This window comes from Durio zibethinus, chromosome 16, assembly GCF_047325235.1.
Source record: "Durio zibethinus cultivar Kanyao isolate XHJ-2024 chromosome 16, ASM4732523v1, whole genome shotgun sequence".
In the NCBI taxonomy this organism is placed as follows: domain Eukaryota; kingdom Viridiplantae; phylum Streptophyta; class Magnoliopsida; order Malvales; family Malvaceae; genus Durio; species Durio zibethinus.
Window position 1 is genome coordinate 19,186,216 of NC_143177.1, and position 72,089 is coordinate 19,258,304.

A 72,089-nucleotide genomic window follows, 5' to 3' on the forward strand; every position below is an offset into this window, starting at 1 on the left:
GTATAAAAAAGATTATTTCAATAACCATTTTTACCAAAATTAAATAGTTGCAGTTGATTGTGCACCAAATAAAATATATTTGATGTGAGAAATAGACAAATAGCACACATAAATAGTGAGCAAATAAGCATAACACACATGTAAGGAAAAGATGGAACAAAAGAAATGAATGGATAAATATCAAAATAAAGATGAAGAATAAACAAATTAAGAAGACAGAAGTGAAATATGCAAGAGGTGCAAACAAATTTTAGAACAAAATTTAAAATAAAAATCTAATAGAATCTTATAACTTGAAAAAAAATGGAGTCCACTTGCTATAATATAAAAAGATAAAGATTTCTTCCCATAATGAGATAGCCCATTTAAAGCCCTGGCAAGCTTAAATGGTGCTATTTTAGGGAAACAACCTGAAGGGGTCAAAACCCTTTCTTTCATTCACAACTTTCATTCTTTCTCTTTTAACTTACTACACTTCCTATCCCTCAAACAACCACTCTTATGCCATCGGTAACCACCAATTCTTGGGTCACTATCAGTAACAAAAATCAAAAGATCCCTCTTTTTTTCTACTTTTTCACTAGTTAGTCCTTTAAAAAACCTAAAAAATGAGCAACTAACCAAATCTTTAAAACCCAAAAAACAAAAATGGAAAACTACAGATTTAAGACTAAAAAAGAACTAGTTTCTTTAGTCTTTGATCTATCATTAAACCTTTTCAAAACCTAAGAAAAAGGAAAAGCTTTGTTTTAAAAAAAAAATTTCTTGGTTTGAATCTTCTAATATTTTGTTTGATGCTTTTTTTTATACCTCCTCTTTTTTTTTTTTCACTTTTTATGGTTTTTAAAGAAAAAAATGAACCAAAGTTTTGGTTTTTGAAATTTAGGTGGTCAAGTCATGAAGATTCAAAGTGGATATTTTATTTAGAGGCTTATGTGTGGTGATTTGAGGTTATTGTGGTAGGAATGTTGGTTGTTGACAATTTGGCTTGTTGTAATCTTGCAACATTGATAGCAGTGAAGAGGAGCAGTGGTTGCTGGTAGAGTGCAGGGTTGTGGAGTAGTTTTGTTGTCTTGTTTTTTTTTTTCATTTCATTCATTTTTTTATTTTTTAATTAATTTAATTAATTTCAAATTAATAAAAATAAAATTGAGATTTAAAAATTAATCTAGGCCTAAAATTGGAGCTTGAGCCTCGAAAAATTGATTTGGGCTCTTATTAGGCCTATAAGCCCAAGTGATTGAATTTTGACCCAAGATTGAATCGGATTGGACTTTAGGATTCAAACTTTAAATTGAACTAGATTTTAATTCATATAAAATGATTTAAGAACAATTAATCCAATGTAAGTCTGAAGCACGTTAATTCAATTACTGTGCTCAAATTAGTCCCAATTAAATTATTTTGAATCGAACATAAAAATAAAACAAAATTTTAATCGATATGAACAAAATTAAGTGTTTACAAGATCATTTAACTTTATCTGTGGTCCATCATCTATGTCTTCTTAGGCTCGTCAGCCTCAAATAGAAGAACGAATTGATGAGTTAAGGATAAAGCTGAGAGCTAAGCTTAGATCATTCATGGAGCAAATGATGCAGTTGATGGAGTCTACACAAACTCTACCATCACAATATTCTAGACCTTATGAAGGCATCAAAGATTTTGGATTAGGAGGTGCAGTAGTGGCACAATGACATTTTTTGTTGGATTTGTATGAGGTATTGGATGAATGGATGCTATGAATGTTTTATGAATTGATATTTTATGATGTTTTATCGATGTTATGGAGATCTCATGGATGTTTGATGATGTATTTGACGAATGGCACCTGGATTTGATATTTTAATTAGTAATAATAACATATTTAAATAATTACACATGTTTAAATTGTAATTTATAGGGTTTGAAAATAATTACAGGTTTTTTGAATAATTATATATCTTTTTATATAATTATTCATGAATTTGTAATTTTACCAATGGAATTTTACTATTACTAATAGAATTTTTATTGTTACTGATGAAAAAAATTCTTTTGTGATCATTTTCATGGTTATTACCAATGGATTTACCAACAAAATTTTACTATTATTGATGAAATTTTCATTATTACCAATGGATTTATCGACGGATTTTTTTTATTACCAACAAAATTTTATTATTATCGACAGATTTACCAACAAAAAAAAACATTACCAATGGATTTACCAATAATTATAGCAGTGAAAAATTCCATGGCTAATTACCAAAGGAAAATTCTATAAGTAAAAGTGTCACTAATAAATCTGTCAATAACTACCAATGAAAAATCTAATGAATTCGTTGGTAATTACCAATGGAGTTTAAACATTATCGACATAACTAGCAACAACAAAATTTTTTCGTAGATAAAACCGTCACTAAAAGTATTACCGATGGATTTTAAGCTTTTACCAACAAAATTTTACATCAATAAAGCCTATTTTTCTGGTAATGACATTTATGTGCATAACCCTACCATTACACCAGCTACGAGACCAATTTCAAAGCCTACCAACCAGGCATGTGGTTTAAGGAGATTTAGGAACAACCAAGAAAGAGGCTACATTGTTACTATCTTCATAACCTACACTAAGTTATTCTCGGAGCTTCTTAAGAACCACTTGGTATCACAAGTTCATTTAGAACCTCTAAAGCTGCCTTATCCCAAATGATATGTGCCAATGCCACAAGTGATTATTATAATGAGAACATGGGTCATTACTTTCTCGCATAAAATGCAAAGTTTGATCAAAGCATGTTTGGTGAGCTTTTATAAGCCAAGAGTGCCAAATATCACTAAAAATCCTTTGTCCAACCACGCAAGGAAATAATTTAAGAAAGATAAGGAAAGTTGAAATTGTTTGGACTTACTTGTCATTTTATGATTTCTTTCAGAGTAATACTAAAATTTCTGTTATATATTAGGATTTTAATTTATTTTTATCATTTTAATAAAAATGTCAAGTGGGATGCATTTTCATTACATTTATTCTCTCTTACGAATAACCATTCTATGCTTTTGTCTTCCCATATCTTTTTGTATTCTCATTCTCAAAGTTTAAATGATGAATGTTTAAATAATGACAAAAATAACTTGGGGTTCAATTTTGGAGATTTATTCATATTGATAACCTATAGAGATTATTTGAGCTAAAAAAATAAGTTGTGTAAAAGGAGTTAAAATTGGCATATAGTTTTTATCCATTGAAAAGCAAGATAGAGATGTCTCATAAGCATATGGTCCTTTATGATGATTTATCGATAGGTCTATCTTTGTTCAATAAATGGTTTTTAAGGAAAGTTTTCACATTTTAGATGAGAAATGACCATTTTTCTTTTACCTTTCACAAAAATGAAATCATCCATTACTACCCATTTTGAATTTTATTATATTTTTTATTTTTTCTAATTAACTTAACCAAAGATCACATTTTACATTGGAGGACAAATTTTGGGGAAGAGACCTATTTGGGGAAAAAAAAGAAAAGGTCACAAAAAATTTCAAAGATAAATATTAAAAAAAGACCCCTTCATAAAAAGGCAAAAGCCACAAATAATTTGAGGGGAAAAGAGAAATAAACCTTTTGAGTCTAAATTCTTCTTGGAAAAAAATGATGAAAAAGAAAAGATGTGAAAAAAAGTGAAAGAAAAATGAAAAGACAAAAAGATAAAAAGATGAAAAAACATGCTTAAGAAATAAAAAAAAAACAAATGTCTTTATCAAAAAAAATGATCCTTGGTCTAATCATCTTTGAACACATTTTTAAGGCCTGTTTTCTTTTCTTTTGAACTTTAAACCTTTGCCAACATTACATTCTTTTAAAAATTCATTTTGATTAGGTGTAGATACCTAAGTTAAAGAACTTTTTCTTTGGGAAATCATCATCATTGCTATTTGTTTTTGGATGAATTTGAGTTCTTAAATGCATGGTGGAATAATCAATTACAAAAAAAAAAAGATTAAAAGGAAAGAAAAAAAAAATGAAGCTCTAGGCTGAAAACCTGAAAGGCAATCTAACGCAAGATTAAAAATAACTCATGCATAGTACCAAAGCGAATTAAGAAGTCTTAGAAGAAGAGAAGCTTGAATGAATAAATGAGCATTGGAAACCTTTAAGAAATCTAAGGTGAAAGTTATAATTTTGAAGACATGTTATAGGTTTATTTTTTTTCTTTTCTATTCCAAAAATTTTGCGCCTATCATAGTTAGTTTTAACATTTGCTAAATTGTCACATGAACCTATAAGACTGCCAAAATGGAATGTGATTTAAAAGAGATTTTTCATTTGTGATCCTTGATGAATAAGCATTGATTTCCTACTCTTATCCTATGGCAATCAAGACCTTGATGTGCTATCCCATTCTTTTAAAAAGACCAAGTTGTGTTTCACCATTTTTTTCTCGGTACTAATCACTAGTTCTTAATAGATTTGATCACATTTTTTTACATAAAAAGTTGATTCATTTTCATCTAGATCGATGAAAATAAGTTATGTGGGCAATTTTTGGCTGTCATTCAATAAGTTTAGGATGAGAAAATGAACATTTTGAAAAAATAAAGTTCTAATGACCTTTCTGGGGCAATTGCTATTGTCATTCTTTTGCAAATTTAAAAAAAAAAATTCAAATTTGAATTGTTGCATTTTGATAAATTGAAGGTAATTTTTAGACCAATAAAACAAGAGTGGTTTTCTAGAGTAAAAAAAATACTTTGTTTTAATAATTGCATTTGTGTCATGATTTGTATATGCACCTACATCACTTATTGAACATTTGAATCATTATTTTGAATATTAAATTTGCATTATTACTTGGACCATGCATTTGTATCATTGTTAAGCACATAAATCTTTACTTAAAATATTGCATTTGCATAATTATTTAGAAAATGCATTTGCATCATGTTGTGGGAATTTGAATTATAAATTAGATTATTGCATTTGCACCATTTAAAATGTATTTGCATCATTATCATGGCATTCATTGCATACAAAAATTTTGACTTTGGCAAAAGGTTAGGAATTTTGATGAGAAAAAATTTTGAACTTTTGAATCAATGAATGAGGAAAACTTTTAAAATGAGATTTTTACCCTTTGAAGAAGAGAATATTTTTTTCAAATTTTAAAGCTATTGAACCTTTCATTAAAAGAGCTTTTTCTATGTAAGAATGATTTGTAAAACCTTCAAGCATAATCTAAAAAATCTTTAAGCATAATTCATAAGACGTTAGGCAATGATCTTCAAAACCTCTGAATACATTTTAAAAAATTTAAAGTTGTAGAGTTTTTGTTTTAAATGAGCATAATCACAAAGGCCTTCAAACACAATCTATAAGATCTCAAGACGTGATCTCTAAAACCTTTTAGTAATTTTTAGATTTGATTTATAAAGTTTTAAAACATCTATTAAGAAGGATTTTTTTTGTCAACATTGAAAATTATTTGTAAGACCTCAGGGTATAATCTTTAAAATTTTCAATGAAAATCTTTGAAATTTTCAAATGGAAATATTTGAACGTTTCTAATATGAATCTTTGGATTTTATATATGAATCTCTAAAATTTTTTTGAACTTGAACCTTTGAATTTAAATATGAATCTATGAATTTCTTAACTGTGTATCTTTAAATTTTGGACATGAATCTCTAAAATTTTTTAAATACGAATCTTTAAATTTTTTGTATGAATTTTGAAAGTTTATTAAATGTAAAATTTGAATTTTTTGGTGTAAATCTCTAAAGTTTCTCAAATGTGAATTTTTCAATTTTGGATGTGAACTTCTAAAATCTTTACAATTGTGAAATTTTGATTGAACTTTTGCAAATCTTTGAATTTTGTGAATCTTTGAATTCTTGAGAATTTTTTATTGTTTTGCAAATATGTGAATTTATTTGCAAACTTTTGATTCTAATGTCGAATCTTTGAATTTCAAATTAAGAATTTTTTAATTTCAAATTTTAAACCTTTGAACTTCAAGTTGGAAATTCTTGAGTTTCAAATTACAAATGTTTGAATTTTCAATTTCAAATTTTTTATTTTTAGCATTGTGAAACTTTGAAAATTTTGCAAATAGTCAAATTACGAATCTTTATTTCATATAAGAATCTCTAAACTTTTATTTTGAATAAAACCCACACATAATGGATGTTTATCTCTTTATATAATTTTTGTTTCATAAAAAATACATAAAAAGGGATAATTGTAAACACCTTATTTTATTTGAGGTTCTTTAATTTCATAAGTTCATTTTTTATAGTTAATAGTGGTTTAAATTCAGTTTATTATTTTTGGACCTTGATTGATTGTTTGGGTTTGGGCATTGGTTTGAAACCTAAATCAAAGATCCATTTTAATATTTTATTTATGTTATTTGTTTTTTACGAAAAAAAAAAAAAGAAAAAAAAAAATTGGCTAAAGTTGGAATTGTAGAGCTTGTCTCGGATTAATTTCTTGAATTTTTTTTACTGAAAGTCCTACAAATTCTCATACTAATTCTCTACAAAATTGGAACCAAGATTTGTTTATGAGGAATTCTTTCACAATTGGGATTTTTTCATTAAATTCAACACACAATCAACAAAAGGAAAAAAGAATCCCAAGAATTAAAATGGAAAATTCAACCAACAAGTCGTTCGGCACCATACCTAGTTTCTTAAACCCACAAATTACCTAAAAACAAAAGCAATCAAACAACCACAATCACACAATAGTTGAAACCTAGTCAAAATCTACACCCCTACTAGAATCTCAAACCAATCAATAAAAAGCTACAAACACATAATCAACAAGAGCAAATGCACAATAGAAAGCAGACGATTTATGGTAATGTGTTTTAGGGCTTTAGGTAGAAAAAAAAAAACACATAAGCCTTTTTTTGGGTAATGGGTGTTTGTTTAGAGATTTCAATTTTAGTTAAGTTTAGGGTTTGATTTAGCTAAAGAGGGATAAACTTGTTGTCGATCTAGATTTCTTATAGAGTTGAAATTGAGTTCTTATAAATTAATAGTACACAAGCAAAAAAATAAGGGAAAAAGAAAAACCTTAGCTACATTCTTTTTTAAAAAAGCCATCAACACCTAACACCTAACTACCATCATCAACAATTCACCAGTACCACTATCAATTCAACCGACCCTTACCTAAACACAAAATAATATAGAGAAAACAATCTCAAAAAATCAACAAATATGCAACATCACACACATAATAATCAAAGGCAAACACCAAAATTAATTCAAAAAAGGTAATTAATAAAATATTTTGGCAATGAATTTTATAGATCTCAGATTTGGTTGATTTTAAGGTTTAATTATGAGTTTGGCTTAAAACCCTTTATGGCTTCGAGGTTATTAAGGAAAAAGATGAGTTCTTAAGAACGTGATTGTTGATTGCTTTTGGAGGAGATTATAGAATTTCTTTTAGGTTTGAAATTGAAAGTATAGTTTAAATTTACCAAAAATTAGGAGGATTTAGGAAAATCTAAGGCCAAAAATAGATAGAAGAGGCCAAAATGACATATTCTAGAGTTTTTGTGCTATTTCTAGCATGATAATAGGCAACAACAGGTGATGGCCCGTAGCAATAGATGTAAACAGTGGTTAGATTCTAGAGAGCTTGTGTTATTAACTACTTGAATTTTCTAGGAATTTAAGAGAATGATGAAAGGGGAGTTTTAGTTAAAAAGTGAAAGAGATAGAAAAAATGATAAAAAGAAAGAATTTTGCTTTTATATGGAACTTTAAAAGCTATTATAGGCATAACTGCCCATAATAGGCTGCATCTCATGTAACAAATGCTTTTAGGTAGTTTTACAAGTAGTTTTCTCGTGTAAATGTGAAGTTGTATAGGCAATTAATAATGGTTTTTTAAACCATACAAAAAGTCACCCATCTCCTAATATCAAAGAGAAAGGCATTCGACCATTTTAAACACACAAAGAAAAATCCTTTTAAGAAAAGGAGAGAGAGCAATCGAGCAGGTATTATATAATTCTTAAGAGGAATTCTTGCTTCAATGTGTTGAAGGACTTATGCTGTGAATACAAATAATTTTCATATTTTGATTTTCTTCAACGACCGATAATTCAAGTTAGGTTTTTGCTTCCGCTAAAGAAGTAAGTATATATGATTATGTTTATATATATATATATATATATCTTGTATGCACTTTATCTTACATTAGTATCAGAGTCAGATTGACTTGTGTTTTGGTTTATTTGTATGTTTTTCATAACCGAAAATATGATGTATTCTTACATGATTACAGACATCCATAGGAGTTGACATAGTTATTATGTTTTTAATATAATTAATGTGTAGTTTTTAGAATTAGAAAAAAAAAAAAAAAGAGAAAATGCCATTGATGTTTTGCCATTTTGGATCAATTTTTTTTTATTTTCAGATAAGGCATTCGTATAACTTAGGCAAAATTTAAAAAAAAAAAAGAATTATTTTTTAATAAAAAGAAAGCATTCAAATGCTCTATCCAAAGCATTCGAATTCCTTTTTTTTTTCAAAAATTAAAAAAAATAATTTTATGCTTAATTGACTTTGGAATGTCGAATCACATAAGAATGATTGAAAATAAGTTTTAATCATTTTTTTTACTCATGTTAACTCATGAATTCATGATTTTTTCTCATATGTTATTACAAAAAATCAAGACTATTTTCATAAGGACTCTCATCATTATAAGGACACAAGCATAAATTTTGAGGGTCATTAGGTTGATGGTTGAATTGATGCAATGCCGAATGGATCCAAGTGATGATATTAAGAGGCATATCATTAAAGTCAACGGCATGATCTAGAATTAATCTAACATGGCTGCATACATATTAAAAATGACTAGATTAAATATGAAATTCTAATGGATACACTTTAGACTTCTAGACAAAATAATCTTCTTTAAGATATATGGATGTTTTTGGAGAGTGATCCTAAGTATAAAACATTAATTAAAGATTTTGTGAAGGAATACGTGAAAATGGAAGCAAAGAAGAGTGCGACCCTCTCAGTTTGCCCAAGTTTCTGTAATGGGAAACACAAAATTCCTAGACCTCCATGGATGGGCAACATGATTGCAAAACTATCAAAGGAATTTTTAAAATCTATCATTGTTTGTAGACAAGTCATTCAAAATTATCATGAACATGTTTAATTAACATTTACTATGTATATTTTTTTTATTATGGATTCGAATTATGTTTTTATAAAACTTGCTTGATTGAAATCAATATATATGTTATTGATTATATGTTGGTAACCTTATGGTTAGAGGGAGTTCTAAGATAATTGATTTGTTCTATCCTAGAATAATTGATTTTGCACAATGAAATAAATTAGTGATAATTAAACACATTTGAAAATGGAATTTGTTTACAAATATAGTGACCTTTTGGTTTCATTTTTATGTTAATGATTGTTACTATTTTATTTGTGACATTGTAAAAAATTAGAAGTGTGCAATGCTAGGCATTAATTAATGCGTATGACTCTTAAATATAAAATTATACTTTAAAATGGATTCTGCTTTTAGAAACATTGTTGCTAAGTTAAACAAATGAACGAAGCTCAATGGGGATAATTATAGGATCTGGAGTATGAAAATCCAATATGTACTTAAAGAACAAGAGGCTCTTGATGTTTTGAACAATATCCTTAATGAGCCAAAGAAAGAGAATACATTTTAGCATAGAAGGGACCAATAGGCTTATGAGGCCTACAAAAGATAAACTCCACTACTCGCATTACATTACTTAGCAATTTGGATAATGATATTATGTATGAGTTTCGATCTCATGGAATAGCCAAAGAGATGTGAAGTGCCCTGAAAGCAAAGTTTGATGTAACTTCAATTACCAAATTAAGGCAACTTACTATCAAATTTGACATAAATAAGAAGTGAACTAATCATAATATAAGGTAGCATGTACGAGAGATGTCAAACATGATAAGTGAGCTAAAGAAGGCTGGCCACACTCTAACAAATGAACAATAGGTTCAAGTTATTATTCATTTTTTACCACACTACTAGGAGCTCATGAAGGTGCACATTACCTATATTGAGAGTGTAACAACTCTCGATGATATTTCCCATCATCTTAAATTAGAAGAAGATTGTATGGAAGCATCTAAGCCTAGTGCTAATACTTATATGGCATCATCTAATTCAAAAGAAGTTTCAGGCTTTAAACGCAGGCCACATGGCGGGAATAAGGAAAAAAAACTCTTAAATTGCCAAAAATGGCCAAATCGACAAAGGACAAGGTCCCAAGGTTCATCCTAAGAATAACTAACTAAGTCAAGTGCTTAAACTATGACAAAAAAATGTCACTTTGCTCATGAATGTAACAAGCCTAAGAAGGTACAAACCCTTAAAGCATTTTTATATAATGCTAAAAGTACTATGTTTGTTTCTAGCACTATGATGATAACTGAATCACATTCTTTATGGATTATAAACTCAAGGGCCATAAACCATGTAGCATGAGGTAGGAATGCCTTCATGGATTTTTGTCAAATTTCGCACGAAATAAAATGGATCTATCTAGGAAATAATTCACGGATTTAAGTAACATAAATTAGCACTTGCAAGCTATCTATGCATGGTGGAAAAAACCTTTATCTTACATTATGTACTTTTTGCTCTTGACATTCGACAAAACTTGGTTTTCGTTACTAGTTTTCTTAGTTTAGGATTTGTTTTGAATTTTAATAGTACTAGTTTGAGTTTGTATTTGGATACAACTTATTATGGATCTGGATATTTGTCCAATGATTTGATCATGTTAGATATTATTCTATATAATAATCTAAGATTTTTCATTATGATTTATTCTAATGCGAATATTTATGTGAATATTTGGCATGCTAGACTTAGCTATATAAGTTAACAAAGAATAAATAGATTAGCAAAAAAAAGGTTACTAGGCCTTATTGAGAAAGTTAATTTACCATTATGTGAAAGTTGTCAAGTAGGAAAAATGATAAGAAAAAAATTTGGTAAAGGGACTTAAAGCTGAAGTTCTATTGTAGTTGATACATTCTAACATTTTATGGCCTGATGAATGTTAAATCATGGAAAAGAGGTTAATATTCATCACATTCATTGATGATTTTAAACATTTCAGGTTCGTCTATTTTATTTCTAACAAGTCTGAAGCATTAAAGTGCTTTAAATAGTATGTAACCTTGGTAGAAAATCAATTTGATAGAAACGTTAAGGCATTAAGAATGAACTAAAAATGCCAGTATTTGTTTGATTAGTTTAGACAATTATGTGATGAAAAGGGTATTGATAGGCAGTTAATCATTCTAAGGACTCCATAAAAAAATGGTCCTATGGAGAGAAGAAATAGGATTCTTCTAAAAATGGTGAGGTCTATGATGACCTAAACAAATTTGCCAATCACTTTTAAAGGTGATGCATTATTAACTGTTGCTTATATACTCAATAAAGTACCTTCTAAGTCAATTACATCCACCCCTTATGAATTATGGATTTGGAAAAAACTTAATCTCAGTAATTTAAGAACTTAAAGTTGAGTTACCTATATACATAAGATTGCACATCCACATGGCAAGCTAAGTCCTCGAGGCAAAAAAAGTATATTTGTAAAATACTTTGAGCATTCAAAAGGATACATGTTCATAGGTGAATAGTTAAGTAAGAGTGTAACTGAATTTGAATATTAGGATGTCACTTTTTTAAAAAGTGAATTTTCAAAAAAAGGTGAAATAGATCAAGAAATGTCTTTTTACAACATTGAAGAAGCAAATAATTTGTTAGTTCCAAATCAATTAATGTATATTCCTGATCAAGAACTAACAATAACTAATCCAAGTAAGAGCATGACTAAAGATAACGAATTTGGTGAATTAGTTTCCCAAGAATCACAAGTCAGGCAAAGTAATCGTAGAAATATTCTCCGACATTATTTTGAAATAGAAGAAAAAGCATTTTTTTATACCCCATAAAATGAAAAAGAGCCAAGAAATGTTAAAGATGCTCTCTCATCTTTTGTATAAAAAAAAGAGTGGATTAAACTAATGGAAGAAAAGATAAAGTCTATGAAATTAAACGATGTTTGAGAATTGGTTGATCTTCCTAAAAGATATAAAGTGATTAGGAACAAATGGGTTCTCAAGATTAAGTGTAATTCAAATGGGACAATTGAAAGATATACAACTCATCTAGTAGGATAAAGGTATATTCAACAAGAAAGAATTGATTATGAAGAGACATTCTCTCATGTTGTGAGATTTACCTCGATATGCTTAATACTAGCCATTGTAGTCAGTTTAAATTTGGAATTACATCAAATGGATGTAAAAACTACCTTTTTAAATGAAAGACTAAAAGGAAAAATCTATATGGAACAACTTATAGGTTTTGTTGATAAAGGTTAAGAGCATAAAGTGTACAGGCTATTAAAATCGATTTATAGTCTTAATTAATTTTTCAGGCAATAGTATATTAGATCTCATCAAGTGATAATTTCATATGATTTTATCATGATTAAAGAACCACTGTGTGAATGTTAAAAGAGACAAAGATATATTTATGATCTTGTCACTTTATGTGGGTGACATGCTATTGGCTGGTAATGAAAAGGAGTATATCACTGAGGTGAAAACTTGGTTATCCTTAAATTTTACACTAAAAGACATGGGTGAAACAACTTACATATTAGGTATAAAAATCATGAAAGATCATTCCAAGAAGTTGTTCGCTCTTACATAAGAGTAATACATTAAGAAAGTTCTGGAACGATTCAATATGTAAGGTTGCAAGTCGATAAATATTCTTATTGCGAAAGGTGAATGCTTTAGCCAAAGAATATATCCTAAACTCCATAAGAAAATTAACAAATGGCAATAGTTCTCTACTTTAGTGTTGTTATAAGCCTTATGTATGTTATAATGTGCACAAGGCCAGACATCTGCTATATCATGGGCATGGTAAGTAGATATCAATCCAATCTAGGTCAACCTTATTGGAAAGCCATTAAAAGGATATTGAGATATCTAAAAAGCACTATAGATTATTCATTTTGCCATCAAAGAAGTGATTTACATTTGATTGGCTACACACATGAATGAGAAGGAGATTTAGATTGAAAAAAAACTACCTTTGGCTATATTTTCTCACTGAATAGTAAGGCTATGTCGTAGAGTAGTAAGAAACAAACTTGTATAGCACTATCCATAATAGAAGTTAAATTGTAGCATTTTCAACAATCGTGTAAGTGGTTGTTTGGCTTAAGAGATTTTTGAATCATTTGAGATTTGAGAAGGATGAGTCTAACTCAATTTTGGTGAATTGCGATAGTCAAGCTGCAATCGCCCTCACAAAAAATCTTAAATATCATTTTAAGACTAAATATATAGATACCAAGTATAACTATGTGAGAGACATGGTTGCACAAAAGAAAGTCAATATGTAACTTTTCTACATATAAAATCATTATAGATCCATTTACTAAGCTCATACCTAAATATATGTTTAATAGCCACATGAGATCTTTAGGATTGTGTAGATGTTAATGTACATATACTAATTTAATAATTCTATATGAATAATGTATGATATTTTTTCATTTAAGTTGACCTATATTAAAACAATCAATACCATTAAAATTTAGTATTTTATTTTAAGATGCATGCACAAATGTATATGTATATTTATATGTATATGTACATATGATATGCTTCAAAAGGTATGTTGGACAAATAGTTGGCCTTTTCAAACTGACAATCACCTCAATGGTTTGGTACCATAGAAATGAGATTAGTTTTAAGCTATGGATAGAGAGCCCAAGTTTAAAATGAAATTACCTTGATAATTGATTAAAATGAGGTCATTCGATATTAAGATTTGTGATCGAAAGTAAATAAACCCACAATTCACTTTATCTATTTTAATATACTAGGTGAAAGTCTTGTTGATTATATGAAATCAAATAGAGTTGTAGACTCAAGTTAGATACTTAGAGTATCTAAATTATCACCTATACAATATTGATATATAAATTATGAAAGACATATGCTCTCTGAGAAAAGAAAAATAATACCGTAGCATGTGTTTCATACCACATGTGCATTGTTTGACCATCAAGGATTACAAAAGAATAGATTTATGCTTTTTATTATGTGAGACCTTTGAGATCAGAGGATCTCATATTAAGGACCTTCAAAAAATTTTGACTATTTCTTAAAGTTTCAATTCAATGTTAGTTATCTTAGATTATTACCAATAGTCATGAATTGTTTGATCTAATTAAACATATCTGGATAATAGTTGAATTGAAATAGAAAGATTCTAGAGGAAGGGAAGATTATTCTAGTATCATATTTGGTTGTATTCATAGGTCGACCAATTAAGTTTGAAATATCGAACATAATTATGAATAAACAAGTACATCATGCAATATCATAAAAGAGAGATCGTGAGAAACTTAAAATGTGACTAAATAAGTCTAGGATTCTACATAATTACTCTACTTGTACTTAAAAGTTACTATACATATCTATATAGCAGTTGTATAAGGGACTAAATGTGATTACGAGCTGCCATAGGCACCTAAAAATCATATAGCAACTGAGCTCTCGAAGTATGATGGTAGCACGACTTATTTTCTTATATGAACCTGATCAAAGAATAGAGAAAACGTTCTTAAGATCATAAAAGTTTGACACCCATTTTGTATGAGTGAGAGATGTAAGCATAATCACCCATAATGGGTTACATCCCATGTAACAAATGCCTTTAGGTAGTTTCACAAGTAGTTTTCTCATGTAAATATGAAACTACATGGGTAATTAATAATGGTTTTTTAAACCATACAAAAGTTGTCCATCTCCTAATATAAAAGAGAAAGGCATTCAACCATTTTAAACACAAAAAGAAAAATCATTTTAAGAAAATGACAAAAAGCAATTAGGCAAGTATTATATAACTCACAAGAGGAATTCGTGCTTCAATGTGTTAAAAGACATACGTTGTGGATATGAACAATTTTCATATTGTGATTTTGTTTAACGACCAATAATTCAAATCAGACTTTCGTTAAACAAGTATATATAATTATGTTCGTACATATATCTTGAATGCATTTTATCTAACAGCTATCATTTTAAATGTTGATGAGGGAGCAGACATGTACTTCTGCTCACATGTTAACCCAACCCTTCTTCGCACCGACTCATGAGCTCGACCTAAATGCTGACGCTGTTGATAAAAATGGTTAACTATTGACCATAGTTGACAAGGGAAGTTTTTATATTTTTCATTTTTAATATTTTTTTCATTTTTTTCTTAACTTTTAGGTATATTTTTCTTATTTTTATTTTTGTAATTATTTATTTTATTTTCTTTTATAAGAATTATTTTTAAATTTGTATGGAAAATAAAATGTTTTAATTTGAAATTTATTTCAATTGAATTTTGAAAATGATAAGAAAAAAGTTGAAATACTAATCTTTCCTTAAAATAAATTGTTTTTGAAAAATTAAAGAAATAGTTGAAATATCAATCTTTCATTGAAATAAATTGTTTTGAAAAATTACGAAAATAGTTGAAATATAAAATTTTTCTTAATATAATATTTTTTGAAAAATATTTAGAAAAAAGTTGAAATATTAATTTTTCCTAAAATTGTGAAAAACAAAATTTTGTTTTGAATCTTCTAATAATAAAATTACTAAAAAGTTGCAATAGCAATTTCTATCTAAATTTTTATGTAAGGAAATATTTTGAATTTCTACCAAAATATTGGAGTAATTCAAGAAAACTTTCTAATACAAAATATTTCAATTAAATTTGAAGCTTTATAAAAGTTACAAATCCAAAAACAGAGACTCTTCAAATGAAACAATTGTTTTCTTGAATATTCTTGAAGTGAAAAAATATTTTTAAATTTATGCTAAAATATTTGAGTTGTTTAAAAATAATTTTCAATACATAAATTTGTTTGAAGATTTCTTTAGCCTTTGGATAATATAAAATCAACTAATGCCATCCTTTGGATGGACATTGTAAGAATGTTATAACCTTCCATGTACATAACCATTCTCATAAGTCTTATCTGGTTTTGTAAACTAAAATCTATTTTTTAAAAAAAACCTAAGTCAAGCTTTTGATGCTTTAAAAGAAATAGATTTGATTAGATAACCAATCACACCTAAATAAATAAATAAAAATTGATTGTAACTCTCTGTTTGTGTTTAATGATTAAGTTCACATACTCATACATTATGACAAAATCAATGTTTATATGATAATTTAATTGTGTACATTGATAAAAATGTGTTCAAATGTATTGATAACATAACAATTGCACATTTCCAAAATATAAAATCACATAAAAAAAAACAATTATAGAATTTTTAATATTTATGATTGGATATGAAAGTTTTAATTTTTTTAATATGATTTTTTTATTTTTTAAAATTTAATATATTTAAACTAAGCCCTAGTAAGTAAGATTTCCATCTCCGTCACTAATTATTTCAGATTTTTTTATTTAGTATAAATATATTTATAAATATACTTAAACTTTTATATAGTAATACTACTGATAATGTGCAAAATAAATACACAATTTCTTCAGATATCAAATAAACAAATTTAAAAGTATAACAAATAATATCATTAATTTATCATAATATTTTTAAACATTTAATCTGATCATATAATATTTAAATTTTTTTATATAAATATATATTAAGATTAAAAAAAAAGCCTTGACTTTAGGAGTTTTAAATTTTAAAGAGGAACCATAATTGTTTTTTTTTTTTTTTTTGAAGAAATTAAAATTGATATAAACCTTTAGTTTGATAAAACAAAGTGTAAAAAAAAAAAGAATTGTTTTAAAATATAAAAAAATGCAACACAAGTCTGGATTTTTAAGAGTTTATTTTGTTTTATAATTTTATTAAGTTAAAAATTATATAAAAATAAATTAAAAAATTACGAATTATATTTTACAATGTATCGATAAATATATTAATCCATTAAAATTAATGAAAATTAATGAAAATAACTAATATTATCCAATTCTAAATTTAACACAAAAAAATATTTTTAAATATATTATATTTTAATATAATTAAAGTGCATCGTCGCGAACAATATCGAAATAATGTTAACAAATTTGAGAAAGAGTATTTGCAAGGTAAAATGCTTGCGCTAATAGCGGACTGGCAGTCACAATTGGAGCGTTTGTTGGGCTATTAAATTCACCACCATAGGAAGATATGACCTGTTTGTGGGTCCAAATGCCAAATCCTCTTCTTTTTTCTTTTTTTTTCTTTTTTTTAAGCATTGGAGTTAAAGGCTAACAAGTTAGAACCTGCACGAGTATAATTCAGATTCTAAGGCTAGTGGGAACAACTTGGGTTTCACAGCTAAGGCAGCAACGAAAATGACCCCATTAGATTTGTTGATCCCTGATTCACAATGAATATTCGAACCTACCCGGCTACTCCACAGCAGCCCGTCCAATAATTAGATGTCCTTTCTCATCTTTCATCCTGATTTTATTAGGACTCCAAGTAATTAACCCATTTTACCAGGAAGGTCATTTCCGATTCCCTGCAAACAAAATTGTAAAAAATAAGCTCTGTTTTTTCTCGTAGAAGAATAAGAATTTGAGTTCAGTTGAATACTGACTGACACGAACTTTTAAATACTGTTCAAATGATAGGAAAAATCAATTCAAGATCCGAAAGCCAAGATGGTCATGAATTGGTCCAAGCATCGACGGTAGTCAGGACAAGATAAGAAAGAACTCAGTGTGAAATCTTTAGCTAAATTTCAAATTAAATACCAAAAGAAAAAGAATAATTCAAGGTAAAATGTCATTGTCCAGATAAAACGCTAGAACAAAGAATATAATTTTTGCTTCAAAAGACTGATCACATGTTTGAAACAAAGAGGTCTTTTAGCACAAGAAATTGACTGCGTTACCCAATAATAATAACTGCTTAACTCTTTAATCTAATGTAATTGATTTATTAATCAAGCATGTGTTTGACTTTGTTGCCGCCCTCATTTGTAGACTTTTATTTCTACAAGTTTGGATAAGAACGACAAACAATCAACCAACGTTGCATCATGGACGACGGCAAACCTGCTTAAATGCCTGCCTTGCCCAATAAAGGCAGGTTTAAGGTCCAAAAATAATGACATTGAGGTCAGAATGGGTTGGATTATAGAGCAGAACAAAAATTTAAGGCCGGGGTGAACCTGATTAACCATTCTACGAGCCCAATTCCCTAAGGCCATGGACTGGCAGTATTCTACCGGGAAAACGCAATTGCAAAGCTAAACATAAAATTCACAGAAAATGACCGAGATGGAGTTGCGCAACTCTAAGGCTTACGAGCCTGTAGAGGCTGTGCCTGGTGAAAAGAATAGAAAAGCTGGAATTATTTTAAAAAATTATAATCTAACAATGTTACATAGTAGCCATAACCTTAAAAGATTTTCCTTCCTTTCGACATTTCTATCACTAACAACGTATGGGTAGAGCCCAGAGGGAAACTTTTTAATGTTCATCATCCAACAACAGTATGGCTAAAGGGAAACATAAACGTTCAACAGCCAAATCAAATTAAGCAAATCACTCTTCTTAAACTTTATACGTTGATATAAGAATAGGCATGTCTACTAATTAGACTATGCCTTTTACTAATGCACCTTTAAAGCTTAGTCTATTTTCATAACTTAAATGCACATTTATTAAATGAATGAAAAAGAGAGAACTCTACAAGGGCTACAACTTCCAAGTGAATTCTACTTTAAAAAAAATTTAAAACATAATCAGAAATATAGGTACTTTCAGCAGCGCAGCAATGGTCATGTATGTGGCTAATTGCATCTCAACTAGAACATCATCTGAAAACCCAATAAAAGGCATTACGGCAAGAGTTTTAACACCTAAAAATGCATTCAATGCTTACTCATTGACGATGTAGTTCCTATCATGTCTGATCAGTAAGATGACAAATCCATTGTTCATGCTTCATAGTATCCCTATGTTGCCTACACTCGTCTTCAGCATTTTGAATCTGACAGTTTGTGAAGCCTCTCCAATCCAAGCGCGGCCACTTTTTTGAGCTACACTTAAGAAAACCATAAATTTATATAGCCAACAAGGGAAAAAAAAAAAAAAACAAGCTTTACAGTTTACACCTTCAATTCAACTCATGCCTGCATTCCACAATTACATTTCTCAATTACTAGTAACAGTCAACATAATTTACAAAATTACAGCATAACCTACTGACTAGATACCAAGATTCAACTCAAGTCTCTAGTCAATCAGAACACTCATTTTCAGCAAGCTTTACACCTCGCCGAGCTTGTCTCAGCACAGTCACCCTGCTCAGATAAACTCCTAAACCACCATCCACCCTTTTTCTTTTCTTTCCTACTTCAGTATAACCTCTTCCAAACTTAAAGCTTGTATGGACAGGTACAACTCTGTCCCCTCCCTCTTCCTTTTGACGTTGATGGTGCAATCATTGTGATGGTTGGTTTATTCCACAAAGGTGGCCAAAGTAATATAGCGGATCAACATAACAAGATGGTGAAGATATAATGCCTTCATGCTAGTTGGCTGCACAAGCTTTATAAACTCCTCTATCTCCAGATTGCATGAGTGTTCGGAATAGTGGACTGAATATATGTACTTGTGAAACCTTTTTACAGATCCTAAATTGCCATTTATTTTATCATTCTGCTTCCCACTCTTGAACTCACTTTGCTTCTGTTGTAACGAGAAGTTAAAAGAGAATCAAAATGCTTGTCATCTCCTTCAAGGGGTTTAACAACCCACGGAAGACCAGAAGGTATGATTCCTATAGTTGGGCGCATTGCATTTAGTTCCTCTAAAGTATCGCTGCTAAAACTGTAACGAGGGACAGCTCACACCCTTGTAAGAGATATTTTGGTAGTGAAAATGTCATGGAACCCAAGGAGATGCATGGTTTGGAGGCGCTCTGGCCAAACCCAAATCTACAAGGATTCCAAAGTGGAGGAAGGGAAAAAAGGAATAACTGATTGGAGATGCTTAAAAATGTTACATGTAAGTCGTCATTAATCTTCAAACATAACATGCATAAGAAAATCTAAAAAGCACTTTGGCCATTTACTTCTTTTTAGTCAGGTCTTCTAGTAAGAAGTGATGCAAGTGGGAGAAAAGCCAATGAAAACGCACACTAACATGGTACATGTGCAAATAGTGAAAGCCAGGTTTATCATGCTGCATCTCAAATGGTTGTAGAATTGAAGAAGTGAACTAAGCTATTTCTAAGGTCATAAAGTGTACAAATGATATGCTGTGGATCAAAGGAATTGAATTGGAAAGGAATAACCTCTCAAGTACCTGCCTTACTGATTTCCCAAGTCAGAAGAAATCTCATTCAACTGAATATGTCAACTACTATACTAGGTTATATTCTTATAGAGATAACCAATTATATAATCAACTCCAACAAGTAGAAAGAGCAAACCTTTGTATTCAGGGCATTTGAGATGTGAAGCAAAAGATCTTCTTTGCCCAAGGTGTCAATACCAATGATGATGTCATGTTCTGGATGGGAAGTAATGACGTCAACGACCTGTTATCATCAAGAATCAAATTCAATGTCTTCAGCTCCATAGTTTATCCTATGATAACTGGCCATTAGTACAAACCCATATTTTGATTTTATGTCTCCAACTGATACAGACTCATGTCAAATTTGGCAATTTCTGCAAATATGATACAAGAAATAATAACTATTATCATGCGTTAAGAAGAAACTGTTAAGCTATATTTCGGACTTCTGTTTATAATTATAGTTTAATGTTCCCTCCTTTTCATCCGCAGAAATGCTTCATATATGCATAGTAATCACAAATTTTCTGGTACTAAAAACCAACCAGCGGAGAAATGTCTAAAGTTCAAAAGTTAACCTTAGTTCATGATCGGTATAAACAAATTGCAACCTCCCAAACTGCCAAAAGAAGAAGACAGTAATAATAGTATTAACATAACTTAAAATAGCGACTAACAATCAATTGTTTTAATCTACAGTAACTCACCAATTCAAGATATCATCCCAAAATTTAAAATCCTAGATACTCCATGTATGCCCAGTATGTCCTTGATCTTAATATCTCAAATAATTTACTATGATTAACCAACATTTGATTGTACACGAGCTGTATATATTCCCGTACCAAAATTACTTTGAAATTGATTGAGATACACTTGAAGGAAAAAAATTTTAAAAAAAATTCAAAAGCCCTTAATTGGAAATTTTGAAAAGCACCTGCTGAGGGGCAACTTCCCTGGAAGGAAATTCAGGGGAAGGATTACAATACGTGTTATCCAAGTAAAGAACATTAACCACATCACCCTTCAGAGCGTTCAGCAGCATTTTCCTGCCTAATTTTGCCCCCTCGCTATTCTTTTCCCATCGGAAATCTCCAGTGTTGAGCACGTATCCAAACTCTCCACGAACAAGAACATAACTGCACCTGCCAAATAAACAAACAATCCAACAATTTAAAAAAATTAGAAAATGATTTTTTTTTAAGCATAATATGCATTTTGGCTATCCGGGGCAAGGATAAGCGTCAATGGCCATAACCTGGGTTGTAGTTTTTGACCCAGTAGAAGGGGAAATAAGAGAGAGAGAGAATGCCAGGAGCCGAGATCAAGGGCTCGAAGAAGGGAGAGTTTAAAGTAAGGGAATTTGAAGGGGAACAGCTTGGAGGTGATGTGTGAGCAGAAGATGGGAGCCTTGTCCCAGGCGGAGGTTAGGCCATTCGTGTGGTCCGCGTGCAGGTACGTTAAGAGGTAAGCCTGGCTGCCTTCTGCCCATCGATCTACTAATATTAAGCCTTTCTCCATAATTTTCTTTTAAGAACCCTTCGCGGATAGGATAAGCGACGGCTATTCGAGGATTTGAGAACTTCTGGTTTGGAGATTGAAGATTTTGCAAGAGGTTCAGGCATTTTATTTTTGGCGGGGAAAATGAAATTTGTATTTTGAAATTTTGAAGAGATTTGTTGACTGCTGAAGCCGATAAGCGACTTGGATACAAATGAACTAAGTCAAGCCGAACCCCAATTTTACACTCTAAATGATGCTGATGTTTCATCAAAAAAAAAAAAAAAATTGTTGATATTGCTATCAGTAACCATTTGGATATAATTTAACTACCCTCTGCCGTGCAGTTGGAGTTATCATTAGAATGTTGAAATTTTGATTTTCATTGAATTAATTAATCGAATTGATTTAAGGTTTATTTATATAATAAATTTTGATTTTTAAAAAATTGTTTTATTTTTTAAAAGGGTATAAATTTTTTGTTGTTTGTATAAATTAATGAAAAATATTTTTTTATTGTTTTTAAAAATTTTATTTTTTTTCAAGTAATATTAATATAATAATTAAAATATTAAAAATTATTTATTATTAAAATTATTAATATTCAAAAAAATTATATTTTAATAATAAGATTGAATATTAAAATATTATATTAATATAAAAATATTTAAAATAAAACTATTTATTATTCTTTATATTAATATTTTAAAATATTTAAAATAATATTATTTTTATTAATATTAAAATAGTAATATTTATTATTAAAATATTTATATTTTATATTGAAAGTATAAATTATTAACTCATAACAAAAATCTTTTTTATTTATATTTATTATTAAAATAGTAATATAAACACCATAATAATAAAATATAAAATTATATATTTTAAATTAAAAATAATAAGAAATTATTAAAAATATTCATATTAAGAAAATAATATTATTATATTATTTAACATTAATTACTAAAACAATAAAAATATTATATATGTTATTATTTATTATTAAAATAATAATATAATACTTTTATTATTGAAATATTAAAAATATTTATGTTTAATAATATACAAAATAAAAATATTTAAAATTGAAATATCAAAATATTTTTAATGCTAATATTTTAATTTTTTAATTAAAATTAAATAAAATATTTTTATTAATATAATAATATTTCAAGTCAAATCAAATCAAGTTTTAACTTAAAATATTATATTCAAAGTCTTGAGTAGAACTATAAAAATATTTAAAATAAAATATTAAAATATTTTTAATATTAATATTTTAATTTTTAAGTAAAATTAAATAAAAATATTATTTACTAATATAATAATACTTTGGGTCAAGTCAAATTAAGTTTGAGTTTAAAAATCATGTACAAAATTTAACTTGAATAAAATTATGCTCAAACACATTGATAAATAATTCTACTCATAAATAATTTTTTTTTAGAAATTGTCTTACCCTTTTAAAAATGGAAAGATAATTTTAAAAAAAAAATTGTTTTATTTTCTATTAACCAATAAATTATTTTTTATTTATCAGTTAATATTCTATCAAACAAACACTTAAAAAATATAAAAATTATTTTTTAAAAATTATTTTTTACGAAACAAATGGAGCCTTAATTCAATTAATAGGTTGATTATCGAATTAATTTTAATCAATTACTAAAATGATTTCAAAAGGATTTTTGTTTTTGGTTAATTTGATTCAAAAGTCAAATTAATCAAAATTTTAATTGGAATATAACAAAATCTAAACAGAAAACAAAAATACATGATATAGATCATTTTACTTTATAAGTTATTAAAGTTTTTAATAAAATACTTTGGTATTTAGATATTTTGTTGAATAATTTTATTTAATTTATTTAAAATATGATAAATTAAGAATTTAAAATATAATTTAACTTAAATATATTTATTATTCGATTAATTAAAAAAATTAATTAAATTTAATCGATTAATTTTTTAAAATTAAAATATTTATTTTAATTAACAAAAATAAAATTAATTTAATTTAAAATTAATCAAATCAACTTAACGAACATCTTAATTGAATTAGATAAAAGGATGGCACACCAGGGAACTGAGATTGTGTATTTTTTAATTGTACCAGACTCCTTTTTCCCATTAGTTATTGGCCCCTTTTTTTTCTATATTACCCTAATGTTTTCTTTTTTATTTTCTTTTACTCTTGAAATTACAATGTATGGATAAATATGTCCCTATACTTATAAATTGATTGACATTTTTTTAGTTATGTAGTTATTTATTTTATTTTTAAATTAAAAATTTTCAAATTAATTTATTATAATTATTTAATATATCATTTATATAATTCTTTAATAAATAAATAGATAAAGTTTAAATGCATAAAAAAATTAATTTCATAATTAAATAAATTATTAGTGAATGAAAAAAAAATAACTATATAAATAATAATGCAAATAAATATTGGTTGTTTTTATTTTAAGAAATATAAATATATTTTTATTTTTAAAAAATATTATTTTTTAAATTTAAAATGTATAAATATATTTTTTTAATAAAATTATGATTTGATATAAAGATAATTTTATTAATTTTTTAATTGTATGATAAATTTATAAATATAAAATTTATTATATATCAATATTAATTTAATATTTTTAATAATCAATTTTTATTTTATTATATTTTATCGGATAATCACTATTATTTTTATATTTAAATATATTTTTTTATTATTAATTTTAATTACAGTTTTATAATAATTAATTTCACGTAAAGATAATTAAGCTCGCTTCTAATCTCGAGCTAAAATGGGTCCAGTGCTAGCTCGGTCAAAAGTGAAACATACAGAGAAAAAAAGAAACAAACATTTAGTGAAGAAAGAAGGTTGGCCTGTCAATATCTTGTTCATTAGTGAGCACTGAGCACCTGTGCCTGCTGTCTTTTAACAGCTCATTCCATTTCTGTGACTTTCCCTTGCCAAAGTCCAACCAATTTTTCAGTTTCCCAAAATCCTATCTTCTCATGAATCCACAACAACACCACCAAACGGAACCGGACCTTCCTCTTCCATCCCTGGCTTCTCTCCGAATCAAACCGACATCGCCAAGTGTACCATTGACTGCCCCCGCCACCGCTACTGCTGCTGCCCAGCGTCGCATTGCCATCGCCATCGACTTAAGGGAAGAGTGCGTTACGCCGTCGATGGGCCATTCAGAACTACCTTCGTCCCGGAGACGCCGTCATCCTCCTCCACGTCCGTCCAACTCCCGTCCTCTACGGAGCCGACTGGGTCTCTATCCATCTCCATATCACCACAACTAGTCACGAAAATGCCACCGCCATCCCCACTGACCACTCCGACTAAGAGTAGTAGCAGAAACTCGAGAACGAGTTCTACATTTTCACCACAACGAAAGCGACCACGTTGGCACAGCTGTTAGTGGATGCTCAGATTCCTTTTAAAATCCACATTGTGAAAGACCATGACATGCAAGAGAGATTGTGTTTGGAAGCGGAGAGGTTAGGGCTGAGTGCGGTGATCATGGGGAGCAGAGGATTTGGCGCTGCTGGGAGGACCAGCAAAGGAAGGCTTGGAAGTTTCAGTGATTATTGTGTCCACCACTGCATTTGTCCCGTGGTGGTGGTCCGGTACCCGGATGAGGAGGAGAGCGGAATAGGTGGATCCGAGAAGGTGACGAAAAAGAAGATTGTTGGAGAAGACGCGGAGCTGCAGCCGGTACCAGAAGAGGAGCTTGAGTATCATGATGCGGCAGAGGAGTACAGAGGTTTGGGTTTTCGAATTTGTAATTGATTTTCTTTTTGTTTGATGGTAATTAACTGGTTTAAGTGGGTTTTATATAACTTTGTCCGGTAATTTGTGGAGTTTTTGGCTTTATGCACATTGATGAAGTGCTCGTTAAAACACCATAGCTAGAATGAGGACGGAATGTCGTTGTGAGAAGTAAGAAGTAGCAGCATAAATTGCTTAGTTGCCTGGCAATTCTGGGAAAATAGGATGGAAATAGTAAAGGTTATTAAACCATTGAAGGGATGAGCCTTGTGCATGGTGATGGTAGCAGTCAAGAAAGCATAAATATAGACCATGAGAATAAACCTGATAGCTTGTGGCATGATGAAATCACCTACGGACTTGAGATGTGAAATGTTTGTCGACCTTGCAACTTGGAGCTGATTTTTGTGCTAATTACATTGCTTGAAGTGATTCTAAGGTTGAATTTGTGCTCTCTTCTTGCTTCTGGTCTAAGCCAAATTATATGCATTTGACCTATGTGGATAGAATTCAGAATCATGTTGTATTTCATCTCATAATAGCGGCTGCTATTGTTTTGTGATGTGGTGAATGTACATGATGTGTTTGGTGTCACATTTGTTTGTACAGCTATGGAAATATGTAATGCCTATATTATGAAGTGTTTTCTAATCTGTAAGAGCTTTAATCTTAAAGTTAAAAGTTACAAATTAAATATTAGTGTTAAAATTATCTCTCTCATTGATTCATATTTCTTGTTAGCAGATGCTTAATATGACTGAGAGCAACGAAAAGTGCCTACTGATTCAGGTAATTTAATATGACTGGGAGCTTTTATCTGTTTGAGACCCATTCCCTATTTCTTTCCCTTCACCCCCTTCTCTTACTTTTTCATGGGATCAGGGAATTCACTCATTGCTTTGATTGTAAAGCCTGTGTCAATCATGTTTTTTTTTTTCTTTAACGCACTGTTTGTAGTTTTCAAATCTATAGCTTGACTTTAGCCCTCTATATGATGTTCTGTAGTGAACTCCTTTGCAAATTAAGTTTCAACTGTTATTTTGATTTACTGGATAGGGATGATTGATTACTGATGTGCCCATGCACTAATATTGCAGCAAAGGATGAAAGGCAATCCAAAATGTGAAGACTTTGTGGTGGCAAAGAAGCTTGAGAATCTTGTGTGGTGATGGATCTCATACTTTGTATAGATGGATAGTAATAGGGCTCTTTGTTTTTCTATTTTCTGTGTACTTTCCTGTTAATTGCCTGTTTTGAAAATTAACTGTTCAATGCCCGTGTGCATGGTGTGTTAATATAAGCCTTTTCACAGCATGTTTCTCATATAGTAGGAATACCAGCTTTTTCGTGGTGTAAAACTGCAGTTTTTTATTATTGGATTTGTTTCCTAACCAACATGGTTTTGGCAATATTAGTCGTTTAGCATAATTATGGATTGAGTGAGTGATCATTTTTGGACGGGGCTTGCAGCCTCTGGCCATCTGGTTCTAAGACCATGGCTTAGGCTAACCTTACCTTGTTGATGCTTGATTTGCCTTGATAGTTGCACTGTTGCAGCCAACTCACAGTACCAAAACTGGCTGGAAACAGATTCAGGGTATGACATTGATAACAGATGGAACTCGAAATGAGTCATCACCAATGGCATTCACAACGATATAATCAAGGATGCAACATAACCCTGTCTTTCGCTCACATTTTATTACACGAAAACAAGAAACTTAGAAACGGCAGAATCATGAGAAGTCCCATTTTTGCAAATCAACTGTGAAAATGACTGGTCACACCGAATATCTCGACTGACAATTTATTGAAGTAATGACAAGCAACATAACCTGAAACTCAGTAGTATAACAACCAGACTGCATTAATCAAGGCACTGATTTCAAACGGGTCCCATAGTTCCCTCACTTCGGCTCCTCCGCATGGAAAGCTCCGATTTGAAGTTCAGAAGTTTGCTACCAAGATCAAAATAATGATTTCGATGATTGGTTGTTGCTTTGATCCCACTAGGAGGCAGGGGCCCATGCCTGCCTTTGGACAGTTTTGAGGACACCGCGGCTTGACTTTTATGACCGTGAGTTGATGAAGAGGATGGCCATTGAGTAGCAGTACCATGGTTAATCTTCCTTGTAGCTTTGTGTTCTGATCTTAGGCCACGGTCAAATTGATGTGCACTGATGCCAAGCCGAACTGAACGTTCTGCAGCGTCCTTCAATGTGCTGACTTTGATAGCCTGCCGATTAAAGTAAGCCAAATGTGGAAGAAGGCCTAGCAAATGTTTCTTCAGATGTTCATCTCCAACATTCTTCTGTGCAGGGTTACCTTCCAAGCTGATGGCTTGCAAGGAATTATAGTTTGCTGCAAGTTGGCCGAGACATTTGGCAGTGGAGATTTTGTTGAAACGCAGATCCAACACGGTCAATTTTAAAAGGCGATGAAGACCCTCCACCTCACTAATCTTGTTTCCAGCCAAATACAACTCTTTAAGAGAGGAACAAGAAGCCAAACCTACAATGGATTATGTGAGAGAAAGTAGTTTAGAGGATTAAAAAATTGGCAGGAAAGGAGTATAGCAAGGAAAATAGGACAGCTAATCACTTGCAGTTTGCGTCACATACCATGACCAATTCTAAATATCCGGTTGTAGCTCAGGTCCAGCACACGAAGTCGAGTAAGTTCACGTAAACCCTCAATAGTGGATATATTATTTTTTGACAGATTCAACATGTGAAGTCCTCGAGGAAGAGCACCAGAAGTAATCCTTGCTGAAGCATACATAGAAAAAATGAGAAAGCAGATTCATACAAAAAAACAGTTCCATAAACTCCAAATCATGACTAAAGCATGTCAAACTAGAAGATAAATACAGAAGACCTAATACTATTGCTGTTGAAGATACCCACCTATTGCATTTCCTGATAGATTAAGCATCTTCAAGCTAACAAATGCACTGAGTGTTGGTATAACAACCAAACCATGATTTGCCAGCTGAGCTGTGGTTGCTGAGGCACTCAAAGAAGATATATATCTTTTTGCAGCTTCCATGCCAGGAGTTACCTTAACATCCACCTTTGCAGCAGTCAAACCATTTGAGACAGCAGGTTCAGCCTTCACATGATCACTGGGATGGGATAATTCAAATGTTTCTTCCAATGGGCTACAGTGTTGAAGATCATTAACCCATTCCTCAATTCGCTTAATCTTAAAATGCTTGCCAGTCATTTCATTCCAATTCAGAACTGGCAATTTTTCTTGTAGGATTTTCACTGAGTTTACCTCATCTGAAACTGGCATTATCCAGTCTTTCGCTGATCCAGAATAACTATAAGAATCAAATCCCTCAGTGTAAGAACTTTCAAAGTTAGTTTTCTGATTTTTATGTATGCCTTCGTCTCTTTCTTGTTCTCGCATCACCTCTGTATCAACCTCATGAATTGAAAAACTGTTTTGTCTCATATCGAGAACAAGTATATCCTCAGAAGATCTTGAATGCCGTGTCAAATATCTAAAAGGAGAATGTCCTCCAGAATTGATTATGGATGCAACAATGTTTGGCATAGAACATGATTTCACAATCACAGGCGCATTATTAGGCGTAAAGTCACCAGAGCCATTGGCACCCTCACCGGACAAAGGTATATCAGAATTATCATGGCCGTCCTTTTCTGAATGCTGAGGATCTCCTATAGAGAAAGTCAGTTCATCATTGACATGGTTAGAGCTAACAAGAACAGATTCTGAGCGTGCAGCATTTTGGCTCACTACTGTATTTTGGCTGCCATCTGCTTCAACCAACCCATGGTCAATGGAATCAGAAGAAAATCCTTGATCAGTCTCATCATCCATATCACATTGTCCAGGAACCCTTCCTTCCAGGTACAGTTTGCTTCCAAGGGACAGACTCTTCTTAAGATAGTGCTGATTCTGAAGAACCCTGGAATTGGTATGAAGATCAATTTGGTCTTTTATTTCTTCCGATTTCCAGCTATGGTAAACAGAAGGAGAACCCGTAACAGGTTTGACACTGTCGTGAATCTCAGCAATTGTTTTTGCCCCCCGCAAGAATGAGTCCATGCCTGTATCTTTATTCGAATCCTTATGGGCTTGAACTTGAGAAAAATCTTCTAAAGTCTTATGTATTGCCTCAACAGATGGCTGAACAGTTTTCTGATGTCCAAATGAGTACTTGAGTCAGCAAACACTACATTACATAACCCAAAATTTACTAAAGTAGTCAAAATACCTGACGCAAATCTTAGACTTACCTTTGGTTTCTGGCCTCCAGTGTGAGCATGGAAGCATGAAAATCTAACCATTGTTGTGATACAGACTAGTGTTAGATCCACACAAGACACACTATCGTGCTACATAAAAAGCTATGAGCACCAAACTACTCTAATCATTTAGGATCAAAATCCTGAGAAAAACACCTAATTCTTCAACCATAAGAAAATGACAAACTACAATCTAACTTCTGGGAACTTAGCAAACACTGACATTAGCCATAATCAAGCGAAAGACCCTCCGAAACACGCCGCAGCCTCCAGATATGTGATGATCTCGATCTCCTTAAAACACCAAGCAGAATCACCCCTTCGTTGTCCCCCCACACCCACTTTGAGGTGCGAGAAAAGTTTACTTTCGTTGCAGCGGCCAGAGTGAAAAAGAATCTTTTCCAACTAGGAAAACCAAATCCCTAACAAGCATAAGAGACACCTGCCTGACAATAATGAAAGAGAAAAATAAAAGAACCGCATCACCTATAAGCAGAATATAGGCCGAGTAATAAAGAAAATGCAAAAAACTCTGGTTGTTAATCTCTACGTCAAAAGAATGCAACAGAAAATTTAACAATCAAAAACAGAATATACAATCAGATTGCATTGCCTAATGTCTCTTATTTCAATATCTTCTGGATAAGAAAAACCAACCAATTGAGCATTACCGGACTTCTTTGTCAAAAGGGACTAGAAGAGGGAAAAAAAAAAAAGAAATCTTTCAATTCTCATTACAAAGGCAAGTTGTAAATATCTAATGAGACTCAAAATTGTGTTCTTCCCACTCTTTCATTCGATATATTCATCCAAGGTAATTGCTCATACAGACACAATATTGATTATTGATCAAGAACAAAATCTATGATAAAAAGAGAACAGATATGAATCAACCTGTATGAATGAGACAACCAACCATCCAGATTGTACATCATATACAACCAATGGTCAACAACAAAAAAAAACTTAGATTTCATATGGAAGAATAATGCAAGCCTGACCAATTACCTTTAGTTTTAAAAGGAAATGCCAATGAAAACGAGTCCAAAGAAATTCGGAATAATTTAATCCCATCATCTTAAGGAAACATGACTACTAAAAAAAGGCAGGAGATTGAGAACGACAAATAACCATATAGAGCACCAAAAAGACAGCAGTATCTCAGGACACAAAGAACAGACAAAACAAACCATTCATGAAACACCCAAGAGACAAAACCACTCAAAACGCAAGAAAAAAAAAAGAAAGACCCAGTTTTTATTTATTCATTCATTCATTCATCTTGAAAGAAAACAAAGATTGCCAACAAAGAAGGGGGATGGCCCCTACCCCCCCCCCCCCCCCCCCAAAAAAAAAAAAAAAAGAGGAAGAAAAATCTTACCTCTCAACAGCCAGATTATAGCAATTAGCAAGCAAGGAACTTGGTTTATGTAAGAGGAGAAAGGCGGCTTCAACAAATAAAAAAAAAAAAGTAGAAAAACGGAATTAAAGACAAACACGTTCCGTTCCTGTTATACTAGTATCTATTAACTACGTAACTATTTTTGTTTTTTGGTCATCTGGATGAACGGCGTAAGGTTAAGCTTAAATTCTAACCCTAGGCTTTGGATTTGCTTTTATAACCCAAATAAACGGCCCCGATTTTTTCCTATTTAGGCGAAGAGGGGATGGTTCTTTTTCAACAGCCACAAATGAAAGGAGAGGAAAGAGCGGATCTTTGTCTTTTACGCAGCTGAAAGATAGGATTATGAAACATCAGCTCTTTGGCCAAAATAAATTTATAAGGAAATTCTCTCCTTGGAATTGAAAAAAGAGAACCCAACAAATTAAAATTTTTTCATCACCAAATTATATATTTTTGTTTTTTATCAAAAAAATATAATTACTGAAATTTAAATATTAAATACGTTAAATGTTAGCATTATTACATTGACTAGAGTAGCATAGTAATTAATATAAACTAATTTATTATTAAATATATAAAATATTATGTATAATTAATAAATTTTATATGTGAATTTTGCTTAAAAAACTTTATATCAGAATAAAATTTAAATTTAAATTAAGAAAAAAAAATACATTGAATATCAATATGTAACCTTTATTCTAAAGTTTAAAAAAATATTTTTATATCATATTTCATTGGATAGTGATATTTAAACAAAATATACAATGTCTGTGATTCTATATAGTTAAAATTTGCTTCATTTAGAATTAATATCATATATGAGAGATTATTTAATACATTGTTGAGATGAAAAGCTCTTGCAATGGAAGATTGTGAATCTTTTATTGTCACAGTGGTTGGTGATGGAGGAGGAGGACAAAATCTCACCCGTTGCAAAGGAATTTGAAGCATTGATGACACCGTTTGATTTTAAGCACATGCTCATTTAAAAAAATAACAAATAAAAAGTCAAATATTGAAATAATATACAGTGAGAAAATATTAAAAAAAAAGCAAAGAATAAATCATTTCATTATAAAAGATAAATATAAAGTATACAAATATAAAAAAAAAGTTAATTAATCAATCTTAAACACAAAAAATTACTTGTAACAGCTTTTTTTTTTTTTTTTGGAAACTTGACACTTTAATCATCAGGCATCATAACCTAGATCTGCACCCACAAAATAATTTTATATTATATTTATTTAGCTTAATATCCTTGAATTTTAATAAAAATTGTAATTAAGCCATAGATATTTTATTACATTTAAATGAACATATCATTTTTATTTTCAATTATAATCATAAATTTTTAAAATCAATTAAAAAAATCCAATTGAATTAACAAAATACTAACATTTGTTACCTATGAATATTAATAACACGTGACAAGTCATAATCAATGTTTTTATTATTCCATGTTGATTTTTATAGAATAACTTAATTTTTGAAACTACTTAAAAGTTTCTCCAGATGAACTTTTATAATTGATTTTTAAAGTTTATGATAATAAATATAGAAAATCAAATATTATAATTTTATTTACACGTAATAAAAATGTTAATGGCCTAATTCTACTTTGTACTCAAATTTAAGGATATATTTGAGTATTAATCCTATTTATTTTATATCTATAAAAAAAAAAAAAAACAAAACATGTTGTATAATTAATTTATAAAGAGAAAAGCTATCTAATAATCCAATTATTTTATAATAAAATAATATATATTTATATTTATATTTATATATAAAGTATCGACATACGATTAAACTATATAAAAAAGAAACCTAGAAGCAAAACTTGCACAAAAGAATTGGTATACTCTGGAGCTATGTATTTATGATAGGTTTAATAGACATAGCTATAAATACAATTAATAAGGACAATTATTATCTTTTGAAAGAATTTTAGGAAAAGAAAGATTAAAGTGATATTTCAATTAAAATATTAATTTAATTTTAAATATGTTTCAATATGGATAAATAATAATATATCAATTCAAACGGTAATTTAATTTTAAATATGTTTAAATATGTTTAAATATGTAATATTTTGAAACATGCTTAAATCATATAATAGAAAATCTGTATATTGTCTAAAAAAAATCAAAGTTGAGTCTATAATTTAAATTAATGTCATCCGCAAAATATTAAAAAAAAAAACACTTCTCTTAATTAATTATTCATATCTATGTAAAAAGCAAGTTTAAGACCGAAATAGTAGATGACAAACCTTCGGAAGGCCTTAAAAGATGCAAATTTGATGGACTTGGGGGACCGAAATGCACTTGGGAAAGGGGTAAAAAAGCTAGGCCAAAAAATACGAGAAAGGTTAGACAGGGGGTGGCAAACCCGAGTTGGTGCAGCTGGTTTCCAAACCATGTAGTTCACCACCTAGTATCTCCTGTATTAGATCACTGCCCAATATTGTTAGACACCGAAAGGAACAAGGCGAGGAGGGATGGTGCAAAGAAAAGGCACGGAAAGGCTTTTGAAGCAATGTGGACTAAAGAACCTGACTGTGACAGACTTATAGATGAGGCGTGGAATGAAGGGAGGGAGTGTGGCATGCGGACGAAGCTTGGCAGTGTGATAAGAAAGCTAGTAGGGTGGAGTAAGAGCAAGTTTGACGGGTTACATGCGGAATTGAGGCTTTAAACCAGGAATTACAACACAACAAATCCAATCATGGTGATTACATGAGCTGGTGCCGAGTGGAACATATAAAACATAAAATGAACGAATTGTTGGAGAAGGAAGAAACGTATTGGCTGCGGAGATCAAGAATAAGCTGGCTACGAGAAAGAGATAAAAACACTGCTTTCTTTCATGCACAGGCCTCTCACCGTAGAAGGAAGAACAACATAAGGGGATTGGAGGACGAGAATGGGTTGTGGCTTGGGGGTGAAGTGGAGATGAACATGCAGGCCGTGAAGTACTTTAATGAATTATTCAAATCTCAGGGTACATCTAATTTTGAAGAAATTTTGAGGGCAGTTAAACCTAGAGTGACGAATGAGATGAACAGATATCTCTCCACAGAGTTCAGAACCGAGGAAATCTAGGAGGCAGTAAAACAATTCCACCCCACTAAAGCACCAAGACTTGACGGTATGCCTGCTTTATTTTTCCAAAATTTTGGCACAAAGACGGTCCAGATGTTACTAAATTTGGCTTGTTTAGACTAAATGGGGAAGGGAAACTAGATGATATAAATGACACCAATATAGTGCTCATTCCTAAAATAAAAGATCCCAAAAGGATGACTTAGTTTCACCTCATTAGTCTTTGTAATGTTCTATATAAGATCACCGCAAAAGTTCTTGCTAATAAGCTAAAAGATGTCCTACCTTCATGTATTAGTGAAAACCAAAGTGCTTTTATACGAGGCAGATTGATAACCAATAATGTTCTTATAGCCTACGAAATCTTGCATACTTTAAAGCTTAAGAAAAAAGGAAAGGAGGGGTGGGGAGCTGTAAAACTAGATATGAGTGAGGCGTATGATCAGGTTGAGTGGAGCTTTCAACAGTCCATTATGAAAAGATTAGCGTTCAGTGAAAGGTGGGTGTCTATCATCAAGCACTGTATATCATCTGTAGCCTATAATGTGATTCTTAATGAAACAATTACTGATCCTATCATTCCAAACAAGGCCTTAGACAAGGCAACTTCCTTTCACCCTATCTGTTCATTCTATGCACAAAAGGATTATCTGCGCTTCTACTAGAGGATCAAATGGAAAGCAAGTTGTAAGGTGTCAGAGCTAGTGTGAATAGCCCAAGGATTGCTCATCTATTCTTCGTAGACAACAGTTTGCTATTCATAAGGGTAAATCAAAGGGAATGCGAACGAGTGAAACACTTACTAAAGATTTACGAGGAATTGTCGGGGAAGAAAATCAACTATAACAAGTTAGGTTTGTTTTTTAGCCAAAGCACTAGATATGACAAAGTGGAGATGGTCAAACAAATGTTTGGGATCAGGGTAACAAGCAACCCAAAGAAGTACCTAGGGCTACTGATGATAGTAGGGAGAAATAAGAAGAAAGCCCTCTGAGAGATTGTGGACAAGATCAAAAGGAGAATACGATGTTGGAGCAACCAATGGATGTGTCGTAAAGAAATATTCATAAAGTCCATTCTACAATCATTGCTAGCTTACGCAATGTCTAGTTTTTTGTTCCCACAAGACCTATGCCATGATCTAAACATGACTGTTTGTGACTATTGGTGGAAACAAAAGACGGCCAGAAAAGGAATAAATTGGGTGTGATGGGAGGAAATGTGCACTAGCAAGTTGGAGGGTGGACTGGGATTTCGAGATTTCGAAATGTTTAACAAGGCTCTGATTGCAAAACAAGACTGGAGACTCATGGACAACACATCATCTCTAGTCTATAAGGTCCTGAAGGTAAATTATTTCTCAAGAACGACTTTCATAGAGGCTGAGATTGGACGACTACCATCCTACTCATGACAAAGCATATGTACGAGGAGAGAAGTCTTACAGAGTGGAATTAGATGAAGAGTTGGAAATGGGCACCAAACTAATGTATGGAGAGACAGTTCCAAATGTTCATAATTTCAAACCATTACCACGTGAGAGGCTTGCTGGAGAAAACACAATGGTCCATAAGTTAATCGACTGGGATGCACACCGATGGAATGAAGGGAAAGTTGAGGAACTATTCTCAAGTGAAACAGCAAAGGAAGTCAAGGCAATTCCCATTAGCACACACGACTGCCCAGATGTGCTGATCTGGCACTATACAAAAGATGGCCATTACAGCGTCAAAAGCAGGTATCATCTTCTGCGCAACAAAGGTCAGACGAATGAAGATGATCCAATGGCGACAAAGCATGATGAGAGGAGGAGGACGAATGATGTCTGGAACAAATTATGGAGGGCCCGATCGCCAAATAAAGTTAAAATTTTTGGGTGGAGGTTAGTTCGTGAATTGCTGCCAGTCTATGAAAACTTGAAGAAAAGGAGAATTGTGGATAGTGCAAACTGCCCAAAGTGCAACCACAGCGAGTAATCCGTATTGCATGCCATAAAGGATGTCCATCAGTAGTAGAGGTGTGGAAGACTGCAAACACGGACGGTGTCTGGGTGCAATGTCAATGCCGGTCTCGAACGTTGACAATGCCATGCACATAGAAGGGGCAGCTGTTAAAGCCATTGATTTTGCAATTGACATAGGAATCAATAGGATTGAGTGAGAGGGAGATACTCTGGGCATCATCAAGTTGTTACATTATGATGGAGTAGATTTGTCTCCCATGGCATCCTAATTGAAGAGGCAAAGATGAAACTGAGAAACATGGTAGACTCAGTATGCTCACATGTCAGAAGGGAAGCAAATAAAGCAGCTCATAGGTTAGCGAGATTAGCAGTAGGAAGTACTGAAAGCAAATAATGAGTGGAAGAATGTCCAGAACACATTGCCTCAGTTGTTGAAAGGGATTGTAATACTTTTTAAAGCTTTAATGAATATTCCAAAATTTCAAAAAATATAAAAAGCAAGTCAATTAAAAATGCAAAAAGAGATTATAATATATCTAATAAAATATTTTAAAATTTAAATAAAATTAAATCAAAATAATTATATACAAGAAACATGGCTTGTATATATATATATATATATATGTAAAAAAAATAATATTTTTTTATCAAAAATTTTAATTATATATATAAGATTTATTTTATATCTACATAAAAAAATAAACCTGTTATATAACCATCTTGAAAAGAGAAAAGTTATCAAATAATTTGGTTATTTTATATTAAAAATAAAAAATTTATAAAGAAAGTATCAACATATGATTAAACTATATAAAAAAAAGTAGAAACAAAACTTGCAAAAAATAATTGGTACTGGAGTAGAAATAATATGCAATACTTTAAAGCTATGTATTTATAATAGGTTTAATAGACCTAGCAATAAATACAATTAATAAGGACAATTATTATTTTTTGAAAGAATTAGGAAAATAAATATTAAAGTAATATATCAATTAAAATATTAATTTAGCTTTAAATATATTTAAATATGGATAAATATTTAATATTTTGAAACATATTTAAATCATATCTAGGTAAATCCCCATATCATAAAAAACAATCGAGTTGAGTCTATAATTTAAATTAATATCTTCTACAATATATTAAAAGAAAAATTTTCTCTTATTATTGATATCCATGTAAAAGGTAAGTCAATTAAAAACATAAAAGAAACTAAATACAATTTATTATATGACATAGTTTAAATTTTTAATGAAATGAAATCAAAATAATTAAATTTAGGAAATATGACATTGTATTTAAGATTATACATACATCAGAAAATAAACCATTTACAATGAAATTTTTTTATAAAAAATTTTAAATTTTATATATTTATATAAATTTTATTTTATATCTACATAAAAAAGCTAACTCTGTTATATAATCATTTTGCAAAGAGAAAAGTTATCAAATAATATGATTATTTTATAATAAAAGTAAAAAAATTATATAAAAAAAATCAACATAGAATTAAACTATAAAAGCAAAAGAAACATAGAAACAAAACTTGCACAAAAAATAGCTAATAGGAATTGACACAAGTAATTAAGATTTAAAACCCAAGTACAAAGCACCTAAAATATAACTTTCATAATCCTTTATTAAAAGTTGATTTATAAATTCAAAAAATCCGTAATTCTCACTTGTGGGTTGGCAACTTGCTTTGACCTTGAAAATAGGATAACATCCTCTATTCTTAAATTTTTTTTCAAAAAAAAAAAAAAAATTGCACAAGATATTGGTATTGGAGTAGAAATAGTTTGCAATGCTCTAGAAGAATGTACCTATAATAGGTTTGATAGACATAATAATAAATACAATTAATAAGGATAATTATTATCCCTTGAAAGAATTTTAGTAAAAGAAATTAAAGTAATATATCAATTAAAATATTAATTTAATTTTAAATATATTTAAATACGGATAAATATTTAACATTTTGAAACATGTTTAAATCATATAATGAAAATTTTGCATGTCTAAAAAAGTCCAGTTGAGTATAGAATTTAAAGTAATATCTTTTGTAACACATTAAAAGAATTTTTTTCTCTTATTTAATCATATATATATATATATGTAAAAGATAAATCAATTAAAAATATAAAAGAAGATAAATATAATTTATTATATTAACTATTTTAAAAGAAATCAAATCAAAATAATTAAATATAAAAATATGACTTTTTTTTAAATTGTATACATGTAAAAAAAAAAAAAAAAAACCATTCACATCAAACATTTTTTCTTTTTATCAAAAATTTTGATTTTTATATATTTATATAAAATTTATTTTATATCTAAATAAAGAGAAATTAAACCTATTACATAATCATTTTACAAAGAGAAAAGTTATCAAATAATATGATTATTTTATAATAAAAGTAAAAAATATATATTAAAGAAAGTATAACATAGGATTAAACTATAAAAAGCAAAAGTAACATAGAAACAAAAATTGCACAAAAAAATTGGTATTGGAGTAAAAATAGTATCAAATATTCTAGAGCTATGTACTTATAATAGGTTTAATAAATTTAGCAATAAATACAATTAATAAGGACAATTATTATCTTTTGAAAGAATTTTAGGAAAGGAAATTGATGTAATATACCAATTAAGATATTAATTTAATTATATATATATATATATTTAAATATGGATAAATATTTAACAGTTTGAAACATGTTTAAACCATAACATTAAAAGGTTGAAGTTAGGCCTTTAATTTAAATTAATATCTTCTGCTAGATATTAAAAGAAAATTTATCTCTTATTTATTCATATATTTTTGTAAAAGGTAATTTAATAAAAAACATAAAGAGCGATAAACATAATTTATTATATGAAATATTTTAAAATTTACATGAAATTAAATAAAAAATAAGTAAATGTAGGACAAATGATGTTTATTCAAGATTGTACACATGTCATAAAAACCCATCAACATTGGATTTTTTTATAAAAAATATGTATAATCATTTATATAAAATTTAATTTATATCTATATAAAAAACTAAACCTATTATATAATCATTTAAAAAAAAAAAAAGACTTACACTAGCGTAATATAATACATTTAAATATGGATAGATATTTAATAGTTTGAAACTTGTCTAAATTATATCATGAAAATTTGCATATCATTTTAAAAAATCGGTTGAGTTTATAGTTTAAATTAAATCTTTTGCAAGATATTAAAACAAAATTTATCTTTTTAAGCAAACGTAAACAAACACAGGCAAACATTGATTTTACTAAATAGGAAAGTTGAAAAATTAAAAAAAATTAACAATTAAAAGAAGATAAATATGAAAATATGAAAAACATTTCTTTCATTGATATGCTTGGTAAAGAAAGCGGAAAAATGAAAAGATATAAAAAGAAAAAAAAATAGAGGTGTATTTGCATTAACTTATGAATATTCATATTAACCTTGATGTGCTTAAAAATTATCCCATAAAATCCAGGCACTTGCGGTATGGGTAAATTGCAATTTCATTGCAATTTGTTCATGGTTGAAAGATGAGACGACCATTTTCAAAAAAAAAAAAAAAAAAAAAAGAAGCAGAAAAAGGAAATAAGAAGTGAGGTTCCCTTAATTAACTTTTCTTTTCTACTTGTTTTTTGTCTGGTTTAAAAGCTTTGGAAAGTGTAATATGACAATTTTAATCCTAATAAAGTAATACAATAAAATTAATATAAAAAAATATAAAAATAATATAATTTAAATTTTTAATAAAATGTATTCTTAAGTTTTATAATATATATTGTAATTTTTTACGTATTAATATGAATTTAATATGATAATTTTTTACATATATTTAATATGATGCAAATAAATAAATTATTATATTTAAGAGAGTGCATAATAATTAGGACCGTTGCTTGTTGCTTGCTAAATAATCAAATCCATGCTTCATCCATGATATAAATTTTGTAGAGATTGATGTAAAGGAAATGTGTTCATATGGTACTTTTTTATTTTTTAATTTTAATATTTTTTGTTTATGACTTTTTTATTTTTTGACTTTTCAATTTTTTTTTTGCTTTTTACTTAAACTTTTTATTTTTTTTGTTTTTTACTTAAACTTTTTATTTTTTTGGGGTTTTAACTTTAATTATCTTAATTAGATATATTTTGTAAAAAAAAAAGCCAATGAAGATAATGACAAAATAATTCATATAGATGAGTTTTGATTCACCTCAATGCAATGGGTGTATTTTTTTAAAATTTTGAGATCTGGTCGAAATTTTTTTTCTAAAATCAAAGTCAGATCAAAAATAAATTTAAAATATTTTACCACAATTTGGGTATATAAAATATATATTTTATTTTACATCCATCTATTTATGATATTAAATTTGCAGATTTTGGAGGAAAGAGAAGGTATCCATATGACACCTCATTATTCCGTAAAAATTTTATTTTTTTATTTTTATTTTTTTATTAGATAAATTTTATAAAAATTTTAGAAATAGAGATGATAAAACAATTTGTATCCTATTGTTTTGATTCACGTCAATCCAATATATGTGAATTAAAAAAAACAAAGAAAAAGATTGGATCGAAGATTTTTCTTTTTAAATAGGGTCAAAACGGAGATAGCTTTAAATTATTTCATCTCATCTCGGATATCCATGTGAAACATCTCTTTTTTTAATTTTTTGATTTTTTTTACTTTCTTTTTCTTTTCTTGAATCTTTTTCATATTAGATAAATTTTGTAATAAAAAAATCAATTAAAATAGAAATGAAAAAATAGCCTATAATCGATGAGCTTTGATTTGCCAGACCCAATTGGTGCACTTTTTTTCTTTAATTCAAGATAATTAGATTGAGATTTTTTTTTTTTAAATTCAGTTAGATAAGAGCAATGTTTTGGGTATTACTTCTCCACTCCAATATATATATATATATATATATATATTGTTATTTATTTAATTTTACATTTATATGTGTATTTTATAAAAAAATATTTAATACTTTAATTCAATAAATTCACATGCCACTTCATTTTTTTTGTCATTTTTTTTTGAAATTTTGTAAAGAACAAATTAATTGATATAAAAAAAATAAAATAATTCATATCTAATAAATTTCGATTCGACACGATCTAATAGATTTAATTTTTTTTATATTTAAAATATAATTTTAAAAAATTAATAATAATCCCACGATTAAGTGCGGGTATAATTCTAGTTGATGCTTAAAGAAGCAAAACAGTTTCGAGGTAAATTCAGTCTTCGCTTTGTAATCGGAATAGGAATCTACCGACCTAAGTATCCCTTGCGTTTAGAGCTCATATCGTTTCTAAAATCTAAACAACACCTTTTTTTTTTCAAAAGAAAACACAACGAAGAAAAGCTGATCATATTTATTCATAGGCGATTGGGCTCAACCCATCCGCTCAAGCTTGGACTCAATCTTTTGATCCATTAACTAACAATTTATCGGCCCCAAGTCCAACTACCGTTTTAAACCCAGCATTAGTTTTCCACTTTTGAGCCAACGATGAGGAGAGTTGACCGGCAACGGCTTCCAGGTTACCCCTCTCGAAAGAATCAATACAGTTTTCAATACCCGGCTTTCCACACCTGTCGGCTAATAACGTGGCTCGGGTGCTCTTCTTCTTCTTTGGCAAGTTTCGAGACCTAGCTACTCTCATTGGTTCTTCGCCTCTCCTAGAAACTTCTGCTCTGGCCCTCACAATCTTCCCCACGATTCTAGGGACCTTCCGCCGTCGACTTCGGGTAGTAATTTTGATTAGGAAATCGTTAAAATATGAACCTATTTCTTTTTCCAATGATTAATTGGAAACAGTTCGGTTCTGCAGGAGGATGAATTTCGTAGAATTGCTAATTGCACAATCTATGACCGTCAAGAAAATTAGGGGTAAGTAACCTTTTTTTCCCTTTAAATGAGCATTTTTGTTTTGATTTTTTTTCTAAAGCTGGTTTTGGGTGTGGCAGGAATATGGTGATATTGTTCAGATTGATGGTCTCGATGTAGATTATGGCGTAAGTGTTAAACTTGGTTTTTTTTTTTTGGAAGTTACTTTGCTTTGCTTTTTGGGTTAACACATCGCTTGCATTTGGTAGAATGAAGTATTGACAGTAAAACTTGGGGCTTTGGGCTCCTACATGTTGAATAAACAGACGCGTAATTGACAAATTTGGTCATCTTCACCATGAAGGTACAATTATTTGCTATATTATTATTATTATTATTTGGTTGTGAGAGTCTTAGATTTGCCATTGTGTTCTTTGGAATTGAAGATATTGTGTAGTTTATACTTGTGTCTCCTTGAACGGGGCATGGTTCTTATTTAATCTTTGATACATTGCTTGGAAGTGTATTTTTTATTTTTTTTTTCTAAAGTTGCATGCAGGTTAGGTTGAGCATATAAATAAAGTTTACTGTTTTAATGTCAGCTCTTAATTACACTGGAACTAACTGCATGTTGATATTACAGAAGTTTTATTTTGTCTTTGCTTGAATAATTTTTAGTGATACAAGATGAGGTGAATCAAAGAGTTGTGATGTCATTTTCACTTGGCTATTAATTTGGTTGGTCCAAGACTTTAGATGTATACAGGGAAAGGTGGGTTAGTTGCCAAAAGAATTTTATCATTTGTTGAAACTATTCATGCAGATTTCAGTCGGTGCTTATTTTTTAAGATACAACGAAAATTATCAGGTTTTGGACCTGGTTGTGTTTTCAATGGTCCTTGTATAACTTGGTCCTAGATGATTGGTGGATATGTATATTTGTTAAAAATCAAATATACAACCAAAACTTGAATACTTGATACTGATGCCTTCTGAAGGGGCCTTTTTTAGTTATTTTTAGGTGTGTTAAAAATGCCATTTCCTTTTTCTCTTCTGCTCTTCATAGTAGCCACCGCTGGGCAGCAAAAAGGTTGAATTTTCACGCGTCTCATGGTTTCTCTAAATAAAAAAATATGGGTAGGAATGGAAGGGAATCAAGGTCTGCCTATTGCCTTTTTTAAGAAAAAAAAGAAGTTCTGCCTATTTGAAGAAATCAGCGTTTCCTCTTATATTGGACTTACATGGGTACATAATACATTTCAATTGCTTTGAACCCTTTATCTAATTCTTTTCTACTGGGATTGAATTTTACTATTTAGTGGGATCACTAGATTTAGACAGAAGATTAATGTTTCTATATTTGTAGTATTTTGTGTTCGGACTCTAGCTGACGACAATTTTTGCTTACAGCACTTCATGGTCAGACTGTGTGTTTTACCCAATTCTCGTTATGACCATTATATATGTTTCTTGAAGTATAAATGATGTCAAGTTTTTGTCAGTTTTCATGAATTATCCTTTTCTATCTCAAAGGTAATGTTTCCTATGCAGTACTGGTCCATCCAGATTTGACTGGGATCATAATGCTCAAGCTTGGGTTTATCTACGAACTAAAGCAAATTTATTGAAACTTTTGAAAAATGGGTTGGAGCAACTGTGTGGTGAACAAGTCAATCTTTCTAGTTTGTGGTTCCTATGATGCTGGCATAACTTTGTTCCTGATCCTGAAAACTCATTTCACTGCTAAAAGAGGTTGCCTTGAGGTTCTTCAACAAATTATCGGATTCTCAAATCCCTTCTTTGGATGTAATTTTACGATGTGTCCATTTGGAATTGGTCCCAGATAAATTCTGGTTCAACATCCTGTATAGTACTTTTTAACCTAAGCTTCTCCCCTTGTGAAAATGTTTTCTGTGGGGCAAAACTTTGATGATTGGTATAGAGGCCGTAATTTTGGTTTTACCTGCTGGTCTGTTTGCAGATAGCTCTGAAGAAAATGTAGCATATACTTGATGCAAAATAAATGCCGAGGTTGTGGTGGTTAGATCTCGATTTACAGATGTCACTGGTTTGTGTGTTGTGGTGCTTAATTATTATTCTTATCATCATACTTCACCTGCGCAGGAAAAATAAGGGTTAAATTCTCAAATCAGGATAAGCGTAAGTGTTTGGATGGTTGCTTAATTCAAGATCAAATATTTTAATTCGTACAAATAAAAATAAAACGTTATCGATTTATAATAATTAAAGATTTATTTCAACAGAAAAAAAGATATTTATTATATGTGCCGTTGCAACACGTAAAAAGAATAGGGAATAATTAATTAGGAAAAATCATGTTGATTTGAATTTTTTAATTACAATTTTAAAAAAAAAAATGAAATTTTTTTTAAGAAAAACAAATTTTCATTTAACCCAAATAAATAATTAAATAAAATTAAAAATTCTCAAACCCATAATAGATCATTGTTAACCTTAATTACCAAAACAAGTTATTTTGATCATCGATCAATTTTATTTGTTAATTTTTGTGAGATAAGAATTTTTTTTAAATCTTATTTTAGGCTAACCAACATTCTTATTTTTATGGTTCAATCGTTTGAGCTCTGAAAATTTAAAAGGTTGTTTTTTTGTTAAATTTGTGTAAGATGAATAATATATACGCATATTTTGGTTATGTTATTTTTTATAATTAACCATTTTGTTGTTGAGAGTTTTTTGTTGTTTTTCAAAGTTAGGCATATTCTGGTTTAGGGTGTTCTATAGTTCTTCATTCTTAGGCATTTTTTTATTTATGGTTTTCTATTATTATTTTTAATTGCTCAAATTTATAGTTAAGGTTTTCTGCTATTGTTCTTAATTGCTTAAATTTATATTTGAGGTTTTTTGTTGTTGTTCTTAATTGCTCGAAATAATAGTTAGGGTTTTCTGTTCTTAATTGGTCGAAATTATAGTTAGGGCTTTCTGCTATTTAAGCATATTTTGTTTAGACATAGTTGTTTATGTAACCTTTTGATTCTTACCTATCACTTAGGCCTCTATTAGTGCTAGTATAAGTGATCACCCATCACTGTTATCTTAATTTATAGCATAAGTGAAGCCAATTAATCAACATAAAAAATAAATGTTATTTAATAATAAAAAAAAAACAACAATTCATTGTAGCTAGGATTATAAATAGGGTTAAATTTAGGATTGAAAATATTTACAACATAAATTTTGTTTAGTAATTAAACTGTTGTATCAAAAGATTGGAATTAAATTTTCACGTCACTACCTAACCAAAAAGATTTCAAAAATATACACAAAAAACCTAATTTTCAATACATTTCCTAAAATTTTAGTCAAGTCCAATATAAAATTTTAGTCAAGAACAAAAGTTTGATAAGGATAGCCACAAAACCAACCATAGAACCAGCCACAAAATCACTAAAAAGATAACTAAGCTTAAGTATAAGCATGATCACAACCTTAAGTCTATTTTATAAATTATTTTGCCAAAAACATTATCAAATAACAGCATCAAGTCAATCATATGAATTTTAATTTTAAGAATAAAATAAGAAAAAATGCTAAACTTTTGAGTCAGAATGTGCACATAAAAAACGTATTGTAAAAGAAAATTGCATTTCAAAAAAAGACCCTTGGTTATAACATGATTATAACAAAGTAAAAGCTTATAACATAAATTTTATAACAAAGTAAAAAATTATAATAGAAATTAGATAACAATGTAAGGGACATACATACTTAAACTAACTATAATTTTCATTGTTAGGGATTTAAGATTTTTTATAACACTTATAACATAAATTTTTGCTAAAAATGATTCCTATAGCACTTATCAACTGTTGTCGTTGGAATTTAGGATTTATTGTGACAAACTTTAATTTTTTTGGTCTTACAGTGTGAGTTTTAATTATTATTAATGGTTGTAATATGATGTATATAAATGAGATAGTAGAAGAATTGATAGTTGATCTTGATAGGATATCTTATTTTGAGTTGTTAGATACTTGTAATGAGGCTGAGTATATGAATATTAGTGAGATATTATATTTAAAACCTGAAAAAAATTAATTAATGGCTTGATGGTAGTAAATGATGAGTGAAACACTCTTTATATGATTAGGTATATGGTAGATCTAGGTATAGTTGATATGTATATAGTACATGGTATTGATGAAGCTATTTTAGCTCTTGAGTTGTTAATAGGACCTGAAGTGAAAGATGCAGTTGAGGTAGTAGAGAGTGAAACGGTAAAAAATTACCATGTAGTTGATGTAGTAGGGAATGAAATGGTAGAAAATCAATATGTAAGTGAGGCAGTAGGGAATGAAAAGATAGAAACTAAAGAAATGGTTGAAGAAGCAAAGGTAGAGAATGAAGATGTAGCTGAGGCATGAAGGGTAGGAATTAAAGATAATGTTGAGGCAGTAGAGGTAGGAAATGAAGATGTGGTTAGGGCAAAAAAGGCAACAAAGGTAAAAAATGAAAATGTGGCTGGGGTATAAGTTGAAGATGCAACGATAGAAATAGCAGTAAAAGGGATGACCCTAGGATAGAACCAGATTTCACTTCACCAGTTAATGAAAATGTTAATGACGGATATCAAACTGAGTACTATAACTCTAATGAGTATGGTGAGCTTGTCAGTGATAAGAATGAAATGGTTGATACTAGGATAATAAGTAAGTTCTCAATATATGATCCCAATATAAAAACCCTTTACATTGAGTTGGGTATGTTGTTTGAGAATTCAAAATAATTTCAATATTTTGTATCCTTATTGTCTATTAAGACAAATATGGGTATCATTTGGGCAATGAACCATAAAAATTTTGTTAGAGGTAAGTTTGATGCAAAATAATGTCATTGGGTAATTTATGCAACAGATGATAGAAAGATGCAATCATTTCAAATGAAGACTTACCATAACAATCATGAATGCAACAAGATTTTCAAAAACCCAAGGATGAGTCAAGCTATTTTTGATTGAGTTGTACATAAACAGATTTATGAATGATCTTTTTATTAATAATGCAAAAGTGCAAGAGCTAGTTAGGAAAGCATTTGATACGTGGATGAATATTAACATGATAAGAAAGACTAAAAAAAAATGTGGCTAATAAAGTTATTACCAATTATAAGGATGAGTTTGAACTTTTATAGGATTATGTTGATATGATTAAAGAAATTAATGAAGGCAGCACAGTGAAAATGCAAGTTCATAGGCCATTGACAAGTTTTTTACTTATATTTGAAAGGTATTACATATGTTTTGGGCATTTAAAAAGATTTAAAGAGTGGTTGTAGGCCTTTTTTGGGACTAAATGGTTGTTGGCTTAAAAATTTGACAAAATGTGAGTTACTATATATTATTGGTAGATATCTAAACAATAAAATGTTTTCAGTGGCTTGGGTGTTAGTGGAAGTGAAATGCATAACTTCATGGAAATGGTTTCTTGATTTGTTGAAATCAAACCAGGTGTATTTGGAAAATGGTATAGAATGGACAATCGTGATAGATCAACAAAAAGTAAATATTTATATATTGATTTAAATTAAATTAAATTATGTACTGAATACTTTAACTAATTAAATGGTATAAGAACTTGATAATGCAATTGCAAAATTGCTTTCAGATATTGAACATAGATTTTATACTAGGCATGTATCTGCTAATTAAGCTAAAAGGGGACATAAGGTGAAGAGATGAAAAGGGCTTTCTAGACATTGCTAAGTTTTCAACAGTCAGACAATTTAAAGAAAACATGAGAAAATTACAGAAAAAAAATTAGACTACAACTGTAGACATAATAAAAGCCCCACTTCAGCAATGGTGTGAGCCTTTTTCAACATAGACTCTAAATGTGAGTTGATTGATAACAACTTATATGAAGCATTCAATGGGATATTGCTAGATGCAAGGAAAAAATTAGTGATTTCTTTATTTGAAGACATATAAAGGCCTCTGATATAAAAATTGAGAGGAAAAAAAAAGAATGCTCTAAGTGAAGAGGTGTGATTGATTTTAACATTATAAAAATGATAGAAAAAAATGCAGCTATAGCATCATAATGTGTAGTTGCATTTAATGAAGATGTTGATTATGGAATAGATGTGGGTGTAGATAGATTCATTATCCAATTTGATGAGAAAACATATAGTTGTAGAATGTACCAATTTTTTGATATTCCATGTGCACATGCCATATGTGCAATTAGAGATCTAGGTAAAAATATTAAAGATTTTGTATCTAGTTGGCATCATAAGGAGTTGTATTTACAGTTTTATAGTAATTCTTTACAATCTATGCATGGGAGAAGGTTTGAGCCAAACCAAGGATAGAAGATAATATTTTACCCCCAGAGTTCAGAAAGATGCCAAGTAGGCCTAAAACCAGTAAAAGAAAATATCATGATAAGCTTAAGAAAAAAATGCCCAATAATTTAATACATCTATCCAATAAAAGGCTTGATAATGACATGTAAACTATGTCATCAACCAGGCCACAACAAAAGAAGTTGTCTTGTGGCAGACAATCAGGTAATTTTATTTTTATTAATTATTATAAACATTGTACCATTTATAGATCTTCTATTATTAAAGTGTATTAACCCATCAATGTAACTTTATTGTTTTGTCTATGATAACAAGATTATTATGTGCTCAGATCTGAAGACTAGAATATGAACCAAAGTGCATCAAGTACTGTAGATCATATTAAAGCTACACACGATCCAAGCAACCATGCTACTGCTTATGGTGCTTTCGCATCAGCTTTTGCTTCTACTTCTGCTTCTGCATCCAGATCTAGTTATGCATTTGTATCTGTTTCAGCTAATATAAATGGTTTTGCATTTATAACTGTAACAGCAATTGCAACTGCATTTGCATCTACATCTGCATAAGCCCTAAATCCAGTTTCAAATCTAACTTCAACAAATCTAGTTTCAAATCCAGTTTTTATTCTAGTTTCAACTCCACCTTCAGATCCACTTTTTATTTCAGTTTCAACAAACATTTCAATTCAGTCAATGCTGTTGCTTTTATTGTCATTGAAAATACAAAATTGAAGTCTAAAAAACCAACAAGATCTATTGAAAGATGTTTTACAGATAAGGATATGAGACTTTATGGGATGATTGGTAGAAAAATAAGTCCCTTATCAAAGTCTAACTCTTTTACAACAATCACTGGGAAGAGAACAATTTCAGCAAATAGCATTATAAGTCATAAGGATAAGCACACTATTAAAGCTACCACCAAAAGTAAGACAAAAGTCTTGCAAGGTTATGGATTATAAACAAACTTAGAAATAGGGAGAAAAATCTTAAATGTGAGAGATTCTTTATCAAATATATATATTTTATTTTTTTTCTTAAATATTATTCATTATAACTTGATAAATGTTATTCAACATGCTGGATTGAGAAGTGAGAAAGTGATAGTAGTTGAGACAAGCAAAGGCAAGAGGAAGGTTGTTGAAGATGTAATTGGTACTCAAGAAAGTCAAATTCTTGCTTTTAAAAGAAATAAGGGGAAACAAAAAATTTGAAAAGTTGATTTCTGTTCTATTAACTATTGTTGCTAACTATTGATGTTAATTTTTTTTCTTGTTAATGTTGTAAGAAAACTTTCTATTTAGCTTTCTGGTGGTTGAATGTTTTCTATACTGAATGTTGAGTAAGAACACATTTTGTTAACATTCATCATGTTGCTTTATTATAAGATTACCTCTATTATCAGATTATTTCAAATTACTTTCTAGTTACATATTGTAAGTTGAATATATTGCACTAAATTATATTTTTACATATAATAACATAAAGTAATAGAATTCACAGGGCTAAATGCTCATTGATATAAAAAGAGTTTTAACAAATATTTACAGACCCTTATAACAATCTTAACTCACTATCAAGCATGTAAGTTAAGTTTTCAAAAATTTTTTGGCATTGAAAAAGATTACACAGAACATAAGTATAAAAAGAATGAGCTAAGCCAAATTATTTTTTAGTTGCCATCTCTACCATGTCTACCACCAACAATTTTATTGATTTCTTTCAATTGCAATGTCAAAAAACGAACATCCATCGTCAATTGCATATTCTCTACAATAACATCAGCTTTACCAATATTTTTCTTCCATTTTGAAACCTCATATTTCAAACTTTGAACATGACTATATAAAAATTTTTCTTTTTTTTTGTTCCAAAATAATCTCTTTTGCTTTTTTATAAATTTTAGGATCATTCCATAAATAAAATCCACAAAACAGTGCCCTATAATCACACTAAAGAAATATCAGTAAATAAATTTCAGTAAAAGCACCCAAAAAATAGTTGTAAATTTACCATCTTACAATCACATCAAGAAAATATCAAAAAGCAAATACTAGTAAAAATATAAAAAAATACCAATAAAAATACCAAAGAAATATCAATAAATTTATCGAATAATGTGGACTTTTATAAAATCTTCTACCTAGATTGCTATTCGCCCATGGAATCTACCTAGCTACCGTCATATTATAGTAACAGAAAATGAGTTCTTCTTCAAAGTCCCATTCTATAGGGTAATTAGCTGAAATTAATTTATACGTGTTTATATTATAAGACCCTCCCCTAGAAATACTGTAATTTTGATATTTTGAAAAATAAATTCAAAGAAAATTAGAGTATGAGAAAAACTCAAAATTTATATTAACCTTGAATTTACACTGTTAGATGAATTGATATTTAAAGAAGATATTATGTTTAAATGTTATTTCAACAAAATTTTTTTTCAATTTACGATAAAAAACGAAAAGAAACTAGGAGAAAACCCTAAACTAAAGTTATCTCACAGACAAAAACGATAAAGAAAAAAGCTAAAAAAACATAATAAGCTTAAAATATAACTAGAATAAGCTGAAATTACCATTACACATGAATAAATTAATTTTACGTGATATTTTCTCTGTGATGATTTTTACACATGAATAATTTAATAGTGTGTAAGATATACATCTTTTTTTTTTTTGTTGAAATAAATTTTATATTATTACAAGTTGATAATATTTGATTTTTATTTATATGAATTAAAATAATTAATCTTAAATTAAATAATTATTCAAATGTTTGATTTTGTTTTGAATATTTAACCAGAAACAAGCATATAGATTTTGGTAAAGTGTAAATGCCTCGTGTACACTCGACTTGGAGCTTTTTATTCATAGATTAGAATATTATTTTGCAGCTGGCCTGACCCAAGTGAATGGCCTAAAATTGAGACGTGAGAGACGAGACGAACGGCCATTATCCAGGCCGAAGGGTAGTCAATCAGTGATATATATATATATATATATATATATATATATATTCAAATACATTCTTCAGTCATTGTCTAAGATGGGAAGGTCATCGTCAGCAACAGAATCGTAAGATCAATCAAAGACCCTCGAGACGATTTTCTTGGCATTCCAACCCCTACACCAAATCTCCACCGCAAAAACTCACAGCTCACTTGATCCTTTTCTTGTCACCCAAGTGATTCTTTAATCTTTAATGGCCCGCCTTAGGACCTAGCAATTTCAAATTAAAACAAGGTGATTAGAAATGTCTTGATTAGAGCTAAGATGCTCCTTCTACCACAATTTCTATATGAGGAGCACAAATTTTTTTACTATATTTTATGTTGTGGGTTGATTATGATTAATATTAACATATCGTAAATGACAATTAGTGTTAGTTTCTAGTTGCAAAGAGGTTGCATTCCTTTCGCGTTAAGCTTTTTCTATTCCCGTTCCTGTCCGGTGAAAAAAATTTTGTTCCCTACCTGATGTGATGGCCGGCCATAATCTGTACATGAAAGAAAGATACAAATCTTTTGTTTATTGCATTAAATTCCTGGTGGGTCAGAGCATAAGCTCCTAATTAAATCATTAACATTAAGCAAACAAAATATCTTCCTACCGTATTGTCTAATAAACTTACAAAAGCCCCTTACCAACAAGAAAAGTAAGAAATTGGCAAAAAAACAAAAGAGATTACCTATAAACAAACACAAACAAAGCAATAACTCACAAGTTCATCCGTTCCTCAACTAAACGGAGAAAATAGTTCTCGTCTGGTTGCAACTACCATCCTATATTGATCAAAGTTTCTCGTTAATTGAACCAATAGCTCGAGTTGCAATGGAAACCACACAAACATAAAACGTACGTGGGGGCACATGAAATGAGCTTGTTAGGCAATACACAAGTACATGCTCCAGAGTTATAGCGTGGCTGCTTGTTATGGGAAGATGGGCCTTGGGAGTTGATTTTTCGGGATATAAGGTTGAGAGTGCTTGGCACACACAAGGCTAGCTAGCTCAGTATATTTTAAAATTTTCAATTTCAACTGTATTTTGCAGGGTAGCCACAAAACCTCACAAAGGGCAGAGTTCCCAGGGCGTGGCTCCATCCCATCACCCCACTGGATACATGGAGGGGCTTTGGTAATTGTTATACGTGCCCTGAGACTGTCCATGACATTTCCCTGACAAAAACTGACGTCCATAGCACTGATGATTCAGTGAGAAGTCTCATCTAATGGATGTCGTTCAAAGATTTAAGGGACAGAGAAAGACCTTTCTCAGTTCCCTGCACCTCTACTGCTTTGTAGATTCACACTCTCGAGACATAGCCTAAAGGCTGCTAATTGCTGAAAGCTGCCTGCCTTGCTGGGAGCAGCGCCATCCACACACAGCATTCATATTTTCCGTACATTTTGATTTACAAGAAAGACATGTCAAATATGCCTTACATTAAAAACAAAAAAAAAAAAAAAAACAATACCACAACACTACTACTACATATAAGAATCAACATCGGTCCAAGATAATCCACGAGCCACGTCATATCCAGCAAAAATCAGAATTACAAAAAACTACTAAAAGGGTCAACATTCCATCAAAACATTAATCAAAGACTATTGTAAGAATAGGTTAGATCATCCGAAATATCAGGCCACAGTCCCAAACCTACTCTAATCGACGGCTAAGGGATTTTAATTGCTAACAGATTAGCATTTTTTACGGGATTATTATATCAGGCACTAATTTTTTCCTAAAGGCTCGGTACTGTGCGCGTCTCTCTGATCGGACTGAAGCTGAACCGGACCCTCCGGATTGATCTGTTGGTCTTTCCACAGCCTCATAGAGTCAACAGAAACGGCTTCCTCCTCTGGTCTGCACCGAGACGCCAAAACAGTACGGCAACCGTACCTCCGTTTAGGAGACAAACGATCCAGATCGTCCTATAAAAATCAATGACAAGAAATCTCAACCATTTATTTCATGAAAAAGATGAGAATGAAAAGAAAAAGAATTTAAAATGAAAAAAACAAAGAAATAACAAGAAATAACCAGAGATCAAAAGAGCAAACCAACCTGAGAACGAACATGTAACGCATTTTCTCTCAACCTTTTCAACGAAAACCAATTTGTTGACTTATAGAAATCTCTTTCACCACCACAAGGATCTTCGCTACTAGATGAACTGGAAGCCGGTGGAGGTGTATTTGATATTGTGGACCAATTATCTCCGTCCTCTACATCAACATCAACTGACACGTCATCATTAGAATACGATTCTTCTTCTTCATCGTCGTCGTCGTCATTTTCATCTTCTCTCTCTTCTCGCTCACAGCTGTTAACGCACCTCTCGCAGACAGAGACAGTGTGACCAAGCTTGGCACCAGCGGCTCTCCACTGAGTGCGAGACTGGCACGTGTGACAGAGAAGACACCTCACGTGTCTCGCCACGAGAAAGTTGGCTCCATGAACTTTAGCGTCGCAGTTCCAGCACAAACTCGCTTGGTCGGATTCACAATACGTTCTCGCCGCCAACCTGCAGATCTCACAGCTCTTCATTTCCTTTCTAAATCGACCAGATCAGAAAGAGACGTTTTGGCAATCTATCTGCGAGTTTCTTCTTCTTTCGTTTTCTTGGAGATTTATTTTTCGTTTCTGTTTTTCTAGAATTTTCTCTCTCTTGTGTATGCAGACTGCAGAGAATGGGTGATTTAGAGGAAAGAGAATAGAATCGAACAACTTGCAGTGGCTTATAAGAACATCCTTGCTTTTGCGTACAATTACAAAATTGCCTTTAATCCTGCCCGCAGTTAACCACCCAAGCACCACCACTCGCATGATGTAGTGTTTATAAAACATATTTAATTAATTATTTTCTTAATTTATACGAGTTCTAGGTAAATGAAAATACTTTTTCACGCTGCACTTTTATTCTTTATTATTATTTGTTATATATAGATAATATTTTATAGAATATTATATATAAAGTATTTGACTAAATATTATAAACATATATATTTATATCTTTTTTTTTGTTACACACGAATTTCAATTTGAACAAAATAAAAACTAATCACCCATTGTCTAAGTAACTTCCATTATTTTATCTTCTTTCATGTAGGTAAAGGAAGGAGTGTTTCAAATTTTAATTTAATATTAATTAAAAATAAATATTAAAAAAGGAAAAGAAAGGGAGCAAACATATAATTTGAAGTGGCAGTTCAAGAAAGAACACGGAAAGGCACGGTGGATTAAGAGGTAGAAACGATAATGGTTTGGTATGATATTTTTGAATAATGTATAAAATTATAAATTATTAAAATTTGATTTAAATTTGAATTGAATTTTTGTATAAATCAAATTAGATTTTATTAGTTTGATTTCATTTAGTTTATAAATTTTTTAAATTTATTTTTTATATATTATTTTAGTATATTTAAATAAATTTAAATATAAAATAATTATTTTTATTTTATAAAAATTTTTAAAAAATAAAAATTAATAAAAATATATAATTTAATTCGATTTAATTTTTTTATTTTTAATCTAAAATTTAATTAAACGTTAATAATATTTAAAATATAAATTAAATTCGAATAGAATAAAAAAAATTCAAACTAAATCTAATATTAAATTTTAAATTGATTTTTAATTTTATCGATTCTTAAGTGGCGTTGTAAGGTTTTGAGTGAAGTGGAGCAGAAAGACAGGCTGTGGTGCGACTACTGCCAGGTGTTGGAACGAAAGGGAACACTAGCTTCTGTGACTTGTGTATATCATTAGCACCACCAGCCTCCCCTCCCCTCCCTTCCGCTTCGGCCCTTTGGCTCTGTTTCCTCGGTTAGTTGCATTAGCTGTGCGAAGGAAGATTTTTTTTTCTTTATTTTTGTTAGACGGTGACGTTGCGGTCACGTGGAGTCGGTTGGGCCTTTGGATTCTTCTCCCTTGACTTTATCAAGCGCAGAGCCAGAGCTTACTCGCGTGGCTTGCTCTTGATTTTGATATTCATTATGTGTACGATTGGGTCTCGCAATTTCGGCCATGTTCTCGTTATTTTCAGCTATCTTTGTTGACAGGGGGATAAGATTTGACTATTTTGGTGCCGATAAAACTATTGGACTTTACACTCTGTGGACAGTAATCAATTGCATTAACCTAGCATAATATCGCCGATTAAATACAGTTGATGCCTTTTCTTATCACCGTTTATGTGATAGCAATGTTCTTTTGGAAGCCAGCGGATTTCATAGTTGATTTTCGAGGATCATTGTATTTATAAACATGATTAATTTTTATTTGTACAGTCAATAATTTATAGAAATCATAATTTTTATTTGTACTGTCAATAATTTATAGAAATCAATCATTTGTAAGTTGTTAATTAAAACTATGATATGTTTTAACTTTGAAAATGAATAGATTCCACTAAATTTTTTTCAAAAAGAAAACAAAAATGATGTCATAAAATAGGATAAGGAAAACACAGTTTAGCTCTAAATCCACATGAGATCAGAAGACATTGGCTAAGTCATCCAATTCCAATTATTCCATTTTCTCATTCTTTAGATTAAAATTCACATTAATTTAGATGATTAATGATGTATATTAATTTTATATATTTTTAACTTGAAAATTTTTTTAATTTTTTAGAAAAATTTAAGCATATATTTTGTATAATTTTTTAAAATTAAACTTTAGAATAGTTTTTTAGGCACTATTAACAATAATTAATTACTTAAAATAAAAAATAATTTTTATTACTATTTACTTGTTATCATCTAATGGCACTGTATGAATTTGCTTGCCAAAGACGCAGAGACTGAGTTATGTACATTTAACTTTCAAGTCTACATGTCAAAAGGGTCATTCTATGATCCTGCAGACAGTGGCCATGGAGAAAGACAGTGTCAAGTCTTCAACCAGAAAGAAGGCTTTATCTCTGACCCCTTGTAATAATTTTTCTTAGGGCAGTTGTTCTAGCCATTCTGTCAAGCACCATTGTTTATGTTTCCTTGCAGAGGGTAAAACTGAGGGAGAAGGTAATAGCACCTCTTTTTTTATCAGAAAATGAATCACAAAATTTAGGGGTTTTCCATTTGCTTACAAGAGGTAAGGTACATTTGAAATACAGGGATCAGAGGGGAATCTACCTTTTGAACTAACGTATTTAAGGACATCTCAAAGTTGGAAAAATCAGAAGAAAATTTTTTCTAAATCTTCCAAATTTCTTTCACGAGCGCTCCAAACATTGAAAAATAAGAAAAAAACACTTTCAAAATGATTTCATTAGCACTTTTTCTGCAATTGATAGATCCGTCAATAATTTTGTGTATATATATATATATATATATATATATATATTATCAGTGAACCTAAATTATATTCCAATCCATCATTGACTGAGATATGGGTAAACATTCAAAGAAATTCTGCACTTCACTTGTATGACAGTGAAACACATGTCAAAGACCTAATAGATTCAGAACGGTTTAAAGTAGATGATACAGATGGCATAGAGGTACATTTTTTTTTTCATTTTTGAAAGTATTCTAGATGCTACAAAAAAAAAACTTCTCAAATGCAAATAATCCAGGGCAAGGGGGATTTGGGCCTGTTAACAACGTGATAGGATTCTACTACTCTTTAAAATCCATCTTTCTAATCTTGTTCGGTTAAAAACGAATGCTGAAAACGGGAATTTACTACCAGGGTAACTTTCCAGGAGGGGAAGAAATTGCTGTAAAGAGGCTATCAAGTGGTTCAGGACAAGGCTTAGAGGGATTCAAAAATGAGGTCGTGCTGCAAGGCTTCAACATCGAAATCTTGTTAAGACTTTTAGGCTATTGTGTTGCTGGAGATGAAAAGATGTTACTCTGAGTATATGCCTAATAAAAGCTTAGATTCCTTCAAATCAGATGTCTTTAGCTTTGGTGTTGTTGTAATTGAGATCATCACTGCAAAGAGGGACACCAGATTTTACCAGCCTGAACAGTCTTTGAGCCTTCTCGACTAGGTAAGTAATGGTCTGCTTTTCTCTCCTTCCCTTTTAACATACTGATCTTATTCTCTACCTAGTGCCAATTGCCATTGTACAACTGTCCCAAGGCGTGGCATTTGTGAAAGGCAGACAGGGTATTAGATTTGTTGGAGCAGACACTGCATGAGAGTTGCAATGCAAACGAACTTCGAAAGTGTCTAAATTTTGGGCTCTTGTGCGTACAAGAAAACCCGACTGATCGTCCAACCATGTCACAGGTAGTTTTCATGTTAGCAGCGAAAAAGCATATCTTCCAGCTCAAAAACAACCGGCCTTTGTAGCAAGGCGAAGCCCTTCTAGCCGAGCTTCTTCATCTAGCAACCCAGTGACTTTTTAGCAAAATGAGCTAACTGTTATTTTGGAAAATGATAGATAGTACAAAGCTCAGAAAATGTCATTTCTACATCTACAAGTATAAGAAGCAAATTTTGTCTTCTTTTTTCTCCTATCTTCTAACTGCATATCATTTGATATTTCAGACTGCCGGCAATTTTGCAATTGTTGTGCTTGATTTTGTTTGAACATAAACTGCATTTGGCAGTTTCTGCTCCAGAATTGCCTATTTCTTCAAGAATATTACATAAATTCTAAGCTCCAAACAACATTTTTGCTGCCAGCCAAACATTGTATTCCTGATTGTATGTCAGGTGACACGGAAACCTATCTAATTCCTAGCAATGGAAAGGGATTAGCAGCAAAGGGCACCAATTCCAGGCAGGCCCCTGGCTTAAGTGTTGGGTGTTCTTAATCCCAGATTTTAGCCCTTTCGGACTCTGGGATTCTGAAATAAAAAATTCAGGGAAAAAAATCAAGAAAACAGAGAATCAGTCCTTTCAATCGTCGTGGAAACTTGACCATGCTTACTAGTAGGAGACTCTTAAAAGGTTAGGCAAACTGAATTTGCTGCTCCATATCTCACCTAAAAAACAAAAGAACATGCTCCAAATTCATTGTTAAAAAAACCATTTGAATTTTGGCATTATTAGATATTCCATTTTTATTTACGAGCTTAGGTTTTTTTTGGCCAAAGATTTACTAGCATATGTTAACGGCGAATATGTTGTCCAAGAATTAAATGTTGAATTTAACACTGGAATTTGGGCTTTGGGCATTCTACCACCAAAAGTCTACAACTAGGGTCTTGGGCTTATATAAAAGTTCCGACTGGTAAGCTTGCCATTGACTGTCAATGACAAACAGGCATTGGCCCAACAGTCAAGTGAGAAAAACTAAATTCGACAATGCAAATGAGAGTGCTTGGCCGGCTTGGGGTGAAAAAGGAGGAAAAAAAATCTAGTCATTCTGGTATATGTTACGTTGTTTGGTGTTAAATATGCATAAATATAAAAATTATTGTATAATAATTCATATATTAAATAAGAAATATATTTTATTAATTTTATCAAATTTATATATAATTTTTATCAAAATTTTAAATTTTAGCATTCATATTTTTATATCTTCTTCCTCATTTGACAATATCAGTTTGAATGGTACGTAGCCACTAATTTTGATTATCACATTCACCAAAATTGCCAAAATGATGACTGAGAAGTCTCAAAATCAAAGAGCTCCGTCCACCAAGAAGGTAAGCACCGTGTGTTTTGTCATTCGTGCATTAACTTTGTTTATTTGAAAAAATGGTGTTGACTCTTGATAGGTACAAGAAATTCTTTTAGCTTACACGCGTCCAATTCACGTAAAAGTTCGTGGGGAGTGCGGGTTCATTCATTGCTACTTTCCTTGATTTTCAAGTCATTTTTTCCTCTCTTTGCCTTCACTGAAAGGAACCAAGTGTCATGCGTTTGCTTCTACCATGTTTAATTTGTTGATTAAACTTTCAATGTTATACGTATTCACACAAGCTTACTTCCGATTGTTGGAAACGTGAAAGCTTTTGCATCGGATATTTAGCTTTTATCAATTAAGGAATGTTCCAAAAAGATTTCCATTGCATTCACACAATCTTACATCTTATGTTCACCAATTTTACGCAACTGTAACTTTATGACATTTTCTTGTTTGTTGCAATTTGTACTGAAAATCCCAAAAATCAAATCATGAAATGGATTTTTGAAGAACAAATGCAATGTAGTGATGCACTTTCTTCTCGTGAAAAAAAAATGATTAGGGAAAAAGTATATGAAGAAGGTATGTTCCTCGACGGAAAGATTGATTTGGATAAGTAGGCATGAGTTCATGAACTTTCTCTGCATCAGTACCACCAATGCAAGCTTCAATTTATATTTAAATATTTAATCCATGTTTATATATTTTTATATAATTCCAATTCATCTCTGTTATTGATTGTCTCTCGTGGATGAACATACATGCATTCTTGATGTGAAAAAGGGATTGGGTATTTCTCAATTGCAACTTGCAACCAATTTTCCTGGAAAAAACCAAGAAGAAGATCATCATTCTTTATGAAATATCACCCATCTTTTCCAAAAAATTAAAAAAAAAAGGCAAAAAATTATCAAGAAGAAATTCATGTACTTAACTATTAAGTTTTTAGCCTTAAATTACCCATCTAATCTAAGATTATGTAATTATGTAGTTAAACATAATATTAGGAATTATGATATTATAATTAAAATAGGCCAAAACAAAAGAAAAAAAACTATCATTGTACTTAGATAAGAACAATACTTTTATTGCACCAAATTAAGTCATTGAGATATACTTTACATTTAAATAAATCCTTCAACTTTAATTTGTATATAAATAAATCATTAATATTTAATTTGTATTTAAATAAATTTTTAACATAAATTAATATTTTGTTTGAAATAAAAATATATTTAAATATAATAAAAGTACAAATATTTATTTAAATAAAACAATAAAATTTATAAATTTTTTTAATATTTTAATCATTCAAATATACAATATCTTACAAGGTACTATCTTTAAATAATGAGAATGCATATAAATAGAAAACTTATGTAAATTTTTAATTCTATTAAATATAAAATTTTTACTTTTTTTTTTGTTATATTAAAAAAGTAAAATTTTAATACACATAAAAAAAATAATTTAAAATTAAAATTTTGATGTCTCTTTAAACAAAGGATTTTAACCACTAAATTTGAGGACTAAACTTGAGGACGATTTCCTACTTTTCAAACTTAGTATCAAGGCTTGATTTTATCTAAAACATTAACATTTTTAATGGTCTTATCAAAGAAGCTTCCTTCGTACAACTATTTTCCCTGTCAGATTATTTTCAAGTCAAAAGGAGAAATAGCAAACAAAGGAGAAATAGCACACATTAAAAAATTCAAAAAAAAAAAAAAAAAAAGCACCCTTGACGTTTGACAACAACTTCTCCGAAACACAGGCTGCTCCAGACTGCAGGAATCAAAGTCGACCCGCAATAAAGCCGTGTTCCTTTGCTGTCGTACATAGGGAAAACTTAAATCCATCCACCTTCCAAGAAAAAACTCCGACAGCTCGTCTCCCTTGTATATATATTGCCCGCTTAAAATACCCCTACACATCTCAAAATATAACAACTTTCTTTGGAGATCATAGTCAGCAAGTTACACAATCCATCCTAAGATTAATGGCAGGGTTTGGTAAAACAGGTCTTGATTTCGAGGATTTATTGCCAGTGATGGCGGAGAAGCTGGGCGGAGAAGGGCTGATTAGGGAGCTGTGTAATGGGTTCAATCTGTTGATGGACAAGGACAAGGGGGTCATCACACTGGAGAGCTTGAAGATGAATGCGGCAAGCCTACGATTGCAAGATTTAAGAGACGAGGAGATTGTGAGCATGATTAGAGAAGGTGATCTCGATGGCGATGATGCTCTTAATGAGATGGAGTTTTGTGTACTGATGTTCAGATTAAGCCCTGGATTGATGGAAGAGTCACAGTTGTTGCTCGAGGAGATTCTTGAAGACGAGCTCAACACTGCTGGGTTCTAACGCGATTTTATTTTGTCCCCTTTTTTCTTTCTTTTCGTCTTTCATTTTTCTCACAGATGACAAAAGGGGCATTGAGCAAACATTACTTTGTTTAATATGGCAATCATCGAATAATAAATTGCCTTGGCATATAATAGCATAATAATTTTTTTTAACCGGCTCCTATTTAATTTTCTCCCATCTTTTTTCTTGATCGGACAGTTAGGCAGGAGGTAATATTTGATAGAGCTAGAACTACTTAAATCCGAATAAAAGAAAAAAGAAATCATTTGGAACCAACTGTTTATAAGCCACTATTTTCTTTTTTTCTTTTTTTTTTTAAGTTTTTACAATTGATTTAAAAATTAAAAATTTCTTATTAATATATAAATTTTATATTTTATCAATAAATCAAACGATGACAATTTATTAATAAGATGAATTTAACGATAATATCTCATTAATAAATAAATTATTTTAATTTATATATATTTATTTTAAAAATTAATATTTATTTATTAATAAATTATTATAATTTTATTTATTGATAATATATAAAATTTATACATTAAAAATATATTAAATATAAATTTTTTTTATTTAATTAAAAAGTCCACTGGGATTTAGACGTAGGGCTTTTAACTTTTTAAAGCCTAATTTTAAAGGAAAGAAGAAACAATGAAGTTAAAAGATAAAGGGCCTAGTACTATAGGCCTATTTTTTTTTTCCACAAATTGTACTGTCACACATTGTCTTTCAAATACCAGCTAGATCCTTAGAAAACAACCATATCAAAACTTACAGGGCGGAGACTCATGTGCATAGTAGGTGCTCAAGTTCCCTTTAAGACCAAAAATATTTTAAAATTATATGCATTTTATACAAAGTCTAAAAAATTTTATTGATTCATTTTATTTGTTAAGATTAGTATTGACATTATAAGAAAATAGAAGATTAGTGATAGTTTTGTGACAGCATTTTATTTACAAATACCGTTAGCTTATGTATTTTTATAAAACTTAAGATGTTTATTATTAAAATACTATTAAATATTTAAATAGCGGTGTTTTTACTTATAAACACCATTCAAGATAAATTAGTGGCGTTTATTAACTAAAACACCTTGAATAATTATCTTTAAAAAATTGAAGTGATTACTGAAAGTGTTTTTGACAAAAAATGCTTTGAATAATCACATAAAAAAATGGATAAGAGATTACTGAATACATTTTTGGTAGACAACGCATCGAATAATCTCCTCATAAAAAAATGTAAGCTATTATTGAAAGCATTTTCTGCAAGAAATACTTTTTATAATTTCACTAAAAAATTGTAAAGGATTATTGAAGGTGTTTTTGGTAAAAAACACCTTCAATAAATATCTTATCAAAATTTAAGGATCATACAGTTATTAACCATAAGGTCATAGGTTCAATCCCTCCCTTTAGCTTTTTTTGAGTTTTTGAAGGAATTATTTGTAAGGGATTATTCTAGGCGTTTTCTGAGCAAAAACACCTTCACTAATCCATTTAAAAAATTTTGGAGAGAGAATATTAAAGGTGTTTTTGACAGAAAAATACTTTCAATAATCCATAGAAAAAATTTGGAATGGATTCTTAAAGGCATTTTTGACCAAAAGTGCATTTAATAATTCAATCAATAAACTTTTTATAAGAGATTATTAAAGGCGGTTTTGATAAAAAACACCTTCAATAATTCATACAAAAAAATTGAAACAGATTCTTGAAGGTATTTTTAGCCCAAAATGCCTTTAATAATCCATATAATAAATTTTTATGAGGGATTATTGAAGGTGGCTTTAGTCAAAAATGCCTTTAATAACATTTTGTTAGGGAATATTCAAGGCATTTTCTGACTAAAAATGCCTTTAGTAATCCCATAAAAAAAACTTTGATTTAATTATATATGTGAAGTCAGTTATAGGTTTATACCAAGAAAATATTTGAAGTTAGTTGTAGGTTTATGCCCAGAAAATATTTGGTTTATATATGTAATACTATGAATTACTTTTTAAAAATTACGTTATGAACATTATTGTATTTCAATAAATTGACCATATATCTGAATTTAAAATTGATAACGTTGCCATATTAATATGCTTTTCTCCAATAATCATACTTAATATATGTGTATTCATATAAAACAAATATATACCAATAATATTAAAGCAATACCCCAATCTACAAACTTTAATTATCCATTCAACACGGCATATTAAAAACATTATAAAAAATTATTCTCATATATTTACATTCAACCAACAATGTCTGACCTCAATATTTATCAATAAATGATAATACATGCTCACACCACTCTTGACAAACTTTATCAAGTTCCTCTACCATGAAGTTTTTTTTACTCTCCCACTAAAAAAAATATCAGAAGTATATGTTAATAAATGAGAACATAATTTAGCTAATTTTTTTTGAAGATATAATGACTTTATGAAATTTATACTAACCTTGAATAGTTTGGTCATAAAATCATATAAAACTATATCTCGCATAAAACGAAGGATATAATATCCACATTCAGTATATCCGAGTTGATGAGATACTTGAAAATTAAATTTAGTGGGTTTAAGAAATATTTATCTATACAAACTCAGTATAAAAGAATAAATTTCACATTTACTAATATGACACCCATTTTTTTCTTTGCCTTCTTATCAAATGCAGATATTACCCTAAATTGAAAAGAAAAAAATTACTTAATACATAAATAAAATTACTTATGAAGAAACAGGAGATATATAATATAATAACATGTAATGTCTCTTTATAAAAGTTTGAATTTCGGGGTTAGGCATTGCCCTTAGTTGAGCTGAATTAAGTAAATATGGCATCAAAGATTTGGTATCAATCACAATTAGCTGCCAATGACGACTGTAAAATAATAAGAATGATATACTGAGATTAGGCATCATATCAAATTTGAGTGAGGTTGAAATAATTATTTGTATAAATATAACTTATTGTGCATTATACAGGAGCAAATAATAATCAATCGATTTTTTTATGCAATCAATCACATGATTAGCACGAAAAGCAACTGTGCCACTCTGTTCACTAATGAAGTTGGGGTCAACAAATCTAAATCTGTGGGTTATTTGTCTTACCTTGACCTCTCTCTATATAGAAAGCTGTATGATAACGATTAATAATACTAGTTAGTAATACACTGTAATATAGATTAATACATATTGAGTTTGTATGTTTGTATTTATAAGCTAACCTCATATAAGCAACAATATCAACAGCTGATATTTCATCCAGTTCACAAAATTCTTTAACTTCGTCCACACCAATGTAAGAAAACGATGGTTTATCAAATAACCCTTCCTCAAACTCAATGGTTATGCAATTTTTTCTAGATAAATGATTGAGTGAATAATTAGATAACTCATTCATGATAGCCTGAGCAAGGGTCAGACTCTGAGTCCCAACATCTTGCTACAATATATAATGAAATATAAGTATTAAAACTAAATCAATAAATATAATAAACAAATTAATTTTAAACTTATAAACAAAATCATACTTCATGGCTAGTAGCAAAGGTTGAGTTCCCTGTCTGACTTTCAACGAAAGCTTGTCCTATGTAGATGATGCTATCCGATTGCCCTACAGGTATGCTATGCTGCGTTGTTGCCAACATGGCCTCTAAAGTAGTGAGTCTTTGCTATTGTTTATTAAGGCGTTACTCCTGATCATCAAGTCATTGTTGTTGTTGCTCAATGATTGCTTCATATTGTGCATTTGTCATTTGAGGGGTTTTGGGTTGATTACTAAAAAATTTTGTTGGCAACACAAATTTACCAACCCCACGAACTCGACCAGGCCTTTCTTTAGCTCATAATGTAAAGACAATGGATCTTTACTATACTGAGTTACCAATTCACCAGATTTAACTTTAGTAGTATAATCATTTTGAAAGACAATAATAAGATGGGCTGTAACAACAAATCTATACAAGCTAGTATAGAGTCATGCATACAATCACAATGTCAATCATACATGACATTAAACAAGTAGTTATACATATAATCTTTTTAGCTAATTTTTTGGTTGCTTCATCTGCAAAAGATCCATCTTTTTACAGATATCCTTATTTTTAGATATCTCATCTAAAAACTTCGGTGCTAGAGCTCGCTGATTTCTAATAAATTTTCATAATATAAGAATCAGAATCTATGAAATAAATGTTCATAAATATTCATTTATGAGTATAACCCAAGTGTGCGAATACTTACAAGCTCATACTTCACATTTGTATATCCTTTTCTCGTTGTTTGATGGTGATATATTTATTTGGCCTGAATGTTCTTTCGATTTTTTTTTTTTTTACAAAAGAAAGAAATTACGTCAATCACTTATGAAAATATCAAATATATTGCATAAAATCTTATAAACAATTTTTTTGTTAATGGGTTTGCCTATTGAGAAATCTTCTGATAGTTGATCTCGAACAAAATTTCTTCAATCTTCAACACTTATTACATCTGCATATGACGTTGGTGGAACAACCAATACATCACCTTGATCAGTGAGTGATAAAATATATTGGGTTGTCAATCTACTTTTAAAGTCTCTGAATGTTTTCCTAACAGATTGCAATACAATCCTTTTATAGTCAATTAGGACGTTGAACCGTTCCTAAATAATTTAACACAATTAGTATGAACACATTAAATTTTAATTAAATAATCATTTAACAAATTTTATGAAATAGTTGAATAAACATACCATAGCTGACTGCCATATACTATCTTTTAGATCATCAGAAACTTATCGCCAGTTGGTATATGTAATTGAAATACTATTACAGACTATGGCACCAATATGAGTAGTCGACTTGGCAGCTCTATCAGACACAGGTTGCCCACTTTGATTGAAGTTTATGTGAATTTTTGTGTCACTTACTTTAATTTATTTATTTCGTCCCCCTTTTTTTTTTTTTAACCTACAGGTGTGTCTTGTGCATATTCAATAGAAAAAGAATTATGTTGTTCAGAGTCTATAATACCTGTGATTTTGATTATAATTATACGAAATACACCAAAATGACTATCTAAATTTAATATTGTACGTAATAAAATACAACCAATATCATACTACATATAGAAACACCATTCAGTAAACCATTTAGAAACACTGTTCAAGAAATCATTCAAAAATACCATTCAGCAAACCAATGTTATACAATACCATTCAACAAAATAATATCATACAATACCATTCAGTAAACCACAATATTTAAACAAAACTACATAGAAACACTATAGATGTAATGAAAGGTACTTGAACGACTAAAGATACGGTGAAATGAATAAAAATATATATATATGCATATGTAAATAGTAAAGAATCGAAAAAAATACCTCTAGCAAATAATATAAATAATACAGTAAACAAAAAAATAAGGACATACTGGTAAACAGAGAGGTGTGTGCCATTGAGTTGTTGAAGGTTGGTGACAACGATAGAGATAAAGAAATCAAAAGTCAATCTAAAAGTGTTTATGGGGTTTGGTTTGGTTGATTAATGCAGTTTTTAATCATTTTTTTTACTACCAGTTGTGATTCTGATGTTCAAGACAGGGGAATGAATATAAAAATTATAAGTGAATGGATTTTTTTGAAAGAATTGCCTTCAATAATCCTTTTATTAGAGGTATTTTTACTAAAAGACACCTTTAATAATCTCAAAAAATTTTTAAAAGGAAATTATTAAAGGTGTTTCTTCTAAAAAAATGCCTTCAATAATTCCGTACAAAAATTATTGAAGGCGTATGATGCAAAAAATACCTTTAATAAATTTTTTCAAAAAATTGAAGTGAATTATTAAAAGCATTTTTAGTAGAATATCGCCTTCACCGATATTCTTTTGATAAAAATGGAGGGAATTATTAAAGGCGTATTATGCAGAAAATGCTTTCAATAAATTCTTTTAAAAAATTAGAGAAAATTAGTGAAGGTATTTTTCTGGTAAAAATACTTTCAATAATTCTATTAAAATATTACTAGGAGATTATTGAAGGTATTCTTTTACTAAAAGACGCCTTTAATAATCTTAAAAAATTTTTAAAAGGAAATTATTGAAGGCATTCTTTTAATAATTCTGAACGAAAATTATTAAAGGCGATGATGCAAAAAAATACCTTTAATAAATTCTTCTTAAAAATTGAAGTGAATTATTGAATGTATTTTTAATAAAAAACTGTCTTTACTGATATTCCTCTGATAAAAATAGAGAAAATTATTGAAGGTATATTATACAAAAAATACCTTCAATAAATTCTTTCAAAAAATTAGAGAGAATTAGTGAAGGCATTTTTTGACAACAAATGCATTCAATAATCCCATTAAAATTTGAATAGAGATTATTGAAGGTATTTTTTACTAAAAGATGCCTTTAATAATCCAAAATTTTTTTTAAAAAAAATTATTGAAGGTGTTTTTTTCTAAAAAAAGCCTTTAATAATTGTATACAAAAATTATTGAAGACGTATGATGCAAAAAACACTTTCAATAAATTTTTCTTAAAAATTGAAGCAAATTATTAAAGATGTTTTTAATAAAAAATTACCTTCACTAATATTCTCCTGATAAAAATGAAAAAAATTATTTAAGGCGCATTATGTGAAAGTTACCTTTAATAAATGCTTTCAAAAGATTAGAGGGAATTAGTGAAAGCATTTTTAGGTAAAAACACATTTAATAATTGTCTTAAAATTTTACTAAGAGATCATTGAAGATGTTTTTTTAAACTAAAAAATACCTTTAATAATCTCAAAAAATTTTTAAAAGAAAATTATTGAAGGCATTTTTTCTCAAAAAATACCTTTAATAATTTTATACAAAAATTATTAAAGGCATATGATGCAAAAAATACCTTCAATAAATTTTTCTTAAAAATTGGAGTGATTTATTGAAGGCATTTTTAGTAGAAAATCGCATTCACTTGTATTCCCCTGATAAAAATGGAAAAAATTGTTAAAGGCATATTATGTGGAAAACGCCTTCAATAAATTCTTTTAAAAAATTAGAGGGAATTAATGAAGGTATTTTTCTGGCAAAAATGCCTTCAATAATTACTTTAAAATTTTACTATGAGATTCTTGAAGGCGTTTTTTTTACTAAAAGACACCTTTAATAATCCAAAATTTTTTTTTAAAATTATTGAAGGTGTTTTTTCTAAAAAAATGCTACGCTTTCAATAAATTTATCTTAAAAATTGGAGTGAATTATTGAAGGCATTTTTAGTAAAAAATTACCTTCACTGATATTCTCTTGATAAAAATTGAGAAAATTATTGAAGGCATATTATACAAAAAATACTTTCAATAAATTCTTTAAAAAATTAGAGGGAATTAGTAAAGGCATTTTTCTGGCAAGAATGCCTTCAATAATCCCTTTAAAATTTTACTACGGGATTATTGAATGCATTTTTTTTTACTAAAAGATGCCTTTAATAATTCTAAAATTTTTTTAAAAGGAATTTATTTAGTGATACAAAATACGTGAATGCATTTTTTTGTCAAAAATACCTTCAATAACAGATTATTGAAGGCATTTTTAATATAAGACACCATAATATACCCAAAAAATATTTAAGAGAAAATTATTGAAGGCATTTTTCATAGAAAATACCTTCAATAATCCAATCAAAAAATATTATGGGGATTATTGAAGATGTTTGTTTGTTGAAAATGCCTCTATTTGTTAGATGTATACGCGTGTGTCTTACAAACTCCAATAAAATTATCCCCAAACTTAGTGCATCCAATCACCAACTTCAAGCTTGATCTTCATTATTCTACTATTTTTCTTTTTAGACCAACCATAATTTACTTTCCCTTTCCTTCAGCTTTTAGTATTCGAGCTTTGTCTTTTAGAACCCTATCTTGATTATTCCTTAGTTATTTACTTTAGCTTTTACTTCACTCTACTATTCCTTCAGCTTTTGCAATTTACAATATTCTTTTTGGTTTAAAAATTTTCTCCAAAACCTATCTTGCTCAAATATCCATTTGGAACCCATCATTCACTTTCCTTTCCCTTTCATTTTCTTTTTTTTTTGGGTTCCTTCTAAACCAGTTTTACCTTATTTCAACCCTAACTACAAATACTCTAGTGTAATGTTTGGGTTAGTAGTATAGTTTCAAATATTTTGTATCACGTAGTTGAGAAAAGACTTCACAACAAGAAGTTCTGATCTTCTCTAAGTACTGGCCTTGTTATTATTTTATGTTTAAAACATAGTAAATTTAAGTATTTTACATGTTCATTTTCATATAAATTATTTATATAAATTTGGTTTGATAATGTTGCAAGTACTAAATGGATAAGAGTTGAATGTAAAAGTCAAGATTAAGTCATGAGTACAGAGATAAAGTGAATTTTTTTTTTAATTTTGCATTTGAGAATACAAGTGAAGATTATATGATATTAAGCCCATGTGTAGAGTGTGCTAATATTGATTGTCAAATGCGTGAAGTTATTTTTGAACATTTAATTTGTATTAGATTTGCCCAAGATATGTTAATTGGTATTTTTTTGGAGAGTCTGTACCATCAAGGTCTTTCACTAGAGTTTTTTCAACTTCAAGGCCTTTCCAACACCAATATGATCCTTTTATAGTAGATGATATTGAAAGCATGTTACGAGATACTTTTAACATTTATAACCAATATTTTCATAGTTCGTCTCCCCAAAATGATGGATTTAATTAGTCCAATGTTGAAATGAATGAATTTGGTGAACATGAGATAGGTGTAGGTGACCAACAACCTAGAGAAGAAATATCAAAGTTTTATAGGTTGCTTGAGGATATGAATGAAGAACTTTATGAGGGATCGAAACATTCAAGTTTATCTTTCTGTGTTTGTCTTTTTCACTTGAAATGCTTATATGGATGGACGAAAAACTCTCTGACTTTATTATTATAGTTTATGAAAGAAATGTTTTCTTTTGTAAAAATATTTGAATCTTGTAAAGAATCAAATAAGATGATTAAGGATTTGGGTCTCGAATATAAGAAAATTCATAGTTGTCTCAATGATTGCATATTGTATTCAGGTGATAGAAAAAATCAAGAATCTTATCATTTGTGTGGTGTTTCTCGTTGGGTGGATGAAAACCTCGATGAAAAGTTAAATGAGGATGGTGATGAGATTTATGTCAAAAAGAAGCTTGTTAAGATTTTACGCTATTTTTCATTAATACTAAGTCTTCAATGACTCTTCATGTCTTTCAAAATTGTAGATTTAATGAGGTGGTATCATGAGAAATTGACGGCGATGGATCATTAAGGCATTTTATAGATTCTTTAGCATGAAAATCATTTTATTTTAGGTTTTCAGACTTTGCATCTGATCCTTAAAATGTTATGTTTAGATTAACATTTGATGGATTTAACCCGTTTAAAATGATGAGTACTTCTGATAGTACATAGTGAGTTATATTGATTCCTTACAATTTGCCACCATGGATTGCTATAAAGCAATAATCATTTATCTTGTCTATGATAATTTTTGAGAAAAAAGGTTTAGGTAATGATATAGACATATATTTGCAACCTCTTATTAAAGAGTTAAAGCAATTATGGGAAGGAGTTGAGACCTATAATGCATAAAAAAATAAAACTTCAATATGCATGCTATTTTATTATGAATTATTAATGATTTTCTTGCTTATACGAATTTATCTGATTGGAGTACAAAAGGTCATTATGCTTGTCCATGTTGTACTGCGCAGATATATTTGAAGTGGTTACCTAATGATAGGAAGTTCTGTTATATGAAACATCATCGATTTAGTTTCCAAAAATATCTCTTTGATGAAATTGAGAGTTAAAGAGATCGTCTTTACTAATTAATGGATCTAATATCTTGTCAAAATTAAAAGATATCAATTTTACTTATGAAAAAATGACTCTATTAAAGAAAAAAGTGAGGGACATCTTTGAAAGTGTTTGGCCTCATATTACGTAAGTTAGTGGTATTGATACTCAAGTTGGTGATCTTGATGTTGAAAGTGATGTTGAAAGCGATGAAGAAGACGATGAAGAAGATGACCCCAGTGAGTCTGAGTTATGAAAAAAATATCATTTTTGAGTTGGCTTATTAGAAATATAATTTATTACGTCATAACCTTGATTTGATGCACATAGAGAAAAATTTTTGCAAAAATTTTATCGAAAAAATTCTCAATGTGAATAAAAGATCAAAGGATGACTTAAAGAGTTGGCTTAACCAAGTTGATATAGGGATTCACCTTGACCTTCTTTTAAAGTTGCTTCATAATGGTAAATATCGATTGCCTTTTGCTTGTTTTAGGATTTTTAAAGATGAGAAAGATGTTTTGCCAGGTTTTGAAAAATGTAAAAGTTTCAGATGGCTATGCATCAAATATATCGAGATGTGTGAATCTGAAAGAGCAAAAACTTTCTTCATTGC

The 72,089-nt window shown here is 29.9% G+C and overlaps 3 protein-coding genes, 1 long non-coding RNA gene and 2 pseudogenes across 8 annotated transcripts; 3 read left to right on the forward strand and 3 right to left on the reverse strand.

Moving 5' to 3' along the window:
* Positions 1-18,510: 18,510 nt before the first annotated feature.
* On the reverse strand, positions 18,511-22,290 carry LOC111298618 (uncharacterized). The gene is made up of 4 exons (XM_089745009.1): positions 21,667-22,290; positions 21,346-21,553; positions 20,542-20,649; positions 18,511-19,796 (listed from the first exon to the last, which is right to left on the reverse strand). The coding sequence occupies exons 1-4, from the start codon at positions 21,927-21,929 to the stop codon at positions 19,566-19,568; spliced, it is 810 nt and encodes a 269-aa protein (XP_089601135.1). The 5' UTR covers positions 21,930-22,290; the 3' UTR covers positions 18,511-19,565.
* A 2,496-nt stretch (positions 22,291-24,786) lies between these two features.
* Positions 24,787-27,090, forward strand: LOC111293904 (universal stress protein PHOS34-like; annotated as a pseudogene). Its single transcript, XR_016328649.1, has 3 exons — positions 24,787-25,690; positions 26,440-26,484; positions 26,793-27,090. The product of XR_016328649.1 is annotated as a universal stress protein PHOS34-like (transcript).
* Positions 27,091-27,364: 274 nt separating this feature from the next.
* LOC111293881 (uncharacterized) lies at positions 27,365-31,427 on the reverse strand. 4 transcript variants are annotated; one of them, XM_022886938.2, is made up of 5 exons: positions 31,354-31,427; positions 29,964-30,414; positions 28,602-29,865; positions 28,317-28,463; positions 27,365-28,206 (listed from the first exon to the last, which is right to left on the reverse strand). In XM_022886938.2, exons 2-5 carry the CDS (start codon positions 30,012-30,014, stop codon positions 27,581-27,583), a joined length of 2,088 nt encoding a protein of 695 aa, XP_022742673.2. In that variant the 5' UTR covers positions 30,015-30,414; positions 31,354-31,427; the 3' UTR covers positions 27,365-27,580. The 4 variants fall into 4 exon arrangements, with proteins under 4 accessions (XP_022742673.2, XP_022742660.2, XP_022742683.2 ...); XM_022886925.2 differs by having other exon boundaries at positions 29,964-30,418; XM_022886948.2 differs by having other exon boundaries at positions 30,981-31,427.
* A 10,567-nt stretch (positions 31,428-41,994) lies between these two features.
* Positions 41,995-44,373, forward strand: LOC111298619 (uncharacterized). Its single transcript, XR_016328488.1, has 5 exons — positions 41,995-42,242; positions 42,326-42,384; positions 42,462-42,509; positions 42,591-42,685; positions 43,873-44,373. It is a non-coding gene; the product is annotated as an uncharacterized LOC111298619 (long non-coding RNA).
* An 8,813-nt stretch (positions 44,374-53,186) lies between these two features.
* Positions 53,187-54,390, reverse strand: LOC111298620 (uncharacterized). Its single transcript, XM_022893345.2, has 2 exons — positions 53,740-54,390; positions 53,187-53,606 (listed from the first exon to the last, which is right to left on the reverse strand). The coding sequence occupies exons 1-2, from the start codon at positions 54,220-54,222 to the stop codon at positions 53,406-53,408; spliced, it is 684 nt and encodes a 227-aa protein (XP_022749080.2). The 5' UTR covers positions 54,223-54,390; the 3' UTR covers positions 53,187-53,405.
* A 6,838-nt stretch (positions 54,391-61,228) lies between these two features.
* On the forward strand, positions 61,229-61,786 carry LOC111298621 (calcium-binding protein KRP1 pseudogene; annotated as a pseudogene).
* The last annotated feature ends 10,303 nt before the right edge of the window (positions 61,787-72,089 follow it).

Excerpts from the sequence above, each read along its gene's own strand:
- LOC111298620 (XM_022893345.2), bottom strand. The coding sequence starts at position 54,222 with ATGAAGAGCTGTGAGATCTGCAGGTTGGCGGCGAGAACGTATTGTGAA. Across the intron at positions 53,607-53,739 it reads CGTTACATGTTCGTTCTCAG|GACGATCTGGATCGTTTGTC; the intron begins GTTGGTTTGCTC and ends TGATTTTTATAG.
- LOC111298618 (XM_089745009.1), bottom strand. The coding sequence starts at position 21,929 with ATGGAGAAAGGCTTAATATTAGTAGATCGATGGGCAGAAGGCAGCCAG. Across the intron at positions 20,650-21,345 it reads GGGAAGTTGCCCCTCAGCAG|GTCGTTGACGTCATTACTTC; the intron begins GTGCTTTTCAAA and ends TGATGATAACAG. Across the intron at positions 19,797-20,541 it reads CAAATGCCCTGAATACAAAG|AAGCAAAGTGAGTTCAAGAG; the intron begins GTTTGCTCTTTC and ends TCGTTACAACAG.
- LOC111293881 (XM_022886938.2), bottom strand. The coding sequence starts at position 30,014 with ATGGTTAGATTTTCATGCTTCCATGCTCACACTGGAGGCCAGAAACCA. Across the intron at positions 29,866-29,963 it reads CTGGAGGCCAGAAACCAAAG|AAAACTGTTCAGCCATCTGT; the intron begins GTAAGTCTAAGA and ends TTTGGACATCAG. Across the intron at positions 28,207-28,316 it reads GATATTTAGAATTGGTCATG|GTTTGGCTTCTTGTTCCTCT; the intron begins GTATGTGACGCA and ends AATCCATTGTAG.